This window comes from Ochotona curzoniae, unplaced genomic scaffold, assembly GCF_017591425.1.
Source record: "Ochotona curzoniae isolate NIBS_2020 unplaced genomic scaffold, NIBS_Ocur_1.0 scaffold_2476, whole genome shotgun sequence".
Taxonomy (NCBI): domain Eukaryota; kingdom Metazoa; phylum Chordata; class Mammalia; order Lagomorpha; family Ochotonidae; genus Ochotona; species Ochotona curzoniae.
In genome coordinates this window covers 3,440,891-3,495,084 of record NW_024467095.1, presented here as the reverse complement: position 1 = coordinate 3,495,084, position 54,194 = coordinate 3,440,891, and the positions used below count along the sequence as shown (strand labels likewise).

Sequence of the window (54,194 nt, the reverse complement as noted above, 5' to 3'; positions counted from 1 at the left end):
GGTGGTTTCACGGAGGCCTAGAACAATCAGACTCTTGCAATGATCTCAGAAGGAAGAGATGCTAGTTTTACTATGAATGGTCTAGAGATCAAAGTAGTTAGAACAGAGATGAAGAAAGCATAAATTCCACAGAATCCAGTTACCAGTTGAATGCAGGGAACAGATGGCCAAAAAAGAAGAATCTAGACTGACATCTGCTTTCCTGGTAGAGCCATTTGTGTGTCCCCAAGTTTCAGAAAATGGTATAAAGAATATTGTAGGGATAGATTCTGGAGTTGATTTTAGAACACACTGTGTCTACAGTATCTGTCCATTAAATGGGTGGGTCTAGAATCTTGAGGCACTCTTGCTGGAAGGATTTAGGGGTTATATACTGTGAGTGGTATTTGAAGAGAAGGGCTTGGAAGTGGGAACTTGGCACAGCAGTTAAGTTACCAATTGAGATGCCTATGTCCCCTGCTGGAATACTTGGTTTGAGTCCTGCCTAAACTGCTTCCAACTAATGTGTGAAAAGCATCTTATATATGTCTGTGAAGTAGATAAAGTCAACCGGAAACCTCATGCTACAAGTAACAGCCCAAAGTCTTCTTCAGGATTTCAGAGAATTCTTTGATGGCTAGAAGGAGGGGGCTGGAGGTTCATCAGCTCAGGATGGTCTTTGGGTCCATATTCCACACATGCATCTGGTGAACCTACAATGAACGCCTCTCTCCTGCATCACATGGACCACACGATTCCCGCCCCCCTTTTTTAGGTTCCATGTGTAATATTGTGTGAGGATCTGGGAAACAAAGGTAGAATTGACATTACAGTACAGTAATACAACAACTTAAAATTGAAAAGGAGATATTCTGTGAATAAAAATCCCCTTCATCAGGGGACTTTTTCCCACTGTTTTGTTTTTGTCCCACATTATTCTGCTTTCTTGCTCGTTATCACTTCCTTTTCTCTGTGGTATTCTCACCATCCTGGACTCTTGGGAATTCCACAGAGATTTCAGCTCTCTCCACCTCTTGTCAAAGGTAGCTCTGGTTCGATCTTTGCTTATATCCAAATGGGTCAATGTGCTCAGCAGATCAAAAGGAGACTTTCACGTAACAGGAGCCACTCTAAAGACTCAGTGCCAATAGAATGTTCTCCCCTAAGGACGATGGTACATCGTGTCTTTGGCTGCCAAAGTCCCCTGTTGAGTCAGTCTGCTCTCTGGCCTAGGACACTGCTTTTTCTTCCTGGTTGATTTCTCCATCTCTGTGCTCAGGCGCTCTCAACTGTTTCCAACATGCCAGAGTGATCACTTCCAAAATGGCAATTCCAGTTCCATCAGTTGCCTGTGTAAGATGCTCCAGTGGTAATCCACACTGTGTAGAGTCTTCTGCCTGTTCTAATATTGCTTTTCCTCGTGTGCGTAAGCCATCCTGAGCAACTTACTGTTCGCTGAGCAAGTGATGCACGTCTCTTGACACCAAGCCGCATGCTTGGCTTCTGACTGTTTTTAACTTGGCTAGCACCTACTCATTTTTCAGGAGTAGCCTAATGACGCAAGATGGTTGGGTGAAAGGCATTCTTCAAAATGGCCTCAGCGTTCCACAGTCTCTCTAGGTGGTCCTATCCAAATTCTCATCTTTAAATACCATTCATAGCACATAACCAAATCTTCAGCACAAATTCCATCTTGGCGTTCCAGCCCCACACTTTCCATCTTAGTATATTTAAATCCAAACTCCCCTTCTTCCCATAGGTACTTCTGCCAGCTTCCAGTCTCCCACACAAATGCACGGCAGCCCTCCCTCTGCCCCACCCCCACCCCCAGTCTTTCAACATGACACAGCAGCAGCTGTCTTTGATTCCCACATACGTCATCCTGATGACAGGTTCTAACACAGCACTTGCCACATGATCTCAAGGACATCAGCCATGTCTGCTCTTGTGATTGTCCCAGAGTCAGACACATCCAAAAAGTATTGATTAAAAAAGCGACTGACTCCTAGATATTTTGCGTGCATGGTTGTTTCCATGGTAACGACATTTTCTATTTCTGATCTGCATGCGAGCAAGGGTTCGCCTGATCGGAGAGGATTTCACTGCCATCAGTGAAGAGGTCTCGCTGCTCTGTCCTGGCTTCTCCAGCTCACTACTTCCACTCGTCTCAAAATGTCCTTTTGTTCCCACCTATGGCTAATAACCCACTGGGGGGGCGGTGAGGGGACACTTAAGGTCCTGACTAGGCTTTTGACAGGAAAGCATTTGGCAATGTTAGGTCTGGCAACTGAAGAGAAAAACTACCATTCTCAAAATCCTACCGTGTTTCTGGAGGTGAAATGGTAAGTTTTTAAAACCCTGACTCTTTAGTCAATTCGGAAAATTGGCACGCCTAAGCCTAGGCTTTTGACTTGGGATCTGCTGCGTGCTGGCTGTCCTGCACTGACTCTCACATGGAGAGTCCGTCTTTATCACCAAGCAGACGGACAACACGAGGCAACATGAGCTTTTGGTCAAATATTTAGAAACTTTTAAAAGTTAGACATGTCATTGCAAAGCATACAGTTCTTATTAAAACATTGCAATCACAAGTATAAACTGCTTAAATTTGTCTCTTTCTGAATGAAATCTAGATGGCCCATTGGTCATTGTTGCATATGCTCAAAACCAATACCTAAAGTTACTCTAGGTTATACCATGCAAGTTGCTCTCGAATTTCTCACGTCATAGTTTCCCTTCCGACTGGAAGGGTTGGTGGGAGTGGGAACACTCCAGATTAAAAATCAATGAATTCATGTGAACAAGTAAGTCAACAAGTAACATTAAACAAAACTAGAAAAATGAGTGTCCAGAACGGTAGCCTAGTGGCCAAAGTCCTTACCTTGCATGCACTGGGATCCCATATGGGCGCCTCACTTCCCATCCAGCTCCCTGCTTGTGGCCTGGGAAAGCAGTCAAGGACGGCCCAAAGTCTTGGGACCGTGCACATGCATGGGAGAGCTGGAAGAAGCCCCTGGTTCCTGGATTCGGATCAGCACAGCTCCGGCCATTGCAGCCACTTGGGGAGTGAATCAACGGATGGAAGATCTTCCTCTCAGTCTCTCCTCCTCTCTGTATATCTGACTTTCCAACAAAAATATATATTTAAAAAAAACCCTAGGAAATGGAAATAAAAGTTAATAGATTTACATTTTTTGTTTTTGACAGTGAGACAGAAATGGACAGATCCCTAATCTCCAGGTTCATTTTGTCCAGCATCCACACTAGCCGGTGATGTGCCAGGCCAAAATCAGGACAGTAGAACTTAATTCAAGTTTCCCTTCTGGGTAACTGGATCCAGCCATCTGGGCCAGCACCTGGTGTCCTGGTTGAATGGGAAGTGGAGGAAGAACTTGAACTAGTCATTCAATATGGATGTGACTGCTCCAAGAGGCATACCCATACAGTGCCAGATGCTCATCCCAGTTTTGTCTTGTTTTAAGTTACATTTCAGGGAAGGAGCAAGAGAATAACATTTCCTTATTCCTTTTTGTGAACATCTCTCAAGGAGTTGTGCGTCAGTCTTCTGCAGCTCCTCTTCCGTCAGGCTGCCAACCGGGAGCTGGGGAGACGCGGCACGTGGCTGGAAACTTCATGTTCGAGGGGAGAGGGCAGCGCTCAGCATCTCTGTGCTTCTTCAAACGCTGCCAAGAATTTTCAGTGCTTCTTTACAGAAACATTTATAGAAAATTTTAACAAAAATTTTGACCTGTCACAATTGAAGTGGATTGCGATCCATTTATTCCAGAAGTTACCACTACATAAACTGTTTTTAAAGAAATGAAAACATTTTAAAAAGATAAGCCAAAAGCAAAACACAAAAAGCAGTGAACTGAATCTGTCAGCGTCGACATCCGCATTAAAGCTGCAGGGAGACACACGGGCACAGCTTCACTTCACAAAGACTCCGAGCTAACTCCAAATGAAATGTTGTGTAAGCGAGTTTTTGAACATTCGAGATTACACAAAATGCAAGTATTCTAATTTGCTATTTCAAATAGAGAAAACATTTTAATGGTGACAGATTATAGAACGATCAGGAATAAGCAAGAACAAACAATTCATAAAAAATATTCTACTTACATATTCCACAATTCTGAGGCTGTTCCAGTTTCAAAGCTTGCTTTGGCTCGTCTTCGTGGCAGCTGGCATAGCTGCCTGATAATGATGTATTTTCCTGTTTTTTTTGAAACAATGCCGGGAGTATTCCCCTTTAGGTTTTTGCATGTGCATAAACGGAGAACTCGCCAGCCTTCCATATGTGAAGTGAAAACATGGGGGTCACATTTTTATTTTTCATCCAGATGACCACTCACGTTTTAGCTGCCAGCTGATAAAGAGGGCACCGTGGTGGTGAAGTGTTTGTATTCAGATAGATTGTAGTTTGCAACCCAACTCTGTCACTCCCTAGCTACTTAACTTTGGGTACATTACTTGACTTTTCTGAGTTTCATTTGCCTTGGCTGAAAAGTTGGGTTATTTTGCTCACATAAAACTTTCCAAATAGTGCCCGACACCTGCAATATCCCCGCAAGCACTGGCTAGCACCACGCAGGGCGCTTTCCTGTGTCCGGGAGCAGGGGAAGCACCGGCTCGGGCCATGGGGAAGTCCGTCCCCTTGAAATGGCTTCCCCGTTGTTATCAAGCAATCATCCAACCTGGAATGCGGCTTGTCACACACACTCACTTGCCACCGTGTTTCCCTCACATTTATCACAGCAGGTTTACTACACTCTTCCCCAGCAAAGTTAAACAACAAACTATGAATCATCAAGAGACAGTAAAAAACACGAATGGCTCTGGAGGTGAGAGATGACAGCATTAGTAAAATGAACACCTTCAGCTTTCCCACACAGGATATTTTGTAGTTCTATAAATAGGCCTTATCTTGCCCCTTGGCCTCTTGGGACCCTGTTTCCAAACCAGAGTCACTTCAGGAATCTCTTCACGATTAGATAAACACAGACAGGCACAATTTTGTGACTTGTCACTTCAAAAATTATTTGCAAAGTTTAATACATTCTTAACAGTTGTACAACATTGAAAGCTCTGTCAAGAACAGTCTTGAAATGTTACATGTGGCTGAAGGTTTCAGAAGGCATTCTGTACCATTCGATACACCGAATGCCATAATTCAGTTCAACCTTCAGACACGTGCCTGCATCAGATTCAGGGAAACAGAAAGTTCTATTTACCAGAAAACAAGCTTCCTGTTTAAAATAAGCATTGTGTTTGAAACTGTTTATTAAAATCTATTGATTCCCCACACAGAGTGCTAGACTACCTACTCACTAGAACCAGTAAACTCAAATTAACATTTCAGTTTAGAAAACTGCAACAGTTTTGGAATGTGCAAGAGTTGCCGGCAGCGTGCCCTCACCCTGTGGCAAAGGCAGGAGCCGCCGAGCAGCTGTGCCGCCTCCCTGCAGGACACAGTGTAACATTCCTGGGCTCACCATGTTTACCTCATGGCACACTCACTGGCAGCAAGGCACGCGGGCTGCTGAAAATGTCAACCGTTACTCCCAGCTACGTTCCCTTTGCTAGACTCCACTATTTAAAATTCTTTTTTTTTTAATTTCAATCTCTTCATACTTGAACAAAAAGCACACTATATTCTATTGTTCGGGTCAAATTAATTTTATTATGCTCCATGATGAATTGCCACCAGTGCAACATCCGATTCACTATACATTTCAAAAAAAAAAATTCACATACTAAAACAAAATTTCAGTTGATAAATGGAAATGAATGATTGAAAGTCTTTATGAATCTCATACATAGAATACGTGGCTAGCTGGAATTGTCTATCACGTAGCACTTAGATATAAAAAGCCTCATGCTAGTTTGTTAAATGCGAAGGCTACCAGGAAAGCACCTAGCTGGAGTATACACGCGAGGCTTTCAGACAATATGCAGGTATAGTGCTGCTCTTACGGTGCAAGACGGTGGAGGACTGAAACATGCAAGCCTGCATCGCACCTGGCGGAGCAGGTGTAATCCTCATGCCTCAACTCATGGCTGCTGCTCCGACCAACAGCGATTCAGACTAATCTTTTTATTTTTTAATCAAAGGAAAAAACACAATAAATTACCTTTGGCAAATTATGTGTGTGTGTGTGTGTGTGTGCATATATGTGTAAATGTATATATACCCACGCATTTTAAATGTTTAAAATTCTATTTTCAACTCAAAGAGTTTTCCTCAGAGCAGAGCTCAATAAATATTTATCATACTAAGGTTAGCTGCAACAACAGCATTGGCCAAAAATTAAGAGATCTTAAATTTGGCATTATCTTGAAAAAACATTTCTAAGAAAAATTTTGTAATGTCAAAAGTTTTAAATGGGAAGATGTTCAATGCGACTTAAAATAATCAGAGTTGTATTTTCTGCTTGCACACACTCCTCTTTTTCACCGGTTTGCAGTTGTTCAGCCTCATGCTCACCAGACTTGCTGAGCTCAAGCCACGGTAAGGACGACAGAAAAAGGCTCAAGCAGCAGAGGGCGCTGTTTTCACAAAAAACAAAAGTCTAGAATCTTTCCCCTGTGCTTAAAATTACTCTTGCAAGGAAGGTAACATTCTTTGAATAACTTAACTATTTTACTGCACCACTTACTGCTTTCAGCAACAAAACCTTTTAAATTATTTCTTAGGATAACTAGATGCATGATCACTAGATTACGTGATAACAGGTTAAAATTCAAGCCCCGTCTTGCAGGTCCAGCCTGCCAAGATCACACCCACACTGGACTGGGTGGTCTAACTCCACATAGCATCAGCTTTAGTTGGATATTGTGACTACAGTAATGAAATACAATTGGAACTACATTCTGAACACGACTCAATGTGAGGAAAAAAATGTTTGTAATTCAACCAATTTTCTACCTAAAATGTAAAGTAGGTAGGCGTGATAGTGCTATAAATGTGAAACCATCGCTTCTAGGCAGATCAGCAGGGTGCAGAGATAAGGAGACCCTAACACACAGTTAGTATTCATAACAAATGTGCAGGTTGTAAAGTTTTATTTTTAAAAAGCAATCATTCAGTTATGTGTTCCAAGAAATCTGACATTGGGTCAACCAATATTTTAAGGAAAATGTCATCCTTCACTTGACATCTGACAAAAATCTGGAGAAATTATCAAAATAAAAATACACAGAATGTTAGGTTTATTAGCATTACAGTACAAATCTTTGCCAACTAGGTAAGAATTTTATGGTTGGTATTTCTCAGCACTCAATCTATACAGATTACAAAATAAAAATATGTAATTCTATATCACTTTAATTTGATTTGTATAGCATTTGAAATCAAATATTAGAATAACCATAATGCATAAACCCATTTCATTCATGTAGAAGGAAATTTCTTTGCAAATTTTGAACTTATACAAATCTTCTCTTTTTCAGAATAATACTAAAAAATATTTTTCAGGGTTTGGCCAAAAAGACTCTGCCACATTTGTTACAACACAAAAACAGCCTCAGTCAAGTACAGGTACGCAAGGGCTCACAGATCCCAGCCTGGACCATGGCGGCTGCACCTACACCCTAACAGGCTGGCCGAGGTGTCCTGGTTCTCCGCACAGGGTCCCTGCAGTGATCTGATGTAGTGTGTATGCTAAAGTCTGAGGAACAGTGTCAGTGTGTGATGTCTACAACTGTGCAATGTGTCAGCTTCAACATTCATTTGTAGTGTTGTATTCAAAATGAAGGGGCTAGAGAAACTAAGGGCTGTGTCATTTAAAAAAGAACATAGTGCTAGTCTAGATTTCAATAAGAAAATTTAGGTACAGAAAAAGTAGGGTATGAAAATAGTGTTTTCCTTCCGGCATTATAACTAAATTACAATAAGGTTTTTGTCAGTCTCACATACAATATTTAAACTCCCTTGTTGATGGAATGAAAACATATTCACACATCAAGTGAGCATCCTGGTGTCAAGCTTGCACACAGTCACAGGGAGTAGCTTTGTAGAGGATTATGACAAACCTTTACAGATTATGTGAGGTATTGCACAGATTAATAATAAAAAAAAGCAAAAAAAAGGCAACAAAAATATACAGCAATTGGTAGAACATTTACATGATAATTTTACAGAATCCATAGACAGAAAGCAGTGTTTAGTATTTCACCTTAAAAATATATATATATATATAACATATAGATCAGTCTTCCCATTCATCATCGTCCTCAAAATCTTCTTCATCATCTTCTTCATCATCTTCATCTAAAAGCAAATCAAGACAATTTAAGCATATGAATAAACAAAATGATGTCCCATAAATCTAGAGTGATTTCTCCAAGTATTTAATTCCCGAAACACAAACCATTATTTTTTAGATTTTTATTTTTCAATATATATATTTTTAAAGATTTATTCATTTTTCTTGGAAAAACAGAAAAGCAGAGCCACAGAAAGACAGAGAGAAAGGTCTTCTGTCTGTTGGTTCACTCTCTAAGTGGCTACAATGGCCAGAGCTGAGCTAATGTGAAGCCAGGAGCTAGGAGTCTCTTCTGGGTCTCTCACACGGGCGCAGGGTCCCAAAGCTTTGGACCATCCTCTACTGCTTTCCCAGGCCAGCCCATGAGCAGGAAACTGGGTGGGAAGTGGAGCTGCCTGACACGAGCCGGCACACGAGCTGGCACCCATATGGAATCCCAGGATGCTCAGAGGAAGGATGTAGCTGCTGGGCCATCGCATCGGGCCCATAAAACAATTTTAAATAAATAAACAATTTTAAAATAAGTACACTGGTATTCTTTAGCAAACTGTCGAAACTTGGGAATCCTCCGTTTTCTTAGTTCAGATTCTCACACATGACAGAAACCTGAATTTTCTGTCCTGGAATGTCCTACGATGAGACTTGGAAATCACAAGCCTATTTAGAGGCTGCCTGCCCACAGTTCTACTAGTTTTTCCAGTAAGAGAAATAAAAATGCTATTTTTTCCTCCTAAAGCTTTTGCTCAAATTTATGGTTGTGGTGTCATGGCATACAGAAGGTTTCAGACAGACCCAATCACAGAAGCATCAACCGTTTATAATACGCCCAAGAACTCATAAGAGTAAGTTACTCAAACAGCACAGAAAGGTGAATAAAATGCTGCATCTATAAATTCAAATTAAAAAAGAGAGAGCGTCGAACATTCCAGTGTGTGACTTTCGCACGCACGCACGCACGCACGCACCTGAGGAATGGATGGCTTTGCTCCTTTTCTGCATCACTTCCATCAAGGCGCCGACGATCCCAGCAGTGGGGGCAGGCGTAGGTGGCGCAGAGTCTGGGCCATCAGATACCTAGGGAAGAAGGCACAACTCAACACTTCCTTTGCAAAGACTCTGTCCCCGGAACACTTTAGTTTCTTAGGCTCATTTATCTTATAATAGGAAACAAAATTAAAAGAGACAATATACTGGTAATTCCGCAACGGGATTAACTACATTAAGACGAAGCTGCTCCTTTGCAAGAAGCCCTTTCTTTCCTTGCTGCATAAGCCACCCACACACCTCCAAGGCGATGGCTACATTCACATGACAATTCAACCTTCTCCTGTGGGACACCTGGACGGCACTGCGTTACTTCCGTTCACTGCAGTGCACGCACTCAGATGAGCCAACTTTAAGGCTGTCTTCAAGGGAAGCGTCTTCAGACCCACAGTCGCACTGACATACCGAGCAGCTCAGAGAAAAGGCGCAAACTTTTGCCTTCCTAGACAAGTTGAGTCTGTGTATTTGTATTTTTAATATCTCATGTGACAGAAAGTTATAGTCACCAGGTATATATCACAACTCAAAATGAACTTCCCTTCCCACACCATGTAAAGTCGCTCTAAAGTGTTCAGCTGAAAATCAGCTTTCAAAATGAACACTTCTCACAAGAAACCGGACTATCCCTAAGTGAAGCGCTTTCCTCGGCTCCACTCGGGAACAGAAATACCAAAGATTCTCGCCAGAATGTGACTTCTCAAATGACAGTCCACCCAAAGTTATCCTGCTGGTAACGGTGATACTTAAAGGGAGAACACAGGAAGTCTGCTGATGCACGGTTTAAAGTTAAAAAAAAAAGTGAACTTCTGGAAGGACTGTCCTAAAGGCATTTTACTGAAAGGAGCAGTTGCTTTTGCAAACACACTGTGAATTTTGTCTCTGGACTTATTGATATAGTTTAAGATTATAATTAAAGATGTAGAAAAATGAGTACTTATATAAAAGCTTGTCTGCATATATTTGTTTAAATTCTAAACCAATTCCCACAAATTATTTTACTAAGACACACTTTACTTTGGTCTTTGTAACTCTTCCCACAGAAATCTTTGTTTTTGGACAAAAGATCTTCTTGTAAAAGGAATATTCAGAGCAGATCCCGGGAATGTTAGAGACCACATGCTGAGCATTAAAGCACCACAAATGGGGGAAAAAACAACAGCGAGTTTCGTCTCATTCCTTGTGTGCACAGGTGCCCAAAGCCGGGCACTGGCGTCACTTCAGGCAAGCTGGTGGCAAGCCGGACCGTGACACTGTCAGCAAACACGCGTCCTGGAGTGCGTGAGGAACATTCTAGAAACGCAGAACCACTCTACAGTGGCCAGAGATTTTACTTTTCTTTTGCAGAACTAAACTGGGAGACATAATGTTCTGTGACAATAGAACTAAAATTTTCTTCATTTCATTTATATAAAATATTTTAAAAATTCATATGGCTAAAAAACTACATGACACGAGAAAAAAAAAGAATAAATTTTTCAAAGATCTTACAATCCCTTCACGTTCCAGCACTCTACGTGACTTACAGACTTGAGCTGAATGCCCTGCCGGATTTGGTCCAGGAGCGCATCCCTCCCGGAGCAGGACACCGGTCGGCTGTTCTGTTCCACCTTCTTTAGCTGAGCACCCTCTCGAATTTGATCTAAGAGAGCTGCTTTGCTTCCTGCAGGACTTGGAACTTGATGGTCCCCGTCAGAGGGCAGGCCAGGGGGAGGCGGTGGCCCTGGTGGAGGAGGGGGTGGAGGCGGTGGAGGAGGGGCCGCTGAGCCGGACAGAGGTGGCGGCGGTGGCGGTGGGGGTCCCGTGGGTGCTGAGGAGGGAAGGGCTGGAGGTGGAGAAGGGTACACCCTGTTTGGTGGTGGCGGAGGAACTCCTGCACCTGACCTGGAAGGAGGTGGAGGTGGCGGTGCAGCCGTGGGGGCTCTTGAAGGCGGGGGAGGAGGGGCGCCCCTTCCTCTGGCAGGGGGAGGAGGAGGGCCTGAGCTATGTGGTGGGGGTGGAGGAGGCGGCGGCCCTGCCCTTGATGGTGGTGGAGGTGGAGGTGCTGAAATGAAACAGAAAAAAACAGAGTGTGGTTTTTTTTTTTTTCTCCCACAACTATACTGAAGCAGTAATTCACTCTGACATGTATAAATACAAAACACTATTGCAAACTACAAGTTTTATGTATGCATTTTCTTTGCAAAACTCTCTCTGCACAGATGTTACCCATGATTTTATTTGGTAATATTCAGCTTCAAGATTACCTTTCTGTTATTTCTTCAGAAATAGTTACTAAAATAGAATTTAGCTTTTAGGAATCAGTACCAATTTTGGAAATGTGGGAATTCTTTGTATTAAAACAACAGTGAAATTGAACATTAGCATTATTTTACATTTAAAAATTAGTGGATGTGTTCTCTATTTGAAGAATTAAGTACATTTAATATTTTTCTTTCAAAATCAATTCACATTTGTAGATTTAAGCTTAGGGAAAGGAGAAAACTAAGGAAAGCTGAATTTTCTAAGTAGACCGAGAGCAGCACATCTTACAGAGAAAAAGAAGAGGGGTTCTCCCTTTCACATCAACTGTCTACTTCTGAAACTGACACTACATCACACCTGCAAGATTTCACACTGACAGCTCAGGTTTTCTGTGTGAAGTAGCAGAAGTTCCGGTCTACTCTGGAGTTTGGTCACTGTTCATCACAGGAAGGGGAGGAAGCCTGCCCTCCCACACATGGTATTAAGCAGACAATCAAGGACGCAGATTTTTATTGCTGCAAGTGTCCCACAGACTACCTCATCAGGATTCTGAGCCACAAGCTCTGGAGGAAATGTTGGGCAGAAAGTTGAAAGATAAACAGAAGTGAGAAGCTCCACTCAGCTGTGAAAAGGTCACACGCACTCTCATCCCAGGCACCCTGAGCCTCAGAAGGCCTACCCACCACGTTTCTAAGTTTGCAGAAAACTGGATGTGCCTGGAGGGAGAAGCAGAAAGTGGGAAATGAGCTTCTCAACCTTGCATAGTGATGGAGTGGCTGCTTAATCTGAAATTAAAAGGTGCAGTTGTTTTTCAGAAATATGAAACATCACTAATGTTTCAAAGTGAAACTCCTTTAGCTTGACTTTTTCTTCAGAATTTGAGATATTCAACCGCCACAATTCCTGCACAGAAACAAACTCTATAACACTAACTATGCTTTGGAGTGATTCTGACAAACTACAACAACCAGAAGCTATAAATGTGGTTCAGTATGTTTACTGCAGTTACCGGGGTCCAGGTAACAGAGACAGCGAATCACCTGTCGGCTCCATCCAACTGGAGCACCGCGTCTATTATCTCGTCACAGCAAACTTTTCTCTATTTCCCTGAAGAAAACATCTATTAGCACCTTTCCCTTTTCAGTCTACACTGTTTACACACAAAGGAAAGTTTGCAAAAGACACACTATATTCCAAAGAGAACTGCAGAATAAGTAACAAGAAAGGGGAGAAATGGAACAATGCTGAATAAATTTACATGCAAGAAAAGCTCTACTAAACAGGTTATGACACTGCAATGAGACATTCTGACAACGTGTACATTTTCAGAACTCCTGAGAGCCACAAGCATTAGTCAGGACAACTGTGTTTTTAGATTTTCAAAAATGAAATAAAGAAAGTATCAACTAACCATTTCATTTTTGCCCTGCTATGCTATGAGAATGTAAATACGAGGAAGGGAACAGGTGTCAGAGGAACACGTCGGCACAGAGCAGCTGCCTGCGAGACACCTTGGCCTCTCTGATTTTACCGTGGTAACCGACGCACAGCTAACCTACAGACACGTTAAATGAATGATCAGATTTTCACACACTGCAAATTGAACTGTCAGGTGCTAAGAGAAAATATATTTTATACAACAAAAAAGCACACATCTCAAAATTAATAAAAAGATTTCCATTTATATTCTGAAAACATACAAGTGATTAGAATAACATTTCAATCACTACTTTTGAACTAGAAGCAACTTCACTGGTGGGTTCCACAGTCTACTGAGAAATATTTACTTAATTATATGTACATAGGCTGTTTTTGAATTCTAAAATGGAACAGATGGAAGATTTTGAATGGATTTTCATGAATTCAATATAAAACTTGAAAAAGAAAAGAAAAAAAGCAGGGGCCCATCACTGTGGTGTGGGGGTTCAGCAGCCTTGCAGGCATTCCGTGGAGCTGTGAGTCTAAGCGACAGAGGCCTGGGACAGAGGCCTGGGACACGGGGCCTGAAGAAGCCCCGGCTCTGAGCTTCGGCCTGCTGTGAAACATGATTTCCTCTCTCTGTAAGTGTTTTACTTCCCAAATAAATAACGTGAATCTTTTTTAAATAACAAAAAGCAGAATCTTGCTAAGTTTTTTAGTTGCATCAAAATTAAATATAACATGCTGGGTCAAATTCGAACATTTTGCTCAAAAAATGAAACTGACACCAAGAGATAAAAAAAGAAGAAAAGTTACCTTGCCTTCGTAGTTCATTTTTAACAGCTTCAACACCTCCTGTTTTCTCAATGAAGTCATATATAACTTTCGATGTTTCCCTGTCCTTAAGCTGTGCCTCTGAGATGCCACACAGATCAAAAAGATTCTTCAATTCTGGATCCAAATTATTCAGCTGCAACAGATAAAGCAACTGCCAGCATTAACAACCTATCCCAGTTTATTACAATAAACATGACAAACTTAATTCTGTCTTTATTAAAATACTTGTTAATGAACTTCCATCACAGCTACAGTAATCGCATGCTAACTAAACTTGCCTGTAAGAAAACAGTCAGAGCAGAGAACACATTTTGCATTTTGTTTGACATTTCTTTCTTGTTCCCAGACTTTGAAAGACAATTCAGATTTCCACCGCCCCATTCATGATTCAGACATCAAGAATGTTCGTCTGATTCACTTGCCACGTCCCACCTAAGAGTCACACACAAGCACAGACACGGAAGTGCAGGGCTGAGGCCCCGGAGTCACCTCCAGCTCCCGGACAACGCGCAGCGGGTAGGACAGAATGTATAGAACAACGCGCAGCTGCAGCAACAACATTCAAAATGATTTTGAACCTAGTCACAAATAATATTTTTCAAAATTATTTATAAAGTTTTTGCTAGCAACTTCATTTACTTTGTTCACAAATTTATAAAATAATGAATGATAAAACAGCCAAAAGCAAAGAACAAAGAGCTGGATAAGAATCTGAGATTCCCAATTTGTGTCGTACTACTTTCCAGAGATTTCGTACATATTCCTCTGAAATGATCTCTCAGCAAAAATATTTTTTTCTCTTGGTCAAAGTAAAAGAATTTCACCAGTGTGGGACTGAACGCCAAGGTATACAAAAACTTGATTTTTGAAGAGTCAAGAAAGGACAACACTATGGTTTCCAAAGTCAGTAGTACACATTCATATATATAAAACAAACACATTTAAATCGACACTAAAATCCACACGAGTGAGTAATAAATAACCCTTCAAACAAATCTAAATGCAGGTCATGACGGTGCCACACAGTAAGAATGGGAACGTGCAGAGCTTGGAAAGACACTTACATCAAAGCCCGTGTTTGGATCCCAGCCAACATGTCCGATGTGCCTGAGGTATAAGCAGAGAAACAACACGCATGAAGGGCAATGCACACACAGTATGCAGGAACTCCAACTCATCCCTGAACTGCGGATCTGAATTAACAATTCTCATAAACACATTCATATTCTAGGAAAAACTATATATACATCAGGACGCTAGCCCCGGTCCTACAGCCAATGGAATCTTAATCTTTTTGTACAATCTCTTGAACATTTAACTTTCCAATTAGCTTAAGAATATATAAGCACTTCACATATACACATACTTACGCATTTAATAAATATGTACGTATTTACATGTATGAATACACAAAATTACTTTATAAGTGCATATGAAATGTCATATGAAAGTATAATATAAATACAAAACACTTTTATTGTCCTGAGCCAAAACCAAGAGGTAATTCTCTAATATTATTTACAACATAAGGTGAGAATTTTTTTTTAATTAAAACAATGTTTTGTTTGAGAGGCTGTGTTGGACAGGTAACTAAAGCTCCCAACAGTTCACTTCTCAAACACCTAACATGGCCAAGCTGGGCCAAACTCACTCTAGGTGCCCCCCGGGGGCAGCACAGGCACTGCAGTCCCTGCCGTGTCCACCTGCCCCCGGAAGGCTCCCAAGGGCAGCTGGAGTGAGAAGCACGCCAGGACCGAGCCATCCATCACTGATACAGGATGCGTTCTAACTGGCGGCCTGATCTCCAGGCCAAACATCTACGCCAAGAAATCACCTTCATGTGTAACAACTATCTAAGTGATAAATGTAAGCACCCTCCTAAAAAGAAGACGAGCTTTCCTCCTGAAGGGCAGGCACTGGAGCAGAAATTAAGATATTGCTTGGAATGAATGCATCCCATTGTGCAGGGCCCAGATCTGAACCCTGGTTCTGCCCTGATCCTTGCTGTCTGCTAATGCTCACCCCGGGAGGCATGAGGTGATGGCCCAAGCACCTGGCTTCTGCACATCCCAGGGAGACCTGCATTCAGTTTCTGGTACAGTCCGGGCTATCATGAACACTTTGGGAGTGGACCACAGCACGGTATCTCTGACGATGTGCCACCTCCATGCCCCGGCCTCTTTGCCTTCCAACAAACAGAAATTACCAGGAAAACCAAGAGCAGCAATGAATAAGTCAAAGGTAAAGATACAAATCACAAAGGAACTGTCTTACTGGAAATTACTTGGTGTTCCAATATCTGCCTTGGTTAATCTTTTCTTTTTAGTTTTTCCTTTCTTCTTCTCTTTGGTATGAGATATATTGTTGACTTGTGGACCATAAAATCTATTTGTGGTGATTTCTGGGTTTTTTATGTCAACTGTAGCCATGGGTAGACTAGGACCTGCAAGGAAAGACAAAATACTATGAAAAGGATATATTTAAGAATAATAACTATATAATTTATAATTAAGTATCTTCAAAGTAGAATCATAATACTGTAACTTATTTGCTTTAATTTAAAACTCAATATTATTTTTGTAAATAATAAAGTACTGCCTAAACTTTAAAAGCCTACAATAAGTTATTAAACACTTAATATTGGTAAGTTATTTCCCAAGAAAGTATGTTATTTATACCATTAGGTTTTATAAATATGAAATTCCTTTTACATTTTACATTTAATTAGTCTGATTCTTTAAATACGGATGCTTATCTCATAAATGTTTCTCTTTTGCTGTGTATTTGATAACAGTAAGAAAAAGCTTAGCAAAAACAAAAAGCTACTTTTGTTTTAAATTTAACATATCTAGCCTCACTTCATTTCAATTATATTAGTTGAAAGAAATAGGTTTCAACTAAGTGAAAAAAAAATAGAAAATTACAAGACATTTTTTCACAACTACTGTACATAAATCCAATAATATTTCTCTCACCAATGTACAGTCTCACCTATCATACATAGTAAGAGTTCAAAAACTTTAAATGAAACAGTCTTACAACACTCATCTTTCATAAAAATCAACACTAAACATAGGCATTTTCATATACTACAGGAGTGCCACTAGACACAGCAGAGTCAAAGTGTGGTTGCAATCCATTCATCCCCAAACTTTCCTCAAACTTAACTGACAGGAAACACATGTTCCTTGAGCACACTACTTCACTGATTCCTTGACAAAACTGCCCACTAGACCGAGCTCCCATGAAACGATTAATGGAAGCTAAGATGCTGTGCGGTAGACCATCACCAGTGCACAGGAATGGGTGAGCACTGCAGGCCGGAGCTCCACCTAGACAGATTCCTTACAGCGTTGGCCGTTAGGGGCACCTGCCAACTTCCATTTTGAGAAAGTTGTGATTCCTTGTTAAGTGGGTGGATTTATTGTGCAAAAACTGTGCTAACAATGTGTTTTCCACCAATAGCTGCTTTCTGTCGGGGATTCCGGATCTTATGACGGGCAAAGGAAGCCTGTATGATCCACCAAAGACCAGGGGCGTGACATTTTTTTCTTTCGATGTGTCCACAATTCCTAGAGAAATTAAGCTCATCCCATGACTCCACTGAGAGAACTTTCTGAGACATGTGTGTCATTTCCTGCAAACTTCATGTTAATTCTCCTTTCTAGCTTTACTCTACAATAAATCCCCGCTATTACAACTGTACATTGATTCCTTCAGCCCTTCCAACAATTCTCAAGATGTTAAATGCTAATACAAGCTAGGTGATCATGACAATTTAAATATAATTCTGCAATTATGCTGAAAGTCCCCACTGTATCCCATTCTTCAACACTAATTCTAAAGAGTTACCGACAGAATCTACTTTCTCAACTCAATCTACTACCAAAGACGACACCGAGATAAAACAATCATAAAAGCCACATGCTAGGCCTGGTGCAGTAGCCTAGTAGGTAAAAAGTCCTTGCCTTGCATGTACCAGGATCCCACATGGGTGCTAGTTCTAATCCCAGTGGCCCACTTCCCATTCAGCTCCCTGCTTGTGGCCTGGGAAAGCAGTTGAGGACAGCCCAAAGCCTTGGGACCCTGCACCCGCATTAGGAGACCTGGAAGATGCTCCTGGCTCCTGGTTTTGGACTGGCTCAGCTCCGGCCATTGTGGCTGCTTGGGAAGTGAATGAACGGATGGAAAATCTTTCTCTCTGTATATCTCACTTCCCAATAAAAACAAATATATCTTAGAAAAAAAGAAAAAAAAAAGCTATGTGCCACCTCAGAGCATGGAAACACACTGAAAAAATGTAAGCATTCAATACCATTAAAATCTGGTTATCTCTCATCAGCAATCAGGCCACTGTATGTAACACACTATAAATGATTCCAAAAAAATCACATGGAAGGTTTTTAAATAGAATTCACGAATTAAGACATATTTTGGTACTAAAGTTAACTGTACTCTTCACATCACTTCCTGAGAGAGGTGTCCGAACGGCACCGAGCAAGGGGAAAAGTCACCATTCAAACCCAAAATCAAACACCATTAGCTTTCAGAAAAAAAAAAAAAGAAAAAGAAAAAGCCTTTTCCTGCTGCTTTAGTTTAAGTGGTGACAGACTTGGCTAAGCTTATTTGAAGCCATCCAAGCTAATCACTCGGGAAAGCACGGCGGTTCTGAGAAGGCTCTTCTAGAACTCGCTAGAGAAATGAACTCAGCTGTCCATGAAGAAGGTCCAGAAATGAAGAACCCAGGCACAGAATGCAAGTGTATGTTAAATGAATAATAACTTTTAATTCATACCACTCTCAATCCATATTTCCTCTCCTCCCTCCACTGCTAACCCAGGCCTGGCTGGACTTCCGCCACGCACCTGCCTTGCAGCCCAAACATCTGAGGGTTATTCCAAACAGTTAGTACTGATGAACTTTAGTATTAGTCGAAACACTATGTAAAGAAGGCTATTCAGGAAAACACAGATTGTAGAGATATACAGAAAGTAAGCAACAGATGGGAAATTAAGAGTCTCCTGGAGTAACACAGGGTGAATTCCAGGCCTGTGGTGCCCAGCCACTGTTCTTCCTATTGGCTAGTCTGTCTTTTATATCAGAGTAAACCTGAACGGTAATCGCAATGCTATTTTTTTTTTTAGATTTATTTATTTTTATTGGAAAGGTGGATATACAGAGAGGAGGAGAGACAGAGAGACAGAGAGGAAGATCTTTCGTCTGATGATTCACTCCCCAAGCGGCCACAATGGTATCAGATCACAGATATGTCTATATAGGAACTGAAGTATAACACAAAATATTGCTGGTCAAAAAAATTATCAAAGAGCTTACCATTTGGGGGATCTCGTCTTTTTTCTGTGAGAAAACAAAATCAGAATAACATTATTAGACATATAACATAGAACCAACATAAAAGTTAATTCCCATAAATGCCATCTTATCCCTAAATGTAAGCACAGATGATTAAGACAGCTTTTCTGAAGACCTGACACGTCAGTAGGCATCAAAATGAACTAGGCATGGGAACAGTCATGCACGGCCCTGAGGAGGGCACAGCAGGAGGAAACTTCATGAAGACTCAATGCAGACCAAGAGGGGAGAATCAGGCAGATCACCAAGGGCCCACAGTCCACGGGTATCGGATACAGCTTCGTTTCTAACAGGACAGGAAGTAGGACAAGTGACATGATCTAACTAATGGTTTTCAAAGTTTAGCCTAGCTGCTATGTAGAAAAGCCAGCCGTCAGTGAGCTGGCACAGCACCACAGACGACAGATGGTGGCAGCCTGGGTTAGGGCAGCAGCAGCACAGGAGATGAGCGATCCAAGACGTGTGTGTATTTTTTTATTTAAAATTATTTACCGTGACACACATTTGTAGGCATCCCTATTCATCCCTCCCTACTTTCCTCTTCTGCTATTTCCCTCATATTATCACAGTGGCATCTCCCTTAGTTACAGCTTTAAGTGTTTCATGGCACTGTAGGTAGAAGCTGGACCATGAAGTACCACACTGCCAAGGTGTATCTAACTTTTCACTGGGAGTCCTACTTCATTTGGTACAGACAGCACACTCAACACTTCTTTACTTCATATTAAGCTAGTGTCTGTTATACAGTACATCAATGAGAATGTGCATATACATAAATAGATAATCACACATATTTGTTTGGCTACATGCATTTCTTCTGTACTTTGTATAAACGCCTTCTTAGAACATGGTATTTGCCCTTCTGGAACTCTCACTTCAAAGCGTAATGGTTTCCCGTTGGGACCATTCTGTGGCAGACAGTAGAATTTCACGGTATAGGTTCAAAGGCAAAACCGAGTCACTGACAGGAGGTATGAGGGACCATAATGTGCCTGAATGACGAGGTAGAACAAACACCTGCTCCTCAGACAGGTGAGCCTGGACCGGGCAAGGATGGGGATGCTCTACTCAGGGACCAAAGGCTGCTTTCACACTCAGAGTACACAGAACCTGAAGGCAGTGGAGAGGGAACTGTCATCATAAGGATGTTTTTCAAAGTCCTGGGTCTAGATAACAGCAGAAAGGGAGAGAACACCCAGAGGATGCTGTGCACTGAGCAAGACCGAAACATCAAGGTCACCGGCAGTTAGGGCAGAGGAGGAAAGCCAGGAGGAGTTTATCCATTTCTTTCCGTTCCCACTTCTACGTACCAGACTTGCTCAGAATATATTGCTTAATCTTTCAGATTTTAGCTTTTCGGCTTAAAGGTGATTGAAAAATTTTAAACAGATGTAATTTCCACATATTTTCTAACACAAAACTTTTTGAAATTATGAACGAATTATGCATAAATGACACAGTAAGCATACCAATAACCATGACTCAAAATTGGCAGGTTCCAGTTGTTAGATAAGTTAAAAATTCCATCTTAAAAATCCTGCCAATAGGAAATATAAAGGTATTATTCTATCTGACGATCAGATGAAATAACTTTCTGAAGCATTTGAAGTCAGTCTTACACATGTCAATTCATGTCAGTCCTCAAACTGGTGGATAATACTAATATGCAAATATCCTATGATGAAGACAAAAGCTCATGGCAAAAGTTTTAAGAAGGAATTACTTACATAAATTACAGAAGTGTTGTGACGGCAGAAATACACTGCTAGCTTACATAAAAGTTTCACAACTATATTTGTTCTAGTAAGAATTTTCCACTTTTCAAAATATTCAAAGTTTCATGTTTTCTCTGAAAGCAGTTTATTACCACAGCATGCCACTGAAGCAGGACCTGGACCCTAACCGTTTCCAAGGCTGGCATTTCAATGCTACAGCATTAAATCCTCTCTTAGCATGCAATCAAGGGGCAAGCACCTTTGGTCTCCAAAAGTGGCAGCAATAATAGGGGTGTAACAATCCTGTACATTCACTCCAAGTAGAGAATGATGCAAATGTAAAGGAGAAACAATAATTTAGTCTACTTTCACTTTTACCTCAAGTCCCTTCTTGGAAGTTCACTAAGTAAACATAAAGAGGAATAAAATGGAAGGTATTGCTGTTTGAAACTCACCTTATTTGCTTCTAAGTTTGCCTAAAGTATTTGTTTACAATCTATAAATAATTTAAAAACTCGAAGTTGCAGGGGCTGGCACTGTGCTGTCGCAGTTAGAACCTCTGCCTGTGACACTGCCCTCGCACAGGGCACAGGTTTGCTGCCAGCGGCTCCACTTCCGATCCATGTGCCCAGGAGAGCCTTGGAAAACTGGCCCAGGTACTTGGGTTCCTGCACCCAAGTGGGAGACCCAGGAGAAGCTCCCTAGTCGCTGCACTGGGGAGTGAAACAGCAAGGAAGGTCTCCCTCCCACCTCATTATTTCTAACTCTGCCTTTCAAACAAATAATTAAAATCTTGAAAAAAAATTGCTACAAAGTGAAAGTCTGAGAGTGAGCTTACATGGGATTTCATCAGCAAGCAAGGTTACTAAAATGGGTCATTCAGCAAATCTGGAGAAATCAGTTCTCAAAAAAATATTTCTCTTCACACAGGAATAGAGAAGCTTCTTTGTTAAAGGATCAGATAGCAAACATTTTAGGCTTTGCTAGTCACACGGCATTAAATAGTCATAGAATACAGGTCAATCAGGGAATCAATAAATTCAGCTGCATTTCACTGAAATTTAACGTATACACTGGGTCGCGGGCTGCATCTGATCACAAGGCAGTTTGCTCACTTATTTAAGCAAAGAAAGAAAGAAAAAGAGGGTTACCAGATTTCCTCTGTCGTCGACCCAACAAGTCCGTAACTGCTTTCCGGAATTTTTTCGCTTCTTCTTCATTAGCAAAATTAAGAGCAACTTGACAAGTCTAAAATATTTCCACCAAATAGAACAACAACAAAATATAGAAGTTTAGCTTTATGTCACAATAATGGTCAACAGAAATATGTTTCTCAAAAAGGAGGGTGGACTTTACTCACAACAGAAATTATTCTGTGATCTGACTAATCTAGGAAAGTAAAAGCCTGCTATTAGCAAAGCCAGCAGTTACAGTAGACTCTGACACTGTAAGGTGCCCATTTCATCCTCTCCAAACCAAGGGACAGTAAGTTAAACCTGAACTTTCAGTAAGGTCCATAAGTAAAAGTTATACTAGAAAAGGCAAGCAATGGCAATAAAGGAAAATAAAATCCAACTTACATCTCCAGCAAAGGTATGAAAATATCCTCTAGGACTATTATATACAAAGTTATTGTATAACTCTTGTTCCCACAACAGTTTCCCATCCTAGGAAAAAAGTAAGCATTTAAGTAAGAGCTACCAATAAAATTTCTAGAACTAAAACAGATGACTCACATTAAGGGAATTATTAACAATAACTTCTATGCAGATATAAACACCTCAGAATTTATTCAACTATTTCACAACAGTAAGCACCATACAACATTTCTTTCATAAAACCTACACATCAAGTGAGTTTAATCCAATATTCTAAAATATCTCATTGGCCAAGCATTTCCACATACAATTATGTGGCCAGACATGAAACTAGAACAATTATGTGATCAGCAACGTCACAAATAGGAGCACGCTGCTGTGTGTGTGCTTGACAATTCCACCCGTAATATTCAGATTCTGTGTTAGCAAAGATTACAGGAATACTTCATGTTTTTTACTCAATTTTGTAAATGTGAAAGGGTCAAATATACCTTGTCTGTACTGCTCAGTAACCATCTTTGAATTCTGGTTTTAGAGTAGTTTCCTAATTAAGTACCAGTTTATCAGACTTGTCATGCTGTAGAAAAAGCTTAATGATTACAGCACATCAGTGTTGATCTGTGAACAGTCCGAGGACTGCTGCATCCGTCGTTGCAGTGTGACAAACACATTTAGCCTGATTCCCAAATACGCTAATTCTGAACATTCACGGCAATTTTATCTCCAACTGAGTGGACCGTAACCACTGTGGTCTGTAACGATACGTGAGGGTCTAACCACATCACAATTTGGAACTGCAAATTGTACTGTTAACATATTTTGAGCAGTTAATGGAATTTCCTTCTTCTTATGTAGTTGTATGATTATTCCATTCCTAAATAATGCTTTTGTTACTGCTGAGAGACATCAAGGTTCTTTCAAGCCTGCCCGTGCTTCCCCTGCTCCAGAATCACCATCCGGCAGTCCGTAACAGGAGCACGCAGTCCTGAACTGTCCAGGGTGCAGAGAAGCACCTGCTGAGAACTCACTTAGGCAGAATCATGGTGTGGCTTCTAAACTGACACCTGCCATGCTGGCATCCAAACGGGCACCAGTTTGAGTCCCAGCTGCTCCACTTTTGATCTAGTCCCTACAGACGCGCCTGGAAAAGCAGTGCAATGGCCCAAGTTACGGGGGCCCCTGAATGGATGTGAGATGGGAGACCGTGTGGATGGGAAACCAGGATGGAGCTCTTGGCTCCTGGCTTCAGTCCGACCCAGCTCTGACCACTATGGTCCTCGCTTTCAAATATTTTTTAGAAAAGAAAATTCACTGAATAAAGTATAACTTAAATTTCAACCTCAGTGAAATATGCTGTAACGGATCCAGCCATCCCATTTACAAATACCCCTCAGAGTAACCAGAGTCCAGTTTTTAATAGTACAAATCTTATTACACTTACTGCCACATATAAATATTAACCATGAAAGCTAACCTGCAAAATGAACTAGGCGCCAATGTCATGGCACAGGGGGCTGAGTCACAATCCCATAATGCAGTGCCAGTTGGAGTCCCTGCTGCTGGACGTCTGATCTAGCTTCCTCCTGCTACACCTGGCAAGCAGTCCACAATGCCTCAAGTGCCTGGGCTCCTGACACACACAAGGCAAACCAAGATGGAAAGCCTGGCTCCAGTTCCAGCGATGCCCAGACCTGGCTCCTGTGGCCAATGGGGAGTTCACCAGTGGGGAAAAGATCCCATTCTTTCTCTACATTTGGTCTTTCAAATAAATACATACATAAATCTTTAAAAATAAATAAATAAAACTGTGTGCCAAACAAAAGCACTTAAAAATTTTTTAAAGTAATTGAGACCTTACCTCAGCAAAACAATAATGACTATTTCATGGCCACCCTAAGAGAGCAGCAATGATACTGTGGATTTATGATTCACAGTGACGAATACAGAACTATAAAATCTGAATATAATTAAGTTGAGAAACAACAACGAAAACATGTAATATATTTTATAGATATGACATAATGTTTCAAGCTAAGCTAAATAACTATATATCAAGCTGGAATAGTTTCTTTTGAAGAATATATGATCTATTTTATTATTTATACACTTAGCCGAAAGGCAGAGAGAGGAGATAGACATCTTCCATCCACTGGTTTACTCCCCAAGCGGCTGCAATGGCAAGTGCTGAACCGTTGTGAGCCAGGAGTTTCTTCCTGGTCTCCCGCATGCGCACGGGGACTCAAGCACGGGGACTCAAGCACTCTGTTGCCTCCCTGGCCATCAGCAGGGAGCTGCATCAGGATTCGAGCAGTTGGGCCTAGAAGAGCGCCCATATTGAATGCCTCAGGCAGGGGCTTAACCTCCTGTGTCACAGCAGTGGCTACCACTAAATGTTCCATGCCATACTATGCATGCTGGCCTATGAAGAGAAGATGAAGCAGAGTATTACTAGAAAAGAAAAAAGCACTGGGAAAGCTCAAGACCTGAAGGTATAATTTCTTTAAAAGTAGCTTTAAAAGCTTGGCGGTGATGACAAATAAGAAACTGCAGTATTCCCTTCTAACTGGAGGGCACGTTCTAACATACACAGAACCCTACAGAGGCTGTGTGTTTTCATACATATAAATATCTATGGAAAATGTAAGTCATAAATTAGGAACGGTAAGGATTAACAACTGCTAATAAAATACGAATACATATAATACAATTAAAATGGAATATTGTATTAAAGTTAATTAAAATTCATGAATTGTTTGTTCAGGAGTCTTTCATTGAACATTTTGGGATTGTGGTCAATTAAAACCACGGAAAGTACAGGACGGAGAGCCTGCAGCATTGGCACTGTCAGGACATGTTCCCACTGGATTACAATGTCCACACCAAGCTTTAGCCTTCACATAGGAGCTTCAATACACTTTATCATACATCTATACCAAATTCTTATTGAGGCAGAAAATCTATAGTTTATAGTTCAAGCAAACAAAACTTACTTTAATGTCATATATTCTTAAAAAATAAGATCTCTGTGGATTGTCCTTAACGAGACAAGCGACCCCGCTGCACTTCTTTGACCACATACAGTTCCGATCTGCAGCGTACAGCTGCACCACGGCCGAAGACATGGTCTGCAAGACAGGAATGAGAGGCGTCAGGGTGGAAGAAGCGTCAGAGGCGCCCAGAGCCTGTGAGCGTCTCAACTCGGGCCTCAGGAGGACAGCCCGCTTCCCCACTCTCGGATGTGCGACCCCCAGGGAGAGAAACACGCACGTGCTTTTTGTTTTTATAGATTCAGACTGTTTTGATAATCAAAGTTACAGATACAGGGAGAGATATGCTTCTACCTTCTGAAGTAACTTTTGAAATAAAGTTACTTCAAAAAGTTAAGTATAGAGTGATTAATAATGCAAATACTAATACAATGATTAGTAAAAACTAATTTATTGATGCTTTGCAAGTATCGGGAATACAACCTCTTTTAATTTTTATTAACCATCATAACTTCATTTTAAACTTTAGAACTGATGCCAAATAAGCAATTTGCTCAACACCATCACACAGCTAAGTCGGACAGAGCTGAAATTCCAAGCAATCTATGACTTGAGTTTTGTATGCTTATACTCTATATTATACTGTTTCCCAATAAAAAGAACATTTTACTAATGGAGTAGTATTAGTAAAGACTGGCATCCACAAAACCAATAAATTCTTCACAGCAAAGACACCGAGCAGAACTTGAAAGCAGGACTGGCAATTACTAATTACAGTGCTAAATACTTGAAACATACCTCCTGGAAGATTTTACTATCACATTTTTTAGACAACAAAATGGAGTGAAAAAATTCTTAGTGACTTATAGCAGAGTCCACACACTTCGACCCGAGCGCCTCCTGTCTCAACCTCCCACTACTTGCGGTGGCCTTTGAGGTCACTGGGGTGCTCCATTACACCACGTTGTCACCCGCCCTACAACTGTGTCACCACAAGACAATACATATTCCAATTTTATCCTGTACAGTTTGTTTGCAGCAACATATAACAAATACCAGAGATTGTTTCTAAACAATCAGGAAAACAAATAACCAATCACAGGCATCTGTAACTTCCTCCTCAATTTATTATGGATATGTGTACACTTCTTCAAGAGTTACTTATTCAAAGGCAGAGTGCCACGGAGACAAAGAGCTGACATATCTACGGCTTCATATTCCGCCACTGCACACCAACAGCTCAGGTCAGACCAGGTCCAGCTCAGGATGCAGGGACATGGGTGGCAGCAGCAGCCAGGACCCCAGTCCTTCACTGTGACATGGAATGTAGGTGTTCCACGCAGCACAATAACCCACTGCAGGATGCCTACACCTGGGCATCATGTTTAATACAGAATTTAAAATCACCAATAAAGTTGCCAGAAATCTTAAATGACAATTACGAAAAGTTTCAGACTTCAATTTTACTGAGTAAACATGATTTTTTAAATCACTTTACTATGATTTTTACTGTGATTTGTTGTATGTACAAAACTCATGGTGAAAAATATGCTGAACTGTACTTATGCTCACGAAGTCATAACTGCACAATGATCATTAAGTTTTAAATTCGTACGTCCAGAAATTACAATCTGACAGACTTTTAGCATTACCTGCCATCAGATTTACCGGTGCTAAAACTTCAAAGGGTGAGACTTGATATCATCCTTTGTTTTCTATTTAGAGGATCATCATTTACAAGTATAAAGGTGAGAGGGAGTCTGACTTCTTTACAGATGGGGTCATATTTGCACACAGGCATGGACACTGTGAGAAGGGCAGTTCATAGGTGTGGATTGTTCTCGCCTGCTACCCTTTCCCTGCAGCTCAAGGACCCTGTTGAAAAGGGAACCCACCTGAGTGAATCTGCTGAAAACGGATTTCTGTCTCCTCTCTTACACAAAACCAATTGGATCAAGGTAAAAGCCAAAATATGAGTTTGGATTTTTTTCCCCAGATCTGTTTACTGAATGACAAGGAGACACAGAGAGACAGCACCCCTGCCCTGGGTGCTTCCCCACATGGGCCCTGTGGTCAGGACTAGGCCAGAAGGAAGCCAGGTGCCAAGGGCTTCTCGCACAGGAATGCAGAAGGCCAGGCACTCGGCTGCCCAGCACTGCCCTCCCAGGCCATCAGCAGGACAGGCCTCAGCATCCGCAGGGGCATAACGAGCAGGGCCACACACCAGCTTCCTGGGTTTGGATTTTTTAAGGGAAGAAGGTAGAAAAGAGACCTTTACACATCAGCTTACCAAAGTTTAACATTACCAGATAAAACCAAATCTTGATGATATGGACCATGACGAAATTAAAGGAAGGGGATAGATTTTTTTTAATTTGTATATGCAACATGCGAAAAAATTCATAAAAAAATGTATTATGAAAGAATGCATGGGTTTCAAGTGTTCCCCCCCCCAAATAAGCTTATCTTTTAATGTTGTTTTTCTCTGAGTTGGGAAGTACCCTGTCGTCTCGCTGTTACAGAATGGTGAAGGAATCTGCCCCACCCACTGTCATCTCTCATCACACGGAGGATGTGTGGGAATGCCTCCAAAGTCATCGTCTTCTCGGAAACCTCCATCTTCCACAGCAAAAAACTGTGCTCCCCAAAGTGGGAGCCCCTCTCAATTCTTTTTTATGTGGCCAACTCTGTTTCTCAAATATCAGTTCAAATGTTATCAGGGGACCCATCCCCGGGACTCCCTGACACCCCCTCCAGCCGTCAGCACAGGGACCTAGCCACACCACTCCCACGACACCAGGGCATACCCACAGTAGTCGCTGCATTGCCATCTGTTCACTCAGGTCTCCTCATCAGATGGTCATTTCGCTCAACGCAGGGCTCTTATTTTATTGCTATATTCATGTAGCACTTTGTCATACATAAGGTATGCAACTACAGAATTGTTAAAACACACAGGAAATATTAACACCCCACTGTTATATGCAACCATTTATAAGGGCAAGCACATAAGCTTGCCTAACAAGACGCTCTGCTCAGCTCATATACCCCGCGGTCAGAAGGAAGCGGCAGCTCCTCCTCTCACTGACCTTGCCAACAAGACTTTTTAGTAACTCAGTCAAGTGGTTACATAAACAGGTCCTTTCCGATTACACAAATGCCCAGGTTAAACATTTTTAGTGGGTAGGAAACACTACAGAGTAAGATGACATTCACACTCAATAAGCCAGTAATAAGAAATTAAAATAATTTAATGAAGGAGGGGTCTGAACAGGGGAAATCTCTCATAACAGTGCAAGAGTTCTCCCACTAGGGGGCACAGACATCAATAACAATTCTTTCCGAGAAGAAGCCCAATCGAATGCCTCAACAGTAAAGCTGCTCTAACTCATCCTGTCTACCCAAACAAAATGCTCAGAAAACACAAGCATTACTCAAGTCATATTATTCATGGAGAGTACTAACAAATCCACAAAACACTAAAGGGAAAGTTTCTAACAATTAGCAGTGCAGGGAAGTGTCAAAATCAAAGTCAACATCAAGTGTGAAAAGAGAGACCCCTAACTGGCTAGCCCTAACAAACCAAGGTTCCTGACTAAAAATGTTACCAAAGTAGGAAATGAACAAGTTCAGGAGAAGCTACAGGAAAAGACAATACGCACCTTAGAGTAACAAAGATTCTAAAGCAAGGAAATGCAGCCCAGTAGAACACATGGCACCCGACTATGGCCACAGACAACAGAGATCATCCTGTAAGGGTTAAAGGAAGTACACCAGCTATTTAATTTGACCAGGGTAGAGAACTAACACTTCAGCAAGACCTTGGAAATCATAAATATTTCAAATTTTATACTTGTACAAATCTTCAGAAGTTTCAATTACTGAAAATTAATTTGACAGCTGGAATTTCCTAGTTATTAAGAAAAATACCCATGTGGCTTATGAAATATACTAGACTTGAGCTCTAGGAGCAATGTAAGATTATAAAGAGCATGAAAGTGCAAGGCACTGAGCTTGAAAGAGAATCATCACACAGGTGGGCTCATCACACGGAGCTCATCAAACAGGAGGGCTCATCACACGGTGGGCTCATCACGCATGGCAGGTGTCTCTACGTTTCTGTGCAAAGTTGTGCCCTCAGTTTCAGAGTTTTTTTCTAAAAGAAGTCATATAATAAAGGTAAGAGCCATGTTACTACAGTTCAGGTTAAGACCAAATCTAACTGAAGATTTACACATAACATGTGAGGCTCTCAAACACACATGTAAAAATCGGGGAGAACACAAGAATTTTCCTGAAGTGTGAAGTAACAACGAGCACGCTAATAACCTGAATAATTAATTATTCAATAGATTTGACACCTCTTCAGGCAGCTTAATGCTGACAGCTTCAAAGGCAACTTTTACTCAAAATACATGAATCAGTGTTTCTAATTCTGCTTAGTCTAACTGGAACAGTGAACAGTCAATGACACAGATGTACAATTTTAGACCTTACGATAAGCAGGACGCTAAATGTCTTTAACTTAGAAGTAGATCATGTTTTTCTAATTTATTTTTAATGGCAATGCAGATTTATAATGAGAAGGCGAGACAAAGAACCCCCCTGTTCCCTTATCAAGCCACAATATTGTTATTTTTTTATAAACTGCCTGCAACAGTAAATCCAGATGACTGCTTACTTGCCATTAAAGGACTAAATATCAGTGACAGTCATTCTCTACATAACACAGAGTAACAGTATTTGCAACACGTTTATGTAGTATTAGCCACGAGTAATCTACAAATGAATTAAAGTATGTAGAAGGTACTGGGCATGTGGCACAGTGGGTTAACCCACCACTTGGGTGCCTGCAGCCCTATCAGAACGCTAGTCCAAGTCTCAGCTACACGCGTTGTGCGCCTGGGAGGCAGCTGATGACGGCTCAGGTACCTGAGTTCATGCCACCCACAGGGGACACCTGGATGGAATTCCTGGCTCCTGGCTTCAGTCTGGTCCAGCCTTAATCATCATGCTCAGTTACGAAGCAAGGATTTGGCCATTAAGCTATTGTGCTGGGACCATTCTGTGCATATTATTTTACAAAACAATAATGTGAAGTGATAATGTGAAGTCTGGCCTTCCTTGTCCTTACAAATTTCATACTATGTCTCTATTTATCTGAAAGGCAGAATGACAGAGAAGGAAGGGAGGGCTCTTCAATCTGCAGTCTTACTCCTGGGCGAAAGCTAAGAGCCAGCAACTGCAGCCATATCTTCTGTGTGGGCACAGGGGCCCAAGGACACAGGCCATCCTGCACTGCTTTCCCAGGCACATCAGCAGGGAGAAGGACCAGAAGCGGAGCGGCCAGAACTCCCTCCTGATGCCCATAATGGTATGCCTGCACTGCAAATGCTGGCATAACATGCTGGGTTACAGTACTGACCTTGAATTTCATATCTTCTAAGAAAGGGCTTCCATAAAATGTCCTCCCTGGCACTTTACAGAGCAGTACTAGCAGCCGGCAGAACTTGCTATGATGTATGCTAGTCATTACTGTTGCTAAATATTTAAAATATGGCTAATATGGCTGGGGGTGGAGGCTGAATTTTTAGCTTTATTAAAATAGCCATTTGTAGCAACTAGCTGCATTGTTAGTGCTACTCCAGAGGGCAGAGCCCATGAACACTCCCCCACCTCCCCTCTTCCAGAAGCCACCCACAACTGGGCTTCCTTGGAGAAGACAGTAGCATTGTTCTGACTCAAAGTGAAATAGCTGGAGCCAGTACAATGACTCAACTAGTTAACCCTCTGCCTATAAGCACCAGCATCTTACAAGGGCACTGGTCCACGTCCTGGCTACTCCACTTTCCTGTTGTGGCCTGGAAAATCAGCAGAGGATGGCTCAAAGCCTTGGGACCCTGCACTTGATGGTAGATTCCCAAGGGTTCCTGTCTCCTGGACTTGGATTGGCTCACCCGTTATAACCATTTGGGGAGTGATCCAACATGAGGAAAATCTTTTCTCTTTCTTGGTCTGAGGCCAACAACTCATTTACTCATCTCTGGCTATTAATTGAATATGCATGAGAGCCAGAAGGAGGGAGAGCGAGTGAGCAAGAGTGAGAGCAAGCAGCCAGATAACCTGCAGACTTGGAATGATACCACGCTCATTTTCACGCGTGATGCCTGCTTTCATGGGAGAACATGGGGAACTTTAAAAACTCCATGTCTGTACCTCAAATATCACACCCTTGATCAAGCCCTGCCCTATTTCCTCAGACTCCCCCTCCTGGCATTGTCACAATGCTTCATGCCCATCAAAGCATCCATGATGAAGCAACCATCACCTGGTGCCCCGTGGAGTGTGCTCCAGTGATGCCCTCCTCACCCTCTAATGACCAGGGTCACACACAGTTCACATACACACGGCCTTCTATGCACTTAGGACTCATTCAAATCCTCAACTGAACTGAGAACAGTTTCTTACAATCATATTTACCTGTGCTAATCAATGGTATCAAAATTATTTCAAGCTGGATGAGAACAATTTTTTTGGTTACAATTTAATTATTCACAGACACGATGAAAAATCTCAGTGAGTGCATCTCCACCTCTGATATTTCAAATGCCACACGCCACAGCAATCTGCTTTACCACAGGGGAGTGCTGGAGGACAAAACAAGTACATTGAAGTAAATGCACAGTGTTAGAAAGAATGTACTTCCCCACTAGTTCTCAAAATATACCAATAAGTATATATAAGGCCAGGAAGTCAGATGAGCACAGTACATTTGCTGAACTGAACAACGGTGTGGCTTTTTAAATCAAAAATGGCGTTCCATTATTTATATTCTGTCATGGGGAATGCATTGCATACAAGTGCAGAAAGAACTCTAGTTAAATGTTCAAGGAATCAGCCTGTCCAATACTACTGCGCAAAGAAAATATAACGCATGGGCTTTCTAGACTCAAGTTGCTAATCATTAAAGACAGGGATTAATATGAAAATTGAAAAGGTATCCAAAGACAATGGATTAATTAGAACACATGTAATTTCACAAGGGATTTACATAGGAAATATTTCTATTTTAATTATCAAGGTATATTTCTATAAAACAAAACTATGCCACATTCTTAAAATATATACCAGATGACTTTTTCCTCATCAGAATACCAAATAAAAAAACAAATGCCAGCTACATAAAACTGAATATTTGTATCTTCCTATTTATTTAATATCAATCCCAGAAGAAACCAACTTCATACATGAGGAAATGACAACTTGCCCCCTGTCAGTGGCAACAACTAGCTGAGCCGATTCTAAGCTTTAACGTGTCTACGCTGTTATCATTGTATTGCTTCTGGGTGCAAAACACAGCTAAACCAAATGGCCCACTCTGCCTTCTCTAAACATTTAACTAAATCAGTATTTTAAGAATGTGTGCAGGCCTGGCATGGTAGACTAATGGCTAAAGTCCTCACCTTGTACATACCAGGATCCCATATGGTGCCAGTTTGTATTCCTGTGGCCCCATTTCCCACTCAGCTCCCTGCTTGTGGCCTGGGAAAGCAATGGAGAATGGCCCAAACCCTTGGGACCCTGCACCCACATGGGAGACCCAGAAGAGGCTTCAGGCTCCTAGCTTTGGATTGGCTCAGCTCCGGCCACTGCCGTCACTCAGGGAGTGAATCAATGGACAGAAGATCTTCCTCTCTGTCTCCCCTTCTTTCGGTATATCCGACAGTACAATAAAAATAAATAAATCCTAACGAAAAAGAAAAAAAAGAATGCTTGTAGTTTTGGTCCTAAGAATGGAAGTCCAACTAATGAGTATTTCAAAGTAGATAGAATGTTCAAGAGTTGACACAGTAGCAGATTAAAAAATTTCTCTGAAATGTGCTAAAAGGATAACATCAACTTTGTTAGCAGAATCCTGCTAACAAAGCAAAAATATTACAAAAAAACTTCACCACATCCCCAATGAACATTGATGTAAATATCCGAAGCATTAGCAAGCTGAAATCAGAAAATCACGGCAAAGCAATCATGCCCAAGTGGGTTGAGCACAGGGACAAGGCCGGCGCACCACTCTAAGACCACTCCACTCTGCAGCAGGCAAGCTGCTGGGCTCCCTGTGTTCCCACCTGGAACTGGTTCCTCCAGTTCCTGCTCCGCCCGCCCTAATTCCAGGGTGAGCAATAATGGTCACTTCAGGCAGCGGCCAGAGAGGCCAGCTCCACTGCTCCTGTGTCTGCCAGCCCTGGGAGAGGTCCTCTGGCTTTAACCAGGCCCTACTGCTGGGAGCCTCTCGGGGCTGCAAGAGCATACACAAGCTCTCTATTCAGCAGTCTATCCTTCTGCCTTTCAAAGAAAATGCAGCATCCTTCATCTGATAAGGGACATCCAGGAAAAATCCTGCTTTTCTTACCAATAACAAGAACAAGATAGGATGTGTATTCTTTCCTTTTTATTTTAAACATTTATTTATTTGTATTGGAAAATCAGATTTGCAGAAAGGAAAGACAGAGAGGCACATCTTCCATCCACTGGTTCACTCCCCAAGTAGTCGCAACAGCTAGAGCTGAGCCAATCCAAAGCCAGAAACCAGGAGCTTCTTCTGGATCTCCCAGCCAAGTGCAGGGTTCCAAGGCTTTGGGCCATTCTCTATTGTTTTCCAAAAACCCAAGCAGGAAGGGTTAGGAAGCAGGAAGTGGAGTAGCTGGGATATAAACCAGTGCCCATATGGGATCCCAGTGCATGCAAGGCAAGGACTTTAGCCACTAGGCTACTGCGCTGGGTCCAGGATGTCTATTCTTATCACTTAGACTTCAACACTGCAATGGAAGTTCAAACAAGGGAAAAATGGTAAATCCATAAATAAAAGGGATAAAGAGAAGAAAGAAAAAAAAGTTGCCACTCTTCATCAAATACATAGGTATATAAAAATACAGAATCTACGCAAATAACTACCATAATTTAATTTTAGAAGGTTAGAAGATACAAAGTGAATATAAAGTATGGTTCTATAAGCAATTAACAATTAGAAATAACAAATTTTAGGGGTTGGTGTGATGGCACAGCACATTAACCTTCTGCCTTGTAGTCCCAGCATTCTGTGTAGGTGCTGCTTGTGTCCTGGCTGCTCCACTTCTGATCCAGCTCCCTGATGGCCTGGGAAAGCAGTGGAGGATGCCCCAAGTTCTTGGGATCCTGCACCCACACGTGAGACCTGGAAGTAGCTCCTGGCTCCCAGCTTCACGGCAGCCCAGCTCTTGCCACTGTGGCATCCTGGGAGTGAACCTGTGCATGGAAGACCTTTTCTCCCCTGCAAGCACTGACCAGGCCCGACCTGCTTAGCTCCCGAGGTCAGCCGAGACCAGGCGCGTTCAGGGCGGTCTGGCCGTAGACACGAAGCCCTCTTCTACCTCTCCCCCTCTGTAAACTGCCTTTTAACTAAAAATATACCACTTAAAAAAACAAATAAAATCATTAAAAAATAAAATTTTACAGTACTATTTGACACAGGACACATTCACACAGAGGTGTAAGAGAAAAAACAGGTCAACCAGTCTCAAAACGAAGAGACATCATACAAGCCATACTGCGAGAAAACCAGGCAGAATGATCTGTAACAGTAACCTTGGATCCAGATTATACAAAACATTTCTACAAATCATTAACAGCAAACAATCTACTGACCGAGCAAAAGAACTAGAAAAACTACATAAAAACAGAGATATTCTAACAGCCAACACACAAGAAAAAGTGCTCAACAGAATTAGTCACAGAAGAAACGCAAATAAAAACCACATGCAAACACCATTTCACATTTACTAAAATAATAAAATAACAAAGACTGACAGCCCGCCCCTCCCCAGCACCGGAGAGGGCAGGAAGCTCCTAGAATTCTCACACTGCTGATGAAGTGTCAAAATGGCACAGCCACTGGGAGGACGCCAAAGGCATCTCAGCAAAATGACATGCACCCTTCACCCATGCAATCCTCTCCTCAATATTTACCTACAAGAAATAAAAGCATGTGACACACACAAGGAAACTTGTAAAATATTCACAGAGGCCTTCCTTATTCCTAATAGTCAAAAACCAGAAACAAGTTAAATATTCACCCACAGGAGAACCGAAAGTCCGTGGTATGTTCACCAATGGAACACTACTGACCAATGAGAACGGAGGAGTAGCCGTGCAGTAACTAGGACGGTGTTCAGGAACACGCCCAGGAAAGCGGTCAAGCCGACGAGATGGGGCCGAACAGCAAACCAGAAAGTGACTTGCCAGCAGAGGCAGGGAAGATGGGAGAAACGGGAATTAGAAATGTGATTGACAGGGCCCGGCACAGTGGTCTCGCAGCTTAAAGAGTCCTTGCCTTGAACGCACCAGGATCCCATATGGGCGCCGGTAGCCCCGCTTCCCACCCAGCTCCCTGCCTGTGGCCTGGGAAAGCAGTCAGGGACGGCCCAAAGCCTTGGGAACCTGAACCTGTGTGGGAGACCTGGAGGAAGTTCCTGGATCCCGGCTTCAGAATGGCATAGCATCGGCCGTTGCGCCCACTTGGGGAGTGAATCATCGGACGGAAGATCTTCCTCTCTGTCTCTCCTCCTCTCTGTTTATCTGACTTTCCAATAAATAAATAAATCTTTTTAAAAAAATTTTTAAAAATAAAAAAGAATGTGATTGACAGACACAGCAGAACTTTTTAGGGGTCAGAGATACAATCTTATTTTTAGTATATTGCCTACTTATAATCTTTCTTAAAATTCACCAAAATTAGAAAAATGTGTATCTATTATTGCAAGTAACTTAAGCCCTTATTTTAAGTAGGAGAAAAAAAGCCATGCTAGTGTATAACAGAATTGTTTAAAAAAAACAAAAAAAGAAACACCACTAATAATTTTTTGTGTTGAGATACTGCAGTTTTAAAGTAGCTAAATAAATTGGGAAGGAATTTCCTAGTAATGATAAGTATTAATGCAAGCTTTCTAGTTGCTTTTATTTGGAAAGATATACTTCACTTTAAAATGAAAATGCATAAACTTAACTATACGTGATCAGACAGTCACCCTAAGCTTACAGTAGAAGCAGAGTTGTTCTGAAGAGGCTAGAGGGAGGCTGGCTAACAGGTGCGGAAACCCACAGACAGGAGCTGTAGTCCACAGCACAACCCAAGGACTACAGCTCCCAACAACACAGCACAAGCTACACCAAGAACTGGACACAAGGGCTCAGGGGCTGCAAGGAAGAAAACACACGCAGTACACATGCCCTGGAGTGTAATAATGTACCCTACAAACATCAACAAATATCAGCGAATAAAAAAGGCCAAGAAGATAACCTGCAACTTTTTTTTTTTTTAAATTGGAAAGTCAGATATGCAGAGAGGAAGAGAGAGAGGAAGATCTTCCGTCTGCTGATTCACTCCCCAAGTGGCTGCAATGGCCAAAGCTGCGCTGATCTGAAGCCAGGGGCAGGAGTTTTTTTGTTTGTTTGTTTGTTTGTTTGTTTGTTTTCGGGTCTCCCATGTGGGTACAGCATCCCAAGGCGTTGGGCTGTGCTCAACTGCTTTCCCAGAGAACAAGCAGGGAGCTGGGTGGGAAGCAGAGCTGCCAGGATAGAACTGGAAGCCATATGGGATTCTGGCATGTGCAAGGGGAGGACTTTAGCTGCTAGGTTACTGCACCAGGCCCAATGACCTGCAACTCTTATCTGACACCTGGAATGAATCTAACGTGCTGCCTGAAATGTACCGATCACTTTAAACGCAGGTGCACTCCGCCTCGAGCCATCGTTTTTATAACGTCTTTTCTCTTCTGTCTTGTGCCATAATGGCTTACTATCCTTACTTTGCTTCTGCCCACAAATCCTTGATAAAGTACATTCTGGAATCCGGGATCTGTCTGCTGTCCCTCTATTTCAAGGACCTTTTGCTTTGGTGGCCACTTGTTAAACACTGAGTTTTCTAAAAACCGCATTCATTACCTTTCATGTTAAAACCAAAATGTGTCTAGGAATACCTGGAAAAATCATACTCAACACTCAGTAAAAAAATACTTTAAAATGTGTAACATTTTTATAGCATTTTATACAAAACGGTATTACTACTTCTATTTACGTAATCTTACATAGGTATTAACATTTTCAAGAATTATACAGCATACTAGATTATTACAAAACTAGAATTTTTAGAAGGTGAACCTTGGCAACTCAAACACACATTTAAATAGTACTTACCCTTTATCCGAACCAGCCCATTTCTTGCAAAATTATCTTTGTAAAATAACAAATCATGTCACTGAAAATAAATGGAGGGAAGGAAAAGACGGGACAGGACAGAGCAGAGAGAGAGACAGAGGGGAGAGAGAGGAGTCTGCCCTCCCTACAGGGCCAGTCAGCCCACTGGACAGGTCTACTGGGAACAGTGTACTCCCCAGCATGGAACAGCAGCCATAGAAAACCAGTGTCTGCTCTTGTGTGGGCATGTCTGCTAAGACCAAGGGCCTATGTGTGTGGTCATCATTCAATAATTCTACATTAACAAAGAACTGTTTCTGGGTAGCACAGTTTATAACTAGCTTCCATTTTCATCCTTTTTATTCTGCAATAGGCCCAAGTGTGCATCATGCAAAGGTAACAACAGGTGAGCCAAATAAGCAGCTTCAGAATTGTTACAAGCCAATATGTAAATAAAAAGTGAAACTAATTTTAGCATGCTAATATATAAAAACACTATAATTTAAATTACATTATTAGAATCTTGATGAAATATTTTTTCATTCTGTTTTTTATAAGTCTTGGAAACGTGAAGTGTATTTCACACTCACTGAACAATTCAATCTGAATATTTCAACTGTTCAGTAAACATGTACTGTGACTACCACATACTGTACCAGACATTATAAAATGAAATCTCTAAAAATAGCACATTTTCATGAGAAAGAAAAGTTGCTTCTTAAATAAGTCACTTCACTTGATTGCAGAACATTTGCCAAAGTCTCACAGCTGTGTATTACATAATTTTTTTGAATTACTTCAAACTGTTTCCTAGCATTCTGTGGAAGATTCTTGTTTTCAGAAATGCATGGGCTGGCCTGAGTTTACGGAACAGATACGTAACAACCCAAGAGTCTACTTAACATGTAGCACTAAATGAACGTTCTGGTCCTGCTTGGGTATCCGCACACAATAGTGAGATTCTGACACACTCTAAATGAGCATTACTTGGAGACTACGATCATGCAGAACTGTCTACTTAAGAAGCAAAAGGTTTTTCGACAGGGCAGACATGTGGTGCAGCAGCCAAGACAAGGTTAGGGACGCCTGAACCCCATGTAGGCATCTGGGCTGGAACCCTGGCGCCACTCCTGACACTAGCTTCCTCCCAAGGCAGGCGCTCAGCCCCAGGGAGCAGTATCGCCTCCAGCGCTTAGGGCCCTGCCATTCAGTGACCCAAGCAGAGTCCCTGGCTTCTGGCTTCTTCCCGGCCCAGCAACTGGAGGCTTGTGGGGAATGAACCACTGCCAGAAGTGTCCTCTTCCCCCCACCCCTTACAGCTACTCTGCCTTTCAAAAAATAAATCATAAGAGAAAACATCAGGTGCTCTTAGAATTGGCAACAACTTCTTACACCAAAACTAGAATCTATGCATGAAAAAAAAAATGATTAATGGGTCTTCGTTAAAATTTAAAACTTCTGTTTCATGAATGTGATTAAAAAATTTAAAAGCCAAAGAATGAGAGAAATATGCAAAAAAATGCTGATGAAGAACTTGGCTCTAACATAGAACTTCTTCAGCACAGATGGTAAAGAGGCACATGCAATGCTCGGTATCATAGGCCTTTGGAAATTGCAAAATTAAAACAATGATATGACAACAAATCTATTAGAATAGCAAAAATTGAAAACACAGGTAACACCACATACCAGTGAGGATGTGGGACTGAAAACAGCAAGCCAGTCTGCAAAGACTACACACCATGATTCCAATTAGACCACTTTCTGCAAAAGGCAAAACTATCGAGAAGAAAAAAACCAGTGGCTATCTGGGTTTCAGCAGAGGAGGAGCAGGAGTTTTAGAACAGTTAAATTAGTCCACATGATACTAGACTGGTGGATACATGATATTACATGGTTGTGTCTTGACAACAGAGTTTAATCCAACATCAGTGTTTTAACAGTGGCGCATTCACAGAAACATGTATCACACTAACGTTAGGAACAAGAGAGAGCAGGAAGCAAGCGGGGACACAGAGCACAGGACACGGGGAGCACAGGCCACCAGCGGGGACGGGGAGCACAGGCCAACCCTGTACTTTCTGTGCAATGCTTCTGTAAGCCTAAACTGCTCTAAACAAGAGTCAACTAACACCGAGCACGCAATATTTCCAACAGGAATACAGACCAAGGATCAAGAATCGAGAATAATCAGACTGAACAAGATCAGCATCAAAGAATGAGGGCACTACCTTAATAGAAAGTACAAATGATTCATACAAGAAAAAAGCTTCTTGCTGAGAATCTTAAGAAAACAAAAATATGTAATTAGCTATTACTGTAAGAAAAATAGCAAAGGAGAGTAGGTTACTATTAAAATAGACCTATCAGCCCCGGCACAGTGGCCTAGCACCTAAAGTCCTTGCCTTGAACGCACCGGATCCCACATGGGTGCTGGTTCTAATCCTGGTGGCCCCACTTCCCATCCAGCTCCCTGCTTGTGGCCTGGGAAAGCAGTCCAGGACGGCCCAAAGCCTTGGGACCCTGTACCAGTGTGGGAGACCTGGAGGAAGTTCCTGGATCCCGGCTTCAGATTGGCATAGCATCGGCCGTTGCGCCCACTTGGGGAGTGAATCATCGGACGGAAGATCTTCCTCTCTGTCTCTTCTCCTCTCTGTATATCTAACTTTTCAATAAAAGTAATTCTTTTTTAAAAAATATACCTATCAATATTATAGAAAAGACTTCATGAAAAAAAGTAACCCCTTTACCACCAAAAACTCCAGGTTAGTTAAGAATCAAGCGTAAATGTAACAGTACCTAACATTTAATCAAAAATTACAAGTTATGCCAAAAAGCAGAAAAATATCCACAGTGAAGAGAAGAATAAATCACAAAATAAAATGACATGCAATATTAGTAGATAAGGGCATTAAGGGAGCTCTTGGGCTGGGTCCTGGGGCACACTGAGTATGCCAGCTTGAGGCAGAGACATTTCACATCAGAATGCCAGATCCAGTTCAGGCTCTGCCTGACTTTCAATCCAGCTTCCTCCTAAAGGACCTGAGAGGCCACAGGTGACCCACCTACCTGGTTTCCTGCCGCCCACACAGGATACCCCGTGGAATTCCCAACTCCCAGCTCCAGCCTGGCGCACTGCTACCCATCACAGGCATCTAAGGAATGCCCCATGGGATGAAAGATATTCTCTCTCTTCCTCCCTCCCTCCCATATACAAACAAACCTTAAAAGGTATCTTTAAAAAGTCATAAATTAGGGCCCGGCGCGGTGGCGCAAGTGGTTAAACGTCCTCGCCTTGCACGCCCGGGATCCCATATGGGCGCCGGTTCTAATCCCGGCAGCCCCGCTTCCCTTCCAGCTCCCTGCCTGTGGCCTGGGAAAGCAGCAGAGGACAGCCCAAAGCTTTGGGAACCTGCACCCGCGCGGGAGACCCGGAAGAGGCTCCTGGCTTCGGACCGGCATAGTATCGGCCCGTTGCGCTCACTTGGGGAGTGAATCATCGGACGGAAGATCTTCCTCTCTGTCTCTCCTCTCTGTATATCCGCCTTTCCAATGAAAAAATAATAAAAATAAATCTTTAAAAAAAAAAAAAGTCATAAATTAAAACTATTATGCCTCAAGTGAGAACTACAGTAGATTCTGTTAGTGATAAATAAGAGAAGAAAACAACGAGCTGTGGCGCAGTAAGCAGTGCAGCGACATCAGAAGGTCTAGTGTGTGTGTGACTGACGTCCAGGACACCAGGCAGGGTGCGGGTACTCAGAAGTATTCCTGAAAGTATCCAAACTCCATGTAGATGCTGTACCACAAACTCAGATTCAAGAAAATTTAGTACAAAATTCCATCAAAAATTACCTAAAGGTATATGTCATATCCATCGTCATTTTTCAACTACAAAAAAAATTTTGAAAAAGAGGCAAAAAGATGCAACATATACTGAATATTAATGAAAAGGACAACAGATTTCCCGTAAGAAGTAACGAAACCAGGAGGCACTGGGCACTATCTCTGAGGTGCACAAAGCAAACATATCGTCCCAACGTCCTACACCAAGTGCACGTATCTTCAACGTGAGGGGCACAACACAGACGCCCTGAGACACAGCACACGCACAGCACTGCTGAGCACGCCCACCGAGCAGGGACCTGGACCCCGCAAGGAGAGCAAGGACACAGGGAACAGGCGGGGGAGACACAAATTTGCTGTTTTCTTACTATTTAAGAGACGACCGGATCCTCACACAAAAAAAAAAGAACAGTGAAAAGAGATCATGAGTTTATAAGAACTTGCAAGTACAGGAAGGCAGAAGGATCAGAACCCCAAAGGAGAGATGCACTGCTTGCATTCGTGTAAGACAAAGTCGACTTCACAAGATATAACAACTGCATACGTTTAGACACCTAGAAGAGACTCAAATTATATAAAGCAACAACTGACAAAACTGCAGGTACACTCACATTATCATGATTACCGCCGAGGAACTGAGCACCTAGAACAAGTAGACAGAAAATCAGTAAGGATGAAAGACAACTGCAGGGCCTGGCGCGATAGTGGTAGTGGTTAAAGTCCCCGCCTTGAATGCGCCGGGATCCCACATGGGTGCTAGTTCTAATCCCGGCGGCCCCACTTCCCATCCAGTTCCTTGCTTGTGGCCAGGGAGGGCAGTCAAGAATGGCCCAAAGCTTTGGGACCCTACAGCCATGTGGGAGACCCAGAAGAGCTCCTGGCTCCTGGCTTCGGACTGGCTCAGCTCGAGCCGTTGCGGCTGCTTGGGGAGTGAACCATCGGATGGAAGATCTTCTCTGTCTCTCCTCTTCCCTGTATATCCACCTTTCCAATAAAAATAAATCTTAAAAAAAAAAAAGGAAGACAACTGGAACAATGCTAATGATTAACGACATACTCAAAACTTGCAAAGCATCACTTAGGATGAAATGTGTGACATTAAATACTCATGTTCAGAGGGCTGGAGGGGAGTCTGAAACCAATCCCCTTGGTAATTACCATCTTAAGAAAAACTAGAAAAACGTATTAAAACTAGAGTAGTATCATGGCACAGCAAAATAAGCTGCTGCCAGTGATGCCTGCCGCGTCAGTCAGCCTGGGCCCCAGAAGCAGCACTCCTGAGCCCACTCCTGAGCTAACGGGCCTGGGAAAGCAGGGAAAACCCAGCTACCGGGGCCACTCAACGCAGGCGGGAGAGCAAGGTGAAGTGCCTGGTCCCGCCACCGATCTGACCATCCCTGGTTCGTGCCACCGTCTGGATGTGAAGCAGAGGGACGATCTCTGTGTTTTCTGTCTCTGTCATTATGTCTTTCAAGTAAAGCAGCACACTCCTCAAAAGGAGTTAATTATATTGTTATATTAATACATGTATTTTTTCATATGACACAGTATTATATAATGCAATAAAAATTAATTAAAAAGATGCAGTAGACACAAAGGGACATGGAAACAAAATGTATGACAAAGTTAAGTTTTATGCATAACAATATGCATAAAACCAGTGTTGTCCAGAAAGTTCAGAACAAAGTTTCTCTACTTCTTCTTTGCTCTGCAGTGCTCGTCAACACCGGCTGTGGTGCTCTCCTCCATGACCCTGACCTTGAGATCTGTACAAACCTAATTCCACTCCCATGGCCTAAGGAAGCAAAGTAAGCAAAGGAAATCCAGAGCACAGCAGAAATCAATATAATAAAAGCAGAAAAACAACAGGGATCATTGAATCCAAATGCGAATCTACTCAGATGATCATAAAACTGAAAATTTCTATCCACACAGAACTGGGCTGGGAGGTTTAAACAATGCTTAAGAATATGACAAAAGCACAGGTGGGCAGGGATACAGAGCATCAAGACTGGCCATCAGCTGTACCCGCTGAGTCTGGGCGACAGGCGCACGCAGGCTCATTTTGCTATTTTTCTTTGCGCACATTTAAAAGCCTCTGGCCTAGCAGTTTCGATGCTGCTCGGGGTGGCCACTCCTCACTCAGCGCAGCCAGGTGTGAGCCGCAGTTTTGTTCCAGATTTCCACTTCCCGATAATCCATGTCTTGGGAGGCCCTAGGTGAGACCTGGGCATGGGTCCCTTCTCTCCTGTGGGAAACCTGAGCTGACTTCGGGGTTCCTGGCTTCAGTCCGGACTGACACCAGCTGACTTAGGCACTTGGAAAGTGAAGCAGCACCACCCTTCAAACAAAATGAACATAGGTAATAAACAAAAATACCTGTAAACAGATTTTTCAAATAAATTATTTGAGTAACATTTTAAAAAAATATTGGATGAATAATCTATGTGTTCCTTACATAACCTGCCCAGATTATGACCCCAGACACAATACAGATACACACCTACACACACACAGAGAAGCATATGAGGAGGGGAAAGGCAAAAGAAGAGATTTCTGTGTGGCTTCATTATATTGTTGAACATGAGTTCATGTTGAAGTAATACATCAATGAATGTGCATGTATGTGCATGTGTATTTAACGTATAATTATAATTGAGTTTTATTTTTATACTTTTAAAAATGCATAAAAATGGCTAATATGTGCAAGAAATTATAAAACCACAGAAGGAAGTGACTTAAAAAATACATCCTTTGCAAATGCAAGCCTCAGTATGTCAATTATTTCTAAGTTAATCTACAAATCTAGTGTTATTCCAAACCAAAGCCAAATATTTTTGGTGGTGGTGATTGTTAGAAAGCATGATAGAGGGCAAAGCCTTACTGAAATTAAAGAAAAAAAAAAAAACCTAAGCAAACCAAGTTTATTAATATTGCCAGAAAAATACTGTAAGAAGAGTAATGGCGGACCTACTCTAACCCAATTGCATCATCAGTATAAAACTACACTAGTCATGTATAAGAAACTTCCAGCTTGCAGAGTTGTAGAGCTTCCATCGTGTGAGACACCTGGACTATGCAATTCGCTACAGCAGTCCTAGGAAGCTATCACACCCCTCATGCAATTATTAGACATTACATTTCTTCATCTAATGTAGTAATATTATATAAGGCATACAATGTAATAAAAGGACACAGCAGACACAAAGAGACATGGAAATGAAATACATATGAAAAAGTTGTAGAACAATATGCATAAAATCAGTGTTTTCTGATAAATTAAGAACAAAGTTTCTTTACTTCTCCTTTCCTAACGTTCATCAAGACCACTATGGTGCTCTCCTCCTTGCCCCTGACCCTGAGATCTGTACAGATCTTCTAATTCCACTCCCACAGCCTAAACTATGCACACTCTGTAAAGGATTCAAAAGCTCTACTCCTACAGTTCCTGCTACCCAGCCATTTCCACAAGCATGTTCTGTTGTCATCTGGAATTCCCAGAGAAAACTACAGACTGTCAATTTTTTACGATGTTGTATCTTGCCTTGAAATGGCAACTAGATCCCTATGATGAAGGTGGACAAACGCAGCATATTCGGAGAGCACATCTGGAATCGGGACGGAAGTGCTGGGAGCGAGGGGTGGCACCTGTCACGGGCACATTCACTCAAGGCCTGATCCTTACTGTTCCAGACGCTGCTAGAATCGATTCTCCTTAGGTAAAACCCGGGAAGCTGAGATGAAAAATGAAATGGTATTTAATAAACTTACAATGTTCCTATTATGAATGATTGTTTCCAATTTTGCCCAACTCGGAACCATCACTATCTTGATATTTCTTATATCAAAAATCAGCTAATGACTAAAGCAAGCTCAATCCATACGATACAGTCTGAGAGGCAGGTTTGTGGTACAGCTGTTACACTGCTGCATCCTGTTCCAGAGTGCCCGGTTCAAGTCCCACCGCTGCTGCATCTATCACAGCTTCCTGCTAATGTGCTCCGCCGAGGCAACGGCTGTTCCAGTTTCATCTGCTCCCTGCTAAAGTGCCTTGGAAAGCAGCAGAGGATGGCTGAAGTGGCAGGGTCTAGAAGGAACTTCTGGGCCCGGACCTGGCCTGGCCCCCCCCTTGCTCTTCTAGCCACTTGCTGCTCCTCCACACACAATGGCTCGGCTCTAACTATATGCGCAGTGAAACATCAAATGAAGAAGAAAGTAAAAGGTAAAGCATCTTTTCTTTTTTAAAAGATTTACTTTTATTGGAAAGGAAAATCAGATTTTATGGAGACAAGAAGAGACAAAGATCTTTCATCTGCTGGTTCATTCCCCAAATAGCTGTAACAGATGGAGCTAAGCTGATTTGAAGCCATGAGCCAGGAACTTCTTCTGGGTCTTCCATGCAGGTGCAGGGTCCTGGGACTTTGAACCATCCTCTACTGCTTTCCCAGGCCACAGCAGGGAGCTGGATCAGAAGCTGAGCAGGAAACCAGTCCTCATATGGAATGCCAGCGTTGCAGTTGGAGGCTTAGCTTACTCACTGCACCATCAGTCCCAAAACAGAAATTCTTAGAAAATGTTCATCATCATTAAAAAGCCCTCTATTTCTAACAGGCCAAATGCTTTGTAACAATAAGGAATAATAGCCACAAAACTGCTAAGAGTTGTTCTATTACTAACACCCTTTGAATCTATTCTCCATGGCTGTTTATTAAATGTACTAAAAGTTCAGAAGCAAGTGAATTTGAAGTGGGAATTTTAGATGGAATAATCTGAGTCTCCACCGTGGGGACACACAGATGCCAGGGTGAAGAGCAGGCTGTTCTGTCTCTGCAACAATGTGTCCTTGGCATCCAGGAGAGTCGGGCTGATCAAAGCCTGAAAGGAGAAAGACAGTGGGCTCTGCTGGGCAAGCCCTCCCCGTTCAGACTCCTGGTCACCTTCTGGATCACTGGACAAGCAGACTCCTAACAGACACCCGGGAGGCTTCGACTGCCAGACACAATCCCCAAAGAGCTTTTTCCAAGCTTCTCCTCAAATCTTAGTTCATACAATTCATAATTAACTGGCTTTAAGCAACATTATTAGAATTGACTTACTCAATTAAAGCACATACAGCAGAGTTCAAAAAGTACTACAAAACTTCCATGCCAGTAACAGAAAACATAACCCAAACTCTCAGATCTCTTCAACACGCAAAGCACTCTTAAGTACTCTGGGTGAAGAATTACAGGACTCTGAAATCCCTGCCTATGTCCAGCTTACAAAACGTGAAACTGAGGCTCAGACTGGCCAAGAAATCTGCCCATAATAAGACGCTTACAATGATCAGAAACAGGATTTCTAACCCAGCTTAGCTGGAGTCTTCTGACTGGGTGCTTAGGGTCCACGTTGCATGTTCACTCTGTTCATCTCTGTCCTCTGAACTAGACAGAGGTTTCTTCTCATCTTTGTATATTCCAAATCTGGGGGATTGCAACACTTTCCTCCTTCCATTCTTTACTTAAGATGAAACATATTCCCAGCCCTTACTTCCCACCAACAGTGTCTTAACTCAGCCAAGGCAAGGATCCCTGCAACCACATCTCCCCTCTACATCTATGTAAGAACCACCACCCAAAGGTCTGAGTTAAAACAGAAGAGCAGGAATTGGCCCAGCAGGTGAGTGGCCACCTGGGACATCAGCACCCCATCAGAGTACCTGGCTCAAGTTCGAGCTCCTCCACTTCTGACCCAGCCGCCTGCAAATGCACACCTTGGGAAGCAGCAAAAGGCAGCTCAAGTTCTTGGGTCCTTGCACCCACAGGGAGACCCAGATTGAGTTTGGAGCTCCTGGATTCAGTTCGACCCAAATCTTGGCTGCAGCCAGCAAACAAAGAACAAACGATAGGACATATCTGTTTGTCCCTGTCTCAATCATTAGGACCCATTGATCTGTACGCCACATGGTACAAACATTACAGAAAACTACCAAGGGGAAGGTCCACCTTCCAAACTCACAGGAGAAGGTAAAGCCTAACTGAAGAACAAGTGCTGAGGAATGGGAGGAAATCACGGCTGAAGTCAGGAAATAAAAATGGTTTCTTACGTAGCCAGGTGAATGTAGAGGGGGAAAAAGTGGGGAGTTTTTAGGGAAAGGTAATGTTCAACAACTTTATCACAACTGGAAAGAGTTAAAATGACTATAAAGGGTTAAAGTCTTATTTTTCCCCATTCCTTAATTTCTTATTTATTCACAAGTGCAATATGAGTCGCCAAAATTTATTGAAAACAACTACTATGAAAAATTTTCAAAACTATGTTCCAGAATACAGTTATCTTTGAACTCCATTTTCCATTAACTTTTTGAAGTGTAGAAGCACCTTGTGGAGACTGCACTTGAATAATACATGAAAAAGAGAGCTACAGTTTTAAAAATTATTCTATCAGGAAAAAAAATCCCAGATGCTAATGAGTAGCATCAGAGCTATGTCCCTTTTATAAAAGCACACAACAAATACTTACACATACTTTAAATAGAAGCTCAATTTCCACGAAATCTATTTTTTTTAAGTGTGGCAAAGCAATACATTTCCTGAAAATCCACCTCCTTCATGAAAACAATCGCCAATCACAAGTGTCCTACCATGCAGCTGATGGAGCTGTGTCTGCAGGTTAGAACACCTGCCCCGAGTCCGGGGGTTAGAACACTTGCCCCTGGATCCCCCAGCAAGGTTCCCATCAGGCGGAGGAGACCTCTCTGCATGCTCACAGCCCTCCATTAGCTCCTCCACTCCCGCCACCTTTCCCCTCAAAACTTTTCTAAAATCTGAAGCTGATCTTGGGGTCTCCCCACTTCCTGGTGTTTCCTCCATTCCCTTACCTGGCTAGGAAAGGCATGTTTCTGATCCCTCAAACAGTCAAAGCAACGCCATGCTCAAAGAACTCATTTTAACACACAAAATACTGGCCAAAGATGGAAGGAAAACTCATTAACATTTGCAAAGCTACTTTTCCAACATATGATGTTTCTAACCTAGATTCCAGGATTACTCTATCAGAAAATAATAGACTTTCCCATTGGGCCTCAAGCTGCAATAAACTTGTAAAAACCAGAAATGCCCAATCTCTACCTCAGACGCAGTGAATTTCAGTGCTGGTTAGAAACTGGGCCCCCAGGGACACAAGGATTCAACGCATATCAAAGCTTGAGACACCAAGGGGAAAGTCTTTCAGCTCCCTAACAAGGTATCAGCAGGTACCCTAACTTGTCAAGCTATAGCACGTCCCTCCTGGACTACTGGCTACAAACCCAGCTGTTTTCCACCGTGGCAGGTGGCCTCTTAAGGACCACTCTGAACCACTGACTTGCTCATGAGTTCATGCGTGGTCTCCCTTTTGCGAGTCCCAAGCTCCCTGAGGGCAGGCCATCAGCCAGGATTCTGACCTCAACTTTTAGTCACCCAACACACGTTTTCTTGAATGCAAGAAGAAATGCAGCTCTTCAGGAGCTGAGGCTGGAACTACTTCTGGCTCATTCCTTGACTTCTTAGAGAACAAACTTCCTGCCTAACACATTTGGTCTGACCTGTAGCTCTTACTGCTGGATTGATTGCAAGAACGTATTAAAATGCTGCTTTCAAGTATAGAAGACTATATAGTCAGTAAAGGTGAGAATGACTAAAAATTAAAATGAAACTGTCATTCCTAGCGTTATTCCCCGTCACCTGGGGACAACCCATTTCAAAGTTAATCTTCCTGAAAATGTCATTCCACGGGAGCAGGCAACTGGAGCAAGTGTGCTTTTAAATGACAGAATTTCAAAACGCAATACTGATTAATAAAAGATGACATACAGACATGGAGCACGCACTACTGACAACCAGCAATCTGCTCCTGCACCCACTGAGCAGGCGGTCTCTCTCCACCCCCGGATCATCCACGCGTGTCATTTTTTTGAAACCAGTAAACCCTACAGGTAAGCCACGGAGCCATTCGTCAGTACACCTTTGCACAACAGCAATGTCCTTCCTGCCTCATGTTTTAGGATGTCTGGCATGTAAAACACAACTACTTCCTTTTTGATGCAGATAACCCAGCGTATGTAATAAACCAGCAAAGTGGTTTCTTTTTCATTTACAGCTAACAATGAAAAGTGCTGGGGAGTTTCTCTAGTTGAAAATCTGTAAAAATTACCACCTTAAAAACCCTCCATTTTTACCTAGGGTTTGGCGCTTTAAAAATGAACAGGTATTTTTTAGTATCGCCTTTAGAAACCAATCAATAACGAGGTGGGGAGGTTGTGGGGACTGTGCAAACTACAGCAACAAGATTTGGCAGAAAGCACGCGGCTTGGCACCTCGAGTCCTGGCTTTCTGGTTAGTTACCAAATCGCCGCGGGACCTGGTGACAGGAGCTCCGCTTTCTCACTTGTTTACAAAAGTGTGGGGGCAGAGGAGGAACTTATTATATTTAAAGTTGTTTCCCAAACATCTGATTTGGAGCCACCCTTCCGGCTTGATTCTAATCATTAGATCAATTAGCTCAATGCTCTTTTAAGGTCGAAATTCTGAAATACAAAATACATGGAATATTGAATGGAATGACTCAAGTCTCCAACAGCACAGCCCCGAGATATACAGAGGAGCTTCCGATAAAGTTTAACAATCTGGTAACTTTCCAGAAATTGTTTAACCCTAACATTTTAAAACAAACAGGTGTAGTCTGCTTTGACATCGCTACCATTACTGCAAGGAGGAGACGGTGATATGGCTCTGCTTAACACCATTTCCGTCGCTGGTTCCTGGGTTCGGGGCAAACTCTGGCAGGTGCGGGCAGCGCAGGGAGAAAGGGTCCCAGCCTGCACTGGCCGCAGTAAGATCCCAAGACAAGGCCTACGCCTGGAGCAGAACCTCCCCACCCCAGAAGTGCCAGCAGCCAATGTAATGAATGCTTCCGTCAACAACGCGCGTTCCCCTGCCCACAGCAGAAATGCTCGCTCCCCACCGCCCAGCTGAGGCTCGGAGCGGCCCCAAGGCCAGGAGCCACTGGAGTCTGCAAGGCTGTGGGGAGTGTGCAAGGCTGCGGGGACACCAGCACCCGCACACACACATAGATTCAGTGCGGAGGAGAGAGCAGAAACCAGGCCTAGGCGAGACTGCTGGAGAACCCAAGCCTGCTTCTCCACTTCGGGGGAGCAGCAGCGTTTCCTGCCCTGCCACCTCTCCCCAGCCCCGTACAGATTCCAGAAACTCCCCGGACCCACGGGGGTCTTCCACTGCCTCCTGCAAACCCTCGGGCCTTCACGCCCCGGTCCATCGCCACTCCTCCGACCTCTGGCATTGTTAGGCAAGGGTACCGCCCAAGATTCAACACGGGAGAGGTGCCTGGTTTTGTGAGCTTCTGCGGCTCGGGCGAGGAGAACCCCCCGCCCCTGGGGTCTCCGAGGAAAGTTTCCAGCGGCGGCCAGGGCGCACGGCCCGGGAAGGCCCGCCGAGGTGACACTCCCTTGTCCTCGGACAAGCTCGGGGGCCGGCGTCCGGCCGCCCCGGCCCGCACCCCGCGCGCCCACGGCCAGGACGCCCACCAGGGGCCTGGCCCGCGCGCCGCCTCCCCCACTCCCACTTCCCGGCCCCCCAATCCCAGGCCCGAGGCGCGGGGGAGGCAACAGGGAGGGACGAGCGACGCCGGTCCCGGCCACTGACCACACATTTCTTGCCGAGGAACGTGAAGAGGGACTCGTTCTCCTGCGGGGTGAGCAGCAGGGACCCCACGTTGGTGACCCTCCGCGGCGGCGGCTGCTGCTGCTGCTGCCCGGAGCTCATGGTGGCGCCGGCGGGGATGGGCGTCCAGGGCCGTGTCCTGCGCTGAGTGGGCCACGCTCGATCCCCGGCTCGGTGACAGGGGCGGGAAGACGCGGAGTCACCAGCGCAGCATCTCGCAGCTCCTCCGGCGCGGGGAGGAGGAAGAGGTGGAGGACAAGGGAAGGAGGAGCTGACGGCCCTGAGCGCCGCGCGGAGGAAGGGGACGCTCCCAGCTCCAGCCCGGCTCAAGGCTCGGGCCCTGACGCTCGTCGTCCTCGCACACTCCCGGCGACTGCGCTAAACTCCCAACTCCTCCTCCTGCTCTTCCTCCTCCTCCTCCCAGCCTCTCGCGGCGCCGGCGGCAGCCGCACAATCCAACATGGCAGCGGGGGCGGGCGAGACCACAGCGCGCAGGGCGCGGGGGAGCGCGCCGGAAACGCGCGCCCGAGGCCCGGGCTCCGGGTGACGCCCCCGCCGCGCCACACGCACGCTCCCCGCGTCGGCCGGGGCCTGTGCGGGGCGGCCGCGGGGCTCGGCCTGTCCTCGGGGGACGGCTGCGGGGCCGGGGCCTGTGCGGGGCGGCCGCGGGGCTCGGCCTGTCCTTCGGGAGGCGGCTGCGGGGCCGGGGCTTGTGCGGGGCGGCTACGGGGCTCGGCCTGTCCTTCGGGAGGCGGCTGCGGGGCCCGGCCTGCCCTCGGGGGGCGGCTGCGGGGCTCGGCCTGTCCTTCGGGAGGCGGCTGCGGGGCCCGGCCTGCCCTCGGGGGGCGGCTGCGGGGCCGGGGCCTGTGCGGGGCGGCTGCGGGGCTCGGCCTGTCCTCGGGGGGGCGGCTGCAGGGCTCGGCCTGTCCTCGGGGGGCGGCTGCGGGCCGGGGCCTGTCTTCGAGGGGGCGGCTGCGGGGCCGGCCTCTCCCCGGAGCGTCCGTCGGCCGCCTGGAGCGACACGCGTTTCTCAGTCGCCGAAGTGGGACGCGGGCGCGCTGCTGAAGGGCTGGCGTGTGGAGAGGAAGGTCGGGGAGCCGAGATGCGCTCGCTAGCGCCCACGGTCCAAGCTGCAGGTGCCTGGGCTGTCCCCGACCCGGAGGGGACGTGGAGGAGCAGGCCTCGTGCAGGGGACACAGACCAAGGAACTATGAAAACACTGGAGCTCCCCGCCTGGCTGGCACCAGGGATGAAGTGTACCGTTTCAATTCAGATTCTTTTAAGGATCCTAAATACCCCCCCCCCACCCGCCTGCTCCCCGTCTGGTGAATGGGAAAATGCCTCTCATCCTTCCTCTTCCTTTCGAACCCTTGCATTTTTTTTTTTATCTAAAAGATATGTTTTTGGCGCACGCCTCCGGATCGCCAACGTAGTTCATCTGGCTTAATGCTTAAAGCGCGATCTCAGGGTTTCTGTGGTAGTGTGTTTTCTGCAGGAGGTTGACAGCTCTCGCCTGACCTCCTTTGTAAGCTAAACAGCTGTTGTGAAGGGAAACTTTGGAACGTGGAAATGATCAAACTGGGACTGTGGCGAACAATAAATATGCGTCTGACCTGCAGGTTAAACCTGCTACTTATGCATACACTGTAATGGCATGTTTGCTAATTCTCAATTTTAAATTTAAAAATTGGTATGTTGAAACATGTTCCCAAGGCAAACTTGGGCAAAACTATTGGATTTTAACGGCTCTGATAACTTTCCCTGGAAATCTCCAACGCATTAAGTAGATTAATAAACCATTATCAACGTGCTTTGAAAATGTTTGGAAAATGTAAGATTAAAGCTATTCTAGTGAAATAGGACAGGTGCACATCTGTGAAGGGAAATGCACATTTCACCTAGGAAGTTTTCATACCAAAATTAAACTTGGTGAAAAATGTTAGAAAAAAAAATGGGGCCGGGGCAACTTCACTAAATAATTAACAAGGACGGTACTAGAGATGGAGATCTGGAGTGGTGTCTGAATTGTGGAAAATAAAGCTAGCAGGTGAACTAGTTTGTCTCTGATTTTAAAAATTAGGTATAAATGTCGCGGCAGAAAGCATTACAAACCATGGAGAAGGGACAGACACCGCATGTCATCAAGCCTGTGAACAAGGGTGATACCGAAAGAGCAGACTTCAGAGACCCCTAAGGAGCAGTTCCTGCCAGGCCTCTTAGAACCTGGTAGGACTTTGGACCAGTTAGCTTCTGTGAGTCTGTTTTCTCATTCATAAAATGAAAATGATTTCTGCTTCACAGAAATCATTGGGCTCCGGTGTGATAACCTAGTGGCCGAGTCCTTGCCTTGCGCGCCCAGGATGCCACGTGGACGCTGGTTTGTGTCTCCGCCTCTCCACTTCCCATCCAGCTCCCTGCTGATGGCCTGGGAAAGCAGTAGAGGACGACCCAAAGCCTTGGGACCCTGCACCCGCGTGGGAGACCCAGAAGAGGCTCCTGGCTGCTGGCTTTGGATTGGTTCAGCTCTGGCCTTGTAGCTACTTGAGAGGTGAACCAGCAGATGGAAGATCTTTCTGTCTCCTTGTAAACGTTAAAAGTGTAGTGTCAACATGGATAATTGTTTCAGTAACAGTTAAGCAGTACAATACAAAGAAATGGCAAGTGGTGATCACTCACGTGCTGTCACGGTCCTTGCCTGGGGTTTGTGCCAATCTTGGGCCAAAGGTTCAAGGTGAATAAAAACACATTTTTATAAGCTTTATTTTTTCTAAGTCTGATTGTTCTAAAACTCTCCTTAGAATTCACCAAGGATATGGTTGTTGGCAGAATATCTCATTAGTCTATTATAGTGTGCTAGATTTGTGAATATATCCCTGTATACCAAAACAACAAAAATTTGGAAAACTAAATCCAGAATGGAATACTATTCACATGTAATTAATAAGAACAAAAGCATTTTGTA

General features: G+C 43.3%; 1 protein-coding gene across 2 annotated transcripts; it reads right to left on the bottom strand.

The window, feature by feature from the left end:
- Nucleotides 1-5,329: 5,329 nt before the first annotated feature.
- Nucleotides 5,330-51,747, bottom strand: WASL (WASP like actin nucleation promoting factor). 2 transcript variants are annotated; one of them, XM_041002554.1, is made up of 11 exons: nucleotides 51,215-51,747; nucleotides 25,464-25,598; nucleotides 22,456-22,542; nucleotides 22,027-22,123; nucleotides 19,122-19,145; nucleotides 16,062-16,230; nucleotides 14,852-14,894; nucleotides 13,767-13,920; nucleotides 10,814-11,331; nucleotides 9,212-9,320; nucleotides 5,330-8,251 (listed from the first exon to the last, which is right to left on the bottom strand). In XM_041002554.1, exons 1-11 carry the CDS (start codon nucleotides 51,332-51,334, stop codon nucleotides 8,190-8,192), a joined length of 1,518 nt encoding a protein of 505 aa, XP_040858488.1. In that variant the 5' UTR covers nucleotides 51,335-51,747; the 3' UTR covers nucleotides 5,330-8,189. The 2 variants fall into 2 exon arrangements, with proteins under 2 accessions (XP_040858488.1, XP_040858487.1); XM_041002553.1 differs by lacking the exon at nucleotides 5,330-8,251 and having other exon boundaries at nucleotides 8,628-9,320.
- Between the last annotated feature and the right edge of the window lie 2,447 nt (nucleotides 51,748-54,194).

Excerpts from the sequence above, each read along its gene's own strand:
- WASL (XM_041002553.1), bottom strand. The coding sequence starts at position 51,334 with ATGAGCTCCGGGCAGCAGCAGCAGCAGCCGCCGCCGCGGAGGGTCACC. Across the intron at positions 22,543-25,463 it reads TAAGAATATATGACATTAAA|GATGGGAAACTGTTGTGGGA; the intron begins GTAAGTTTTGTT and ends CTTTTTTCCTAG. Across the intron at positions 13,921-14,851 it reads ATCCAAACACGGGCTTTGAT|CTGAATAATTTGGATCCAGA; the intron begins GTAAGTGTCTTT and ends TATCTGTTGCAG.